The following is a 72,089-nucleotide window of genomic DNA, read 5'->3' as shown; positions in this document are numbered from 1 at the left end:
AATTACTATTTGGAGGAGTGCCCTGCTTTTCAGAGACCCTCTCCTGCTGTAAATTGCAATAATGCAGTGTGAGGGTTTGCTCTTCACACTGACATCAAAACTGTGGCTGCTTTCACACTCGTCTCTCAACCTCCTTGCAGGAGCTGGAGACTGAGTGACTTGAGTCTGTAGTAGGGAAAGTGACTGCAGTTTCTGTCACCCTTCATATTTAGAAAAAGGAACAGTAAGATTTCTTTCTTGTGGTAAAATTGGCATTGCATACATCAGCTGCTCCAAATCCAGAATACCAATTGAGGATATTCTTAAATGAGGTGTCTTTTGTTTGACTGTCTATAGTTAATACAGTATTTTAATAAACCATCTTTCTGTCAGCAAGAGACGCATCTTTGAAAGCTGTTTGTTTGACTCTTGGAATAACTTTGCTGTGGTGCTGGACTGCTGCTGCTAGTGAAGGATCTAAGTTCAGTAGGTAGCACTGAACTGTGGTCTGCTGTCAGAAGCTTGCAGTTATCCTTTATGTAAATGTAAGCAAAATTTGATCCCTTCTTTATTTTAAGAAGATGTTTTCTTTCTTTTCTTTGCTACAAGGCTGCTGTCTGCATCTGTTTACCACAAATGTTGCAAGAGTCATCATTGTAATTACTAGAGAGAGCTCAAAAATGAGGGATTTGACTTTTCCTGTGTTTCAGGGAGTATTCATCTACAGCTCTTTGCCCAAACCTGAAATTATCTGTGTATTTTACTAACACTGAAGGATGGATTTGGAGTGGGAGCGCTTAGCTAGGCATGTCTTGACCTGAAAGTTTTGGCAAGCTAATCAGTTCAAGGAAGAAACAAAGAATGCTCAAAGGATTGATTTGTAGGAGCAATTAAAGAGTTCAGTAGTTGAGCTGGGGAGTGGTTAAAGGCATGTGATTACAATGTATGCGTCAGGCATAAACAAGGAAGGAGGAGCTGTTTAGGACAGCAAATGAAAAGGGGAAATACAGCCTGAAAAACTACCAGCAGATAAAATGGTGAGAGTTATCACCAAAAGCTGGAAAACTTACTGCTGGAGGCCTACCAGTTGTATTTAATGGGCAGGAGAAGGCATGCAGCTGGGACTCACTCTTCTGGAACTCATGAGATTCTTTAGTTTCAGATTTAGTGTCAAGTAGGGGACTGCTTGAGCATGTCATCTGACTCCAGGTTTAATATGAGTAATTAAGTTCCATGCGGTAATCAACTGTTCAAATCCAATACATGTGGATAAATTAGGTAAGTAGGTTTCAGCCTGTGGCCTATGGCTCTCTGAAGGATATTTTCAAGATGAATGCAAAAAGTTAAGGAGGACAGCAAACTTCTTGTCAGTAGGCTCAGATATTTGCTGTAAAAAATTATGTCCCTGAAGGTGGGAAAAAGGCCAACAAAACAAAAGAAATAATTAAGATATTGTGTCCATCTGTATGTGCTTTAAAAGACATCAGATTTTAATTTTTATAGAGGAACGGGCAGCACGCTACTTGGCAGGAGTCTTATAACAATTTGTTATGCTCCCGGTTTAAAATCTATGTCTTGTTTCACGACTCAGTTTTGCTATTTTCAGCTTCTGACTGTTGGCTCATGTATTACCTACCTGCTCGGTTATCATTGTTTTGGTGACAGCAGGGAGACCAAAAGCTACTGTAAATGTATCAAAAAGTAGCATACCAATATAAGTTAATTAACAAGTATTTGAAGGGGTAACATCTCTATCAGATTTCAGGCCAGAGCAGGTAGCATCTTTCAGTTTGGAGTCGGTGTAGAGTGGGTAACCTCATGCTGTGTGCTCTGGCACAAAAGTGTGTTTGTGCCTGATCCAGACCGAATTTTTACTGTGATGGAGTTGCTTGAGGACTGGCCTAATGTCAGTGACTGGGGAGTCCTGGCTCCTATGAATCTTCAGTGGTGCAGCTATCTATGATAATTTCTGTGTTATGATGCTATCCAAGTTTTTACTTGGTGGGTTGATTTTTTTTTTTTCCAGATTTATTTATGAAACACCAACTTAAATTAATTTTTTAAATATTTTTTTTTTTCCATTAAACTCAGGAAATGCCTTAAAGGTTTTACCTTTGAAATAACAATGAAATGACAGTGCATTGAAGAATTTTAGATTAGCTTTTGTAACTTAGTAAGTCAAGATAAAAACAGAGGGGGTCCTGTGGTCAATATTAATATTTACATATGAAGTATATAAGTAGGAATTCAAGAAATTAATATTCTTTAATTTATATACAGACTACTTGTACATGTAATATATATGTAGAGTTACTTGGCTTTATTTCTCATGTCCTCAAGTCTTTCTTGTTTAACCATCAGTAAGAGCATCTACCTTTATAGATAAGAAACAGATAAAAATAAGTATGTTCTCAGTGAACAGTGTCACAGTATGAATAATGAAGAGGGAATCAGTTTGGTGTTGTCAATAGGCAGTTTGTCTTCAGCATCTTCCTAGATTTTTTTTGGAGAAAGTGTTTATTAAACAATTTCAAATATGTTTATAAGTTCTCTATATGCAATTGAACGCTTCAGTTGCATGTATAACCTATGTAAATTCTCAGTAGTGAATTCTCTTGTGAATTTTTAGTATTTTTTTTCTTCCTTTTTTTAAGTTTTGCTCTGCTTCTGTGTAAAAGAAACCTGGCATCACTGAAAATAGTGAAAAATGTGAAATCATTTATCATGAAACTAATAGAAAATAATCTCAGAAAAAGATAACTAGACTGATGCTTTTCCTGTTTTTCTTGTTACTCCCTCTAGACAGCTTGTTAAGTCGCTTTGAAGTTAGAGAGCGTATGTGATGGAAGGACTTTCAAAGTAAATTTTGTGGAACAAACCACAAAATTGGTGTGATTTTGTTTGTATCTCTTGGTATTCCATCATCTAAAAGACCCAAGTAAGGTATTAAATAGACAAATCTGAAACGTCCTATATAGAGCTTGGATACAGGACAGGAGTTTTTTCATATACATCTAGTTTCATTTTACATTATTCAGACAGTCTTCTTCTTGTGGCTAGTGACACATTAATGAATGTGTAGCATGGCTGTTAGCATTAGAAAAAGGGTGTTTTTATGTGAAAGCATATTTTCTTGTCACAAATGTGCTTTTAAAGCTAATTAAAATATTATAAGTTCATGCTTAAAAAAGAAGTATCCTTCTAAGAATTAACAGTAGGGACCCAATTTGTTGTGCAGGGTGATAGAGTAACTACTGAAGTGCGTTGTAAACTAGTCTTAGCACCAGTTATTTCCTAACTCTGTCTCTTGCATTAAGGCAGTAGCGATTGTATGGCTGAGGGATGGGGAACAGGTGGAGGCAAATTATGCTTGGGCTGAAATAACAGCAGCGCTGCTGACAGCAGTGGTGTGACAGTCACCACTGCACCAGGAGTCTAAAATTCTCCTCCTGCTGACCTCTGCTTGCTGAGGGTGCAGTGGTTCATACTTATGTCGGGATAATCTATTATCTTGAAACCAATCTTCACAGTGGGATGAAGAAAATGACAGTGCCAGCTGGTAAAAATCACAAATATGTGTTTGGGGGGGCAGTCTCTGCAGGGCTGTATGCCCTCACCTTGCGGTTAGGTTTGTCCTGTGTCTGCCCATTTCCGTGGAGGCTACTCTTATACTGGAGGAGGTTATGGGATGTCAGTAAAAAACTTAATCTATTAAAACACGCAACTGGATGCCTGGCTGCAAAATTGGAAATGCAGATTATAATTTTTTAATTTTTTTTTAATTCTTGATTTAACTTCGTAAGAACATCACGGTGTGTCCCTTTGGCTGCTCTGGATATTGCACATTGGCAACTTCTGTCCACCTGAGGGCTAGTTTGCTCTGGAGGCCTCCAGCTTGCATTTTGCCCTGCTGGTATTTGAGGAGAGCTTCTGAGCTTCTTTACCCCATGGTGAACCTGGACTGTATTTCTCCAGGGTCTCCACCTGCCTCTCAAGAAGCTTTCTCTTACTGTTTGCTTTTACCAAGAGGAATCTTCAGTTAGAGCGCATACCAAGATGGTTGTGAGGATTCATATTTCCTTCCACCCCTTGCTTCATTGAATTAGGTTTAAAAATAAAATACTTTTATTCTTAAACTTCCTTCTCCTTTGTTTTGTGCGATGGAGAGCATCACTCCTCCCTTCTGTCTGCCTTCCTTCCCCATGCGCTTCCCTGAAATTACTCCTCTATTGTTGTTCCTTAATTAATTACACTTTTCCCAGCTTCAGGTAGGTTTTTTTTTTCCTCCTCCTTAGACTTCTTCAAGTCTGTGGCAAAATCCCGTAATTCGTGTGTCAAGGGACTTGCTCATTATACCTCTCTTTGGTATCTTGCAGCATCTACTTTTCCATAGAGACCATAAACAACGCAATGTTAAATGGCAGGCAGCGCATCTTTTGCCAAGTTACTTTGTCCTTCCACACCATCCTCTTCCATGCCTTTTACCAGTTTATGGATCCTGCTGTCATCATTAAGGGGAAAGAATTTTTGGTCTTTTTACTAAGTAGTAAGGCATTTTAAAAGAAAGTCTGTGGTATAATACCATGACTTTATTGCCTCACTGGCCATTTATTTTAAAGGCACACAAAATCCTTCTGTGCTTATGCAAGAGGATTTGAAAATGAAGTAGATGGGTGGGTAAATGAGGGATAAGAGGTATGGGTGTTCAGCCCCTTTCTTTGGTATGATGTTTTCTTAGGAGGAAAGACCTGATAGCATGTATCTTGTATATCCAAAGTGAGACCTGCCTGTCAAGACTCGGGGACAGCAGCAAGGCAGTGTAGGGAGGTGAGGAGTTTTTGCTCAGCGATGGGCAGAGCACAGCACTGTGGCTGTTGTTGACTACACTTGAGAAACTTGGCTAAAGGTCAGATTAGAAAAAAAATAGTGACACAATAGGGAAACATTGGGAATAATTGAATTCCAATATGATTAATTTTTATATAACCTTCTTGTCACACGTTCTCCATTGCTGGCAGGGCTAAGCAGAGAGGTCTCCTGATTCAGCTGTAAAATCTGCATGAGTTTGGTTTGTTTTTTCACATTTTCTATGTCTGTAATCAACAAAACAATCAGATCAGCAATGCCCATTCATCTCACTAGGATATTCCAAAAGCTTCCTGAATGTGGCAAAAGAATCTTCATGAGCATAAGGAACAGCACTGGGGGATGCTCAGCTTGCACTGATGAAGACCTTTCAACAACGGAGAAATTAGGAAGCAGTTTCATCCCATGCCAGCATGGGAAATGCAAACTACAGGACAGGTGCACAATGGGCAGGGCTGCACTCGGTGCTCTCTGGTGGAAGTCCTCCTGCAGCAGAGCCTGAGCTGCGGGATGCAATTAAGAGGCTGCGAGATGTCAGGGAAGCTGAGAGGAAGCAGGACTGCTTGCTCCAGGCCCAAACTGTGCAGGGGCCTCCAGCTTCCCCTCTAGCTCATGAAGGAAAGAAGGAGGCCGTTAACCTGGGAAGCTGGGAATTAGTGACAAAAAAAAAACAACAAAAAAAAAGGAGGTAAAGGACAATTAAAAGCAAGGGGCTTCCCCCTAAATCCCCTGTCCCCACCCAGAACCACTTTGCTGTCCTGCAGGGGGCTCATGAGGAAACGCACTCGCACAAGAAACATCCGGCTGATGCACTGCTAAAGAAGATCTCTACTGGTGCTGCCAGGAAAAAGCAGCGGGTTGTAGTAGTAGGGGACTCTACACTGAAAGGGGCAGAAGCACTCCTCTGTCGGCCTGACCCAGTCTCAAGGGAGGTGTGTTGCCTACCGGGGGCACGGATCAGGGATGTGGCAGAGAGGCTGCCTGCTCTAGTAAGTCCCATGGACTATTACCCACTCCTGGTGATACATGTGGGTGCTAGGGATATAGATAGTAGTAGCCTGGGGAACATAAAGAAGGACTACAGAGCCCTGGGGGAGGTGGTTAGGGGCTCTGGAGCTCAGGTGGTCTTTTCATCAATTCTCCAGGGTACAGGGGAGGACCTAAAAAAAGCTACAGGTATTGGCCAGGTTAATAAATGGTTAAAAGGGTGGTGTCACAGTCAGGGGTTTGGGTGTCTTGAACACAGGACCCAAGCCTGTAGGCCAGGGCTGGTGGAGCTGGTCAGTCAGTTGCCAGAACCTATAATAAATGCTAGGAGCAATGTAGAGATATTCCAGCCGCTCCAGCCAAGGAGCCAGCTTCATTTGGAGCTTGGCTCAGATGCCTCTATACAAACGCCCGTAGCATAAAATCATAGTTGTGTGCATGTCTATGGGGGTATGATATAATAGGCATCACAGAAACATGGTGGGATGGCTCCTACGACTGGAGTGTTGGAATGGAAGGTTACAGGCTCTTTAGAAAAGACAGGCCTGGCAGGCGGGAGGGGGAGTTGACCTTTATGTTAGGGATAGGCTGAAATGTGACGCTCCAGGGCAGCCTTGGTTGCAGCGATCACGAGATGCTCAGATTTGAGATCCTCAGGACAGTGAGAAGAGCGTGCAGCAAGCTCACTGCCCTGGACTTCAAGAGAGCAGACTTTGGCCTCTTCAGGAACCTGCTTAGTAAGGTTCCATGGGATATAGCCCTAGAGGGCAGAGGGGCCCAAGACTCTTGGTTGATATTCAAGGATCACCTGCTACAAGCTCAGGAGTGTTGCATCCCAGCTAGAAGAAGTGCAGCAGGAGGGCCAGGAGACCTCCTTGGATGGATAAGGAGCTCCTGAGGAAAATTCAAATGGAAAAGAGGCTTATAATAAGTGGAAGCAAGGACAGGTGGCATGGGAAGAGTACAGGGATGCTGTCCGGGAACCTAGGGACCAGGTTAGGAAAGCTAAGGCCCAGTTAGAATTAAAATTGGCTAGGGATGTTAAGGATAACAGGAAGGGATTCTACAGGTATATAGTCAAATAAAAAACAGACTAGGGACAACGTAGGCCCCCTCAGGAAGCTCTTGGGAGAGCTGGCTACACAGGATTTGGAGAAGGCTGAGGTTCTGAATGACTTCTTTGCCTCAATCTTCACTGACAAAAGCTCTGACTGCACCACCCAAGTCTTGGAAGGCAGATGCAGGGACTGTGAGAATGAAGACCTTGGGCCCACTGTAGGAGAGGATCTGGTTCGAGACCATCTTAAAAATCTGAACATGCACAAGTCCATGGGACCTGATGAAATCCATCCGCGGGTCCTGAAGGAGCTGGTGAATGAAGTTGTGAAGCCGCTGGCCATCATATTTGAAAAATCATGGCAGTCAGGTGAAGATCCCGACGACTGGAAAAAGGGAAATATAACCCCCATTTTCAAGAAGGGGAAAATGGATGACCCGGGGAATTACAGACCAGTCAGTCTCACCTCTGTGCCTGGCAAAATCTTGGAGCAGATTCTCCTGGAAGGCATGCTAAGGCACATGAAAAACAACAAGGTGCTTGGTGACAGCCAGCATGGCTTCACTAAGGGGAAATCCTGCCTGACCAACTTGGTGCCCTTCTATGACGGGGCTACAGAACTGATGGACAGGGGTAGAGCAGTTGATGTCATCTACCTGGACTTGTGTAAAGCGTTCGACACTGTCCCACACGACACCCTTGTCTCTAAATTGGAGAGACATCATTTTGATGGATGGACGACTCGGTGGATAAAGAACTGGCTGGATGGCCTCACACAAAGAGTTGTGGTCAATGGCTCAATGTCCAGCTGGAGACCAGTAACGAGTGGTGTCCCTCAGGGATCGGTGTTGGGACTGGTCTTGTTTAACATCTTTGTCGCTGACATGGACAGTGGGATTGAGTGCGCCCTCAGCAAGTTTGCTGATGACACCAAGCTGTGTGGTTTGGTTGATACGCTGGAGGGAAAGAATGCCATCCAGAGGGACCTTGACATGCTTGTGAGGTGGGCTGATGCCAACCTCATAAAGTTTAACCATGACAAGTGCAAGGTCCTACACCTGGGTGGGAGCAATCTGAGGCACAGCTACAGGTTGGGCAGAGAAGAGATTCAGAGCAGCCCTGCGGAGAAGGACTTGGGGGTGCTGGTCAGTGAGAAAATGAACATGAGCCAGCTTCAGTGTGCACTCACAGCCCAGAAAGCCAACCATATCCTGGGCTGCATCAAAAGGAGCGTGACCAGCAGGTCGAAGGGGGTGATCCTGCCCCTCTCCTGTGCTCTCGTGAGACCTCACCTGGAGTATTGTGTGCAGTTCTGGTGTCCTCAACATAAAAAGGACATGGAACTGTTGGAACAAGTCCAGAGGAGGGCCACGAGGATGATCAGGGGACTGGAGCACCTCCTGTATGAAAATAGGCTGAGAAAGTTGGGGCTGTTCAGCCTGGAAAAGAGAAGGGTGCATGGAGACCTCATAGAAGCCTTCCAGTGTCTGAAGAGGCCTATAGGGATGCTGGAGAGGGACTCTTCATTAGGGACTGTAGTGACAGGACAAGGGGTAATGGGTTAAAACTTAAACAGGGGAAGTTTAGATTGGATATAAGGAGGAAATTCTTTCCTGTTAGGGTGGTGAGGCACTGGAATGGGTTGCCCAGGGAGGTTGTGAATGCTCTGTCCCTGGCAGTGTTCAAGACCAGGCTGGACGAAGCCTTGGGTGAGGTGGTTTAGTGTGAGGTGTCCCTGCCCATGGCAGGGTGGTTGGAACTGGATGGTCTAAAGGTCCTTTCCAACCCTAACTATTCTGTGATTCTATGATTCTGAGACAGGGTTTGTCTGAAGGTCCATCCAAGCTCTGGAAAGTCAGCATGGAAGAGACACACTGAGAGATGGAAAACAACTGGAAGAAAAATAAAAATCATATCAGGATGTGTGTTTGATTTATCCGTGCTCATCTTCAAGTAAGAGTAACCGGTTCTTGAAGTTCTTTATTCCAGTATAGTAAAGTTTGGTAGTTTGTTTTCTGTTTTGCTCAAAGTTATTTAGCATTAACACTGTTCGGTCAGCTTTCAGATAAAAAAAAAGGCTGTGCACATCTTTTCAACTTGCAGGGCTGGTTTAAACAGGACTCCAGCAGCACTAACCACTCCAGTGCAAAATCAGAAGGAAGTCAAATCTTGTAAAGTGAGTTGCAATTACATTGCAAGTGGGAGACATTTTCTAGTGGTAAAACATTAGCCAGGGTAACCTCAGTCTGCAACAGCATTGCTCCTAAGTACAGTAATTTTTCTAAAGTAGAAGTAGGTTGGGGTGTCTTTTGTGGTTTTTTTTGTCTCTTCACAGCAATATTTCTTACACATAAGAAAGATCTGTGCAATAGGAAATGTATCTGGTTATTTTGTGTAAACCTCCTTAAAATGCAGAGAATAGTTACTCCGTTTGGTTTGAAAGCATAATTACTAAGGTTTGGGTTTTAGCGTGCTGTTTTGTGAGCTGTGTTTGGTTAATTTTGTGAGTTTGTGTTTGGTTAATTTTTCATGTCTTGCTTTAATTAATGACTCAGTTTAGTCCATACTTTATCAGCACTACTCTAAAATTTAGAAAACAGCATTAGCCACAGTCACAATGTGAGAAGGATTTCTAACAAGATATAGCGCTTCACCAACACTTGGTGTTGTAATAAAAAATAGAAAATGTGTAGCTCAGTCATTACTGTTACCGTGTTTGCATAAACATGAGCAACACAAACGAGCCATTTTTTTCCTTTGCTTCTGGGTTTGGATTTGTGCTTTTTTGGTTTGGTTTTTTTTTTTTTTTTTAGGAAGAAGATATGCATTAATTCACAATTCTCTTGGTTTATGGTCCCTGTCTTGAAAAGGTGAGGCTGTAGCCTAGGAGATGCTGTGATCTTTTCCTGATACAAAAGCTTATCTTAACCCTCCCCCTGCCCCTCCTTTTTTTTTTTTTTCTTTTAATGGGAAGAGAATTTCAGCTTTATGTTTGAGGAATAGTTAATGTAACTTTTCATTGCTTCAGTATTGCATGGACTTAAAGTACTGCACGGTCTTCAAACTTATTGCAAATTTTGAGGTCATTCAGTGTTCAATGAACAATATTTTTGTTCTTTCGTAAACTATTTTAAATATGGAGTGAGAGTGGAGCATAAATGGATGCCTTTGGTGTGGGCTTCCTCATTCTTCATGGCTCAATGTAATGATGTAGTTGGGAGGAAGGAGGCACAATCACTGCTGCTTTGCTCACTCTTAATTTAGAGTTGCCAGAATCACTCAATTTGGGGCTATCTAATACTGAGAGATGCTATAAACTGGATTTTCAGTAAGCATAATGAGTTATCAAATAGTTGTAGTCCTTGAGAGAAACTGTTATAATAATGCAGTGCTGAAAGGATATGCAGTATTCTCAACATCATGAGGATTGTGAGTTTTAATATGTTTACGTAATTTCATGTGAGGCATTACAGAAGCTTTAGAATGGGTCACTGATTAAAATCTGTGACTGTTTATATATTGTTTCTTCTGCATCTAGCTCTGGACTTGGATCATCCCAGCATTGCTGAAAAAGCTGCTTCACAAACTTGAACTGATCTGGCTCTCGGGCAGTTTATAAAGACAGTCTGGAGCTGGTGTGGGATTCATGTCTTCACCAGAGCCATTCCAGGTCAGACATCTGCACGTCTGCTGAGCAATGTGGAAAGCTTGCAGCATCTTGGCTGCAGGTGAACTCCAAAGGTCCACCAGCAGTGGGCTCCTAGAGTGTTTTGTCAGGATGATCCTGCATGCCTAGCTACCTGCCGTGTTATGTACTGCTCATAAATAGGCAAACAAGTTCATCTCAGCACCTCTTCAGGGTGTCTCTGAAATTCTGGAAAATTTGTCAGCCAGCTCCTTAGAGATGTGGCTTAAGAGTAATGAGGAGGTGGTGGAAAATCTCTCTCTCTGAACCAAAATAGTGTCCAGGAGACCATGGGAAAACAATAGTTACACAGTAAGCCGTCTAACCATGGTAAAAGGTGCCAGTGGTCATAAAATCATCGTAATTTACCTTTCTTGGAGCCCTATGCCACTCAGCAGTGTCTCATGGCCATGGAAGCCTGTTACGTTACAGCTGGGTGGATGGGGGCACATGAAAATCAGGCAGATATTTTTGTGACGATCGGACGTGTTTCTAAAATAGTACTTTGCATGAGATGGAAAGGAATGTAAAATGGTTAAAATGTTTTACAGAATGAAGAACTCTGAAAACACGTGCCAAAAAGACTTAATATAATAACATGATTTTATAATTGTGAGTTCTGTTTCTGGAGATTCTTATACCTAAGTACCAACAAACTGACTGGGATTGCAGATGTTTCAGTCATTTAGAAGCAGTACGCGAAACACTGTAATAAGCCCCTGGTATCTGATGGATGTTTGCCAAGCCTATCATGTTTTTAAAATTGTTTGCAATTTGATGGACCTGATGCATGGTGCAATGGAACGTGCATGGTACAAGGCAAACTTAAAAAAAGTAGTAAAGCTCTGGCAAGTGCTTTTTTCTTCATCAAAAGCAACCTTTCCCTCCCCCATCCCCCCATCTTCCCTTTATTTGTAGATGCATGGGAGAGATGGGGGAAACATGAAGGAGGTGGAAGGTGGAGAGGACTCCAGCATCCCTGACATTTTCCTTTTGATTTTAAGGGAAGGTATGTTATTGGCTAGATTATTGAGCCATGAAGATAACAACTCAGGTATTTGGCAATACTTCTAAGATTACTTTTCAAATATCTTCGGGAATAATTTATTAATTTCTGGAAAGATTAATTCCCCCCCCCATTGTTTTGCTGCTTTTATTTTCAATTATGAATATTTACATCTCAGTTTCAGAGCCATCCCATAAGTATGAATACATATAATATAATACATATGCTGATTTGGTATGTCTTCCCTTTCAGAATCACTCAGCATATGAAATAGCAAATTTGCAAAGGAATTAAATTTCATGTGACCGCATATTTGAGGTATTCTTGTCCTGAAGAATACATTTATTGCCATGTAAATCTATTGTGATATTGGAAGAACAAGAATTTGAGGTATAATTTGTTGTATAGCTACTTATAAAAAAGCAAATGATTGAGCTGCATAGCCTGTCTCTGTCTGGTATTCTTGGAGCTCCTGAGTGGTAGCTGAATGCACAAATGTCCCTGTGTGGGTTCCTGAATGGTCTATGAGCAGGAGGGATAGTATTCACGATTGGAAGAGGTCTGGCTTTACCTGCAAGTGTTTATACAGTCAGTAGTGCAAATGCACTTTTACTGTAGACTTTAATTTGCTCTGACTAAAACTATTTTCTATTTCTGCTGTAAAACATTACAGTTAAACTGCACAGTAAAAGGGTAATTGTATTACTGGGTGCATAAAAACATAGGGTCATATAATTTGGGTAGGATTGGGAGTCGGGGAAGGTGAAAGGATTTTCTGGAGGGGTTTGTGGGGTTTTTTTGTTTTCTTAACTCATCTCAGGCTTCTACAGATACCTTTAACCATGTAATTGTTCCCTTTTGCCCCCGGTTATTCTCTGTGTATGTTACAGACCACACTGTGTCTGTCAGATTAGGCAGTAAATTAGGCAGTTTGATGTGTTTTTTAAGAGTAAACTGTATTAAAATTTTATCTGCTCTGTGCTGTCGTTGCCCTTTGGAATGACTTGCTGTTCATGGTTTTGAGTGCTGATTTGTTTCTGCCTTTGTGTTCGTATCAGAAAACAGGAACATATGATCCTGATCAATGATAATTTCTTGGAGCATATCGTAAGGATGATGGAATGGCCATATAATATTTTGATAGAAGGTTCTTTTGAAAAAACCACTCTTGAATGGGGCATTTGATTTCTGATATGCTTCGCTCTAAACTGAAAATCCATTTCTTTGTGGCTAATACCATATGGATAGCACATCCTCCAATTTCAATGTAAATAAAAACAGTGATGCAGCATATTTCAGGTCAGAGATTCAGATGAGAATCCTGCTCTTGTGTTAGCTCTTTTACAAATAGAGAGGGATAATGTGTTTTATGATACATTGGCTGACAAATCTTAAAAGCAAGGATGCAGACAGAATCATAGGCAAAAATGAGAATTACACCAGCTATTTTCAGCTCTCAAATAGTGCTTAAAACCTTGTTCACACTTATTAAACCAAATAGAAATTGTCAATGAAATGTTTTTTTTCCATTAAAATTATCAAGAATAGAGCAAACATAGGAACTTGTCAGTTCTAATGCAATATCTATTTTGTTGGAGAAAAAGGGGAAATACATTAGTTTGACACTGAAAAATCTTCAGTTTTCATTTTGGAAGAATTTTTTTTTTATAGTGAAATTGTCTTTTGGAAAAAAACAAAACCAAGCTAACAAAATAATACAATTTCGTATTATAAAAATACTTCAATTTCTGCCTTTTCATATGACTTCTGTTCCCAGTCTGTGATCAGACTCATGACCTTTCCTCAAAAACTGAAAATTTGGGTTTTCTGTTAAACAGCTAACCACGCTCTATTGCTCAGAAATAGGGATGCTCTTTTATTGTTTTGTTTTGCTAACTCAGCAGCAGTTTCAAAAACAATCAGATTTCACAAACAGTCACAAAATACAGAAGATGCTCTCCTTTGGTCTCTGCTGTACTCCGCAACTGAAACATGGAGATCCTTCAGCAGCCCAACAGGCTGTCCCAGGGGGTGAGGGCTTGGGAGTCGCTGGGGAGGAGGAGCTGTGGAACTGCCGGTCCCAGCCCTGCCCAAACTGATGACTGCATCCACCTTGCCAACTGAGGAGAATTTTGCCTGTTAATATTTATAAACAAGGAAGTTACTAACGACAGAAGGGTGTGCTTCTGGCTGCAGCATTAGTTGATAGAGGTCTCTTTAATAATTTGTTCACTGTGACTGTGGTAAGAATATGTTGGTCTGCAATGTGGCATGGCCTGTTGTTTTCAGTATCTGGCCCAGCTTCTCAAGGAATTAAGGAGTCAGCCACTGGAAAATCATTTGGTCCTGTAAGCCTGTGCTGATCAGAAATTCCTGTGGAAGCCTCCTACGGTGTGCTTGTGTTCTGAGTTTGGCGCTACTGAACCAAACCCCCTGTGCTAGGCAAGCTAACTCCAGAGCATGTCCAAAGTTCATTTAATTACTCACTGCATGCATTCTGAAATCCTCTTTTTCTGGAATTTATTCAAAACCAGCATTTGACAAGTTTCTCCCCTCCATGGTTGCAATTTCAGCTCTCAGTTTATAACTCCATTTGGAGACTGCAAGTTTTGGAACTTATGATCTAGTAAAATTTATGTCTTAGGGTGTGAAGTCTTAGCTGAGTGCCTGAAGTTTTCCATGCCAGGCAAATTTGGGTTTCCAACAAGCTATTTATCGCTTGGACTGCAATAAAAGATAGGGAAGAAAGTTAAACACAGCTTTCAGCTGATAAATACTTGGCCTTTCTATTAAGTCTTACCATAGAAATTTTAATAAGTAGCAAATGTAATAAATCTGTTTAATCCCTGAATCACATAGCATTGCTTTTCAGTTTATTTATCTATGTGGAATTCAGATGAGCCAGAATGAGCTCTAGATCTTTTTGAATATTAACTCTGTCCTGATGCCTGTAAGAAATGGAAGTAATCAGTCTGCATTTTGCTCCTAGCATTTGCTACAAAACCAAGTACAATTTTCTCTGATTTCAGATCTTGACCCCTTTTCATCCAGCTTTAAAAAAATCCTTGCAAATGTATTTTCTTTTATTCAGTCCTGTTATTCATCTTATCTCTCTGTTGTGTTTAAACTGGAGAAAGTTCTTCGGGCTCTCTGTTACTTATTAATAGTCTACTTCCTTTTTCTTTCCATGTTCACCTATGAATGTCTGTATGTTATTGTAGATTCCTTATAATGTCTATGTGTATATTCACAATTCAGATGCTGTTGGAGTAAAATTTGATGTGATGCAGAGTAATGTGAATTTTTTTTAGTAGTTTGTAGTAGTTCACGTGAAAGGAAGAATCCTGAATAGGAGCATTGGCAGCACATAAAGATGATGTACCTGCTTCATCTATGTACAGGTGTGAGATTAATTGTTTTGTTACCTATTCAAATGAACGAACACATTTAAAAGAAGCTAGCTGAGCAGTTGTGGATTTGTTTTCTTGGAAGGAAGAACACATTTTACAAGAGCACATGACAGATGATGCCTCATCGAGCCTGAAGGCAGATTTCAGTGCCTCTGAGGGTGATTCACAGTGTTATTAGTAGGACTTCAGTGGACACGCAGTGTGTTGAAGAACATTGATTCAGTGTTGGCCTGTTCCTCAGAAGGGTGGCAACCTTCTAGCTGGAGAGAAGCAGTATTCCCTGCTGGATAAGCCTGACTCAGAGAAATAAAACTGAGCATTGACAAGCAAAGCTTAAACCAGGCGAACATGCAACAGGTTGTAGAAATGAATGTGTTCAATGTACGGAAAGAGGGTGGCAGTTGTTGCTGGTTGACTGACCTCAAGCAGTGGAGCAGTTGTGGAAGTGATATTCTTCAAACCTAGACTATCTAGTTTGTTTATGAGCTTGCCCAAAGAGAAATCCCATGAGAAGAAGCTTGGCTTTGCTGCTGAAGCTCAGGAGGTGTAATATTCAGCTTATAAGCAGTTCATACACTTGCTGACTTCATTTTCCATGTGGTTTTTGTTTTTTTTTCTTGTTTTCTTTATGCTGTGACATTTAGATGGACTGGCATTTTCAAATATACAGTTATTGAGCTCTGTACTTTTTAACCTTAAAAAAATATTGTAGGATGGTTTAACTAGGCTTCTGTGTAATTGATGTTGGGTTAGAGCTGAGGGGTAGAAATAATCTCAGTTTAAAAGCAAGTAGATGGCTGAGGAATTGCATGAAGTTTTTCTCTGAGTTGGAGCTGGTGGAATAGCTGGTGCTTGGAAATGTGTGCAGTCTTTGTTTTTCTTTTTCCTTTTTTTGGCAACTGCATCTTTTAACATTGTTAATGTTTCTTGTGTTGCCATATAGATATTTTATTCTATTGTACTGTGCATCTTAGCTTTTCCTTCCCTGTAACATTGTTTGCATACAATTTTGGGGGGTTGTGTTATTTTTTCTGAAGAGGTTCTGATATCCTTCTGAGTTTGAAGATTTGTGCAGATGTAATTGCTGACTCAGATGGCACTTGGTGACACTGCATAACCATTTAGAAAATAAAGGAAAACTTCTACATTTGTCAGGGAGTTTTTTTGGAAATCAGAGTAACAAGTGCAGCTCTTACCAATTAGGGATTTAGAATATACTGCTCTGGCTTTCTAAATGGTGTCCTGTACAGCTTTGAAACCTCTTTAAATGTGTCCATGCTGCCCCCAGCTGCAGCCAGGTCTGTGTGGTGCATTTATCTTCTCAGTAGCAGGCACTAATGAATGCCTGCTTAGTATTTTGAGCTAGTTTTATATGGGTTTTTTTTTGCCCTTACACTATGGGGGAAGTTTCTCCTGTATTTTCCTCTGTCTTAATCTAAAATGATGCTATACAAATCCAATCACCTTACTCATCTCATTAAATTTCATTTCTGAAGTGGCAACCATGATGACTTTCGTAGTGATGAGTATGGCAGAAACGCACGATTTGCACACTATTTGCTTGGGGATTTTAGTTGTACTGCTAATTATGTATGTTTGAAAAGGAATGAGCAGCCAATCCACATTTTTCCTTTTCCAAGAATACTGGATCACAAGAGTGATACTACAAGCAAAACTTTGGTTAGCAGAGGAAGTCCTTATCTGCCTTGAAATTTTTGATGAACTAGTGAGTATCTGTGAGAGATCAAGTACTGCTTGTGGTTACAGTCTTTCTAGGATCAACAAAACAAATTCATAAAGCACTATTTTTTCCTAGTTTGGGACAACTACTTTTCCTAGTTTGGGACAACAGCTCCCTGCAGTCAGACTGAGGGAGTTTGATTTGACTAAGGTAATCTGTTAAAGCGAACTTTGCATCTGGTACAAAAGGATTATTTGTTTAGGTCTGTGGGGGTTTTGGTTGGTTGTTTTCTTGTTTTGTTTTGTTAGGTGATTTACCCCACTGTACCTGGCAAGAAGTAAATGACTAAGAAAGCAGGAGGTGTATTCTGAGCTTGATCAGCCTCAACTTTTCAGAATGGGTTTGTGGGAAATTGCACAATGTGGAGAGTACGTCTTTGGTAATACTTTAAATTCCTTTTATGTAAAGAAGAGGAAAGGAATTACAGTAGGATTTCTGTATTGTCCTACCTGATGACATTTGCAGTTATGTAACCTTGGGGCTCTTTGTAGTCCTCTGGAGTTGAAATTCTTGAGCTATATTTATGGCAGGTGAGTAAAGTCTGAGCACTTAAATTTTGCTTCTGTTGATTTTAAAATTGTAGGCTGTGATGAAAACTGGCAATTAGCACTGTCATCCTAGTGTCATCCTAGGGTCAGATGTAGGAATCTCTCAGACCTATCTTCAAAATGGGAGCTGATTCATGTTTTATTTGTCTTTCTAATCACTAGAAATAAGAGCACAAGTTTGGTTTTTTTTCTTGCGCTGAGTTAGGTGTCAATAGTAGAAATAATACTGCGTGATTTCCTTTGGTTAGACACACTTTATGTGACATTTGGATGCCATGTAAACAAACAAGATAAATTATAAAAGTATTTAAGAATGGCACAGCTGCAGGTTGGGCGGAGAAGTGATTCAGAGCATCGCTGCAAAGGAGGATGTGGGGGTGTTGGTTGACAAGAAATTGAATATGATCCAGGTTCCATGTGTGCTCGCAGCCCAGAAACCAACCATATCCTGGGCTGCATCAAAAGGAGTGTGACCAGCAGGTCGAAGGAGGTGATGCTGCTCTTGTGAGACCCCAGCTCTGGAGTACTTCATGCAGTTCTGGTGTCCTTAACATAAAAAGGACATGGAGCTGTTGGAACAAGTCCAGAGGAGGGCCACGAGGACGATCAGGGGACTGGAGCACCTCCTGTATGAAGACAGGCTGAGGAAGTTGGGACTGTTCGGCCTGGAGAAGAGAAGGCTGCATGGAGACCTCAGAGCAGCCTTCCAGTATCTGAAGGGGGCCTATAGGGATGCTGGGGAGGGACTCTTCATTAGGGACTGTAGTGACAGGACAAGGGGTAACGGGTTTAAACTTAAACGAGGGAAGTTCAGGTTGGATACAAGGAAGAAATTCATTACTGTAAGGGTGGTGAGGCACGGGTATGGGTTGCCCAGGGAAGTTGTGAATGCTCCATCCCTGGCAGTGTTCAAGGCCAGTTTGGACGGAGCCTTGGGAGAGATGGTTTAGTGTGAGGTATCCCTACCTATGGCAGGGGGGTTGGAATTTGATGATCTTAAGATCCTTTCCAACCATGACCATTTTGTGATTCTATGAATAAGTTACTGATACAGGTGTATGGTGTTTTCACCATTCTTTTTTCCAGGCTCACTCACACTCTGAAAACACTCTGAAGACATCCTGTTTGACCTTGCTTCAGTTCACTTAGACAGTTTTCACCACAGATGTTGTCATTCCCACTGACAGCTACTAGATGAGTCTCAGAGACAAATTCCAAACAGAGAAATTTCTAAACTCTTACAAAGCTTGGACCAGAGACTTCAAGCCTGTCTCATAATTGAACAGGGAAGCTGTAGCTGAACAAGTGACAAGAAATGTGTTGTTCTTTGCAAAAATGAAATTATTATATGAAAGACCTCAGCTTCTCCTTTAGCTTTTAAAGTCCTTTTTCATAGACATTCTTTGCCTTTGTTTTCCCAACTGTTCTTCTCAGCAGTGTTTCTGTTTTGATGTGTTGCAGATCAGACAGTCATGATCTTTTATTTGTTTTTTTTTGTGCGTCACGTTTGCCGCCTGCCTGTATTCAAATGTAAAAGTCCTCATACCTTAAATTATCAGATTTTGTAGAACGTACGTCTGCATCTTTTAAAAATGGTGATTTTCTAACTTGCTGTTTTCTCTTGGATTCACACTCCACTGGCAGCGTCACAAACTTAACATGTAGAAATAAGCTGGTCTGTATAAAATAAGAAGCTTTTTTGAGTGTGTGTGTAAAATTGTGTTGGTGGTGATTAGTAGAAAAGCACAGAGCCAATTTAAAAGAAAAATAGGTTAATATAGGTTAATATGTGGTGTGGTGGGTTGCCGTGGCCAGCAGCCAGACATCCATTCAGCTGCTCACTCACCCTCCTCAACAGAACAGGGGAGAAAATACCACGGCAAGGCTCAGCCCTTGACATAATTCAAGGAGACTGCTCACCAGTTACTGTCATGGGCAAAGTAGACTTGGCTTGGGGAAAATTAATTCAATTTGCTGCCAATTAAAATAGTTTTGTGTAGTGAGAACCATTCACAAATTAAAACATGTTCCCCCCATCCTCTCCCCCTTCTTAGGCTCAGCTTCAGTCCTTCATTCTTGAGTCATCTATCCTCTTCCCCATCCTGAGAAGCTCAGGAAGATGGGGATAAGGCATTGCAGTCAGTCCACAGTACCTCCTCTCTGCTGCTCCTTATCCCTCACACTTTTCCCCTAATCCACTGCAGATCCTGTCCATGGTCTGCACTGCAAAATCTTTTATTTATTTACATGTTCATTGCTTTGGGTTTTATAATTTAATTTCTTTGTAGAAGAACCTGAAATCTTACAAAGGATGAGATATTGTACTAAGCCATTTAACAGATGAAAATTATGCTACTGTCATCAAAACAGTAACAATTTGAATATAGCAGAGTTGCCTTTTTCTATCTGATTTGACTTATAAAATCATTAGTGCATTAGACTTTCTGTCTAGCTTTGATTTGCTTCATTCTCTTTAATAAGAAATGTTAATATGTCTTGCGAATTAAAAATGAAGATGTAGCCAAACAATTCTCTAAAGGTCACTCATCTTGTTTTAAAGTTAAATGAAATATTTACCCTAGAAATGTTTTTCACATGAGTATTTAGAATCATACAATAGTTAGGGTTGAAAAGGACCTTAAGATCATCTAGTTCCACCCCCCCTGCCAGGGGCAGTGACACCTCGCACTAAAGCTCTTACAGTGACACCTCACACTAAAGCTCTTACATATAGCTTGCAGTTCTTAAAAAAAGAAAACAACTGGGCAATCAAATCTGAAAATTGATTTGGTTCCTTTCATTATGGGTATTTCACCAAAAATTATATTCCGCATGGTGTTTGCTTTTCTGAATGAAAATTAAATTGACCTATTAGCAGTACGTCATTGTACTGATGCTCCCAGGAGGTGGTGTTTGTTGATGAGACTGGCAAACATGAGCCTCCTACCACCAGCTTATTCCCTTCTTGCAAATGAGTTATATGAAAAAAAGGAAGTCTTATTCCAAATAAAAATTAAACATTCAATCGGTAAAACATTCACAGTCATCATCGCTGCAGCACGTGGAAATAAGAATGGTGGGGGGGGTTGTCTCAGTTTAAGAGCTGAGTCCAGTAGCACACAGGGCAATGTGCTTGGACCAGCCCCAGAATAGCTGTCTGGAGTGCCAGCAGCAGGGCTATGAAAGCCAGGCTGCCACCATGTGCTGGGGAAAAAAGAAAGTTGCCCTGGTGTTCAGAGCCAGCGCTCCCTGCTACTGCTTTGTGTGACTGCTGGCAACATGTCTCAGCACAGAGATCCAGTTCTCTAAAGATAGCAGACACAACCGTCTCTAGCCATGGTTATCGGTTATCCAAATTACTTGGGGATATAGCTGCACAGACTGCACTGACAAGTGAATCCCTGTCTCAGTCAAGTTCTTTGGGTTCAGAAGAGGTGTTCCCAACAATCTTGTGCCAAAGCACTCACACTTCTCCATGAAACATCTTCTCCTTGGCTCCTGGAAGAGAACTGATGAAAGGTCATGTGTTGTCTGATTAATGTTTTTACCACTTGCTTCTGCCCTTCCTGCTAGTCTGTATCTGTGATTGTCTCTTGCATTATCTATCCCCAGATTATAAAAATCTTTGGAGAATGCATCATCTCTTTGCCTGGCAGGGCTTCCCCCCTCTACACATTCTTAGCTCCTGAGGCTTCTTTCTGGTCATATCCTCTCTTTGGCAGGAAATTCCTTCAGTGTCATCACTTTGAGAGCTGGCCTTTTGAAGCACTTTGTTCTCAAAATGTACTGCTTAGTGCCTAACCTCAAATGAAAGCCAGACAAACCTGCTACATGGTAATATATAATGAATTGTGATATGAACAAAGAATGTATGTAAGCCATACACTTGCATAAAATGGTCAGTTTGTGCATAGCATTCCTCCTGTGAAATTGCTCTGAGTAAATCAAGAAACAAAGGTTTTGATTTGTGTAATTAAGTGAAACACAGGAGTATAACTTCTTGGTAGGCAAAACCAAAGGCAAAATTATTAATAACTGTAGTTTGCCAATAAAATGATTGACTGTTTAAAAACAAAATTAAAAGCAAAGTGGAAAGCATTTTGTGTGACACCAGAACTGAGGTTATCTATTATAACTCTGCTATAGATTCATATAAAATGAGCAAAAAATCTTTCAGACCATGCATCTTTAAATAGACTTGCTTTTGCACGCACATACAATTCTTAGTGTTCCTCAGAGCGCTTATTTATTGATGAGGACTCTGTAAAGGCAAGAGAATTGGATTAGATATTATGCTAAACACATTCCCATATTACTGTTGTTTCACTGTACTTCTTAAGCTCCCAGAAAGAATTTTAATTCTGTGTATATTTTTAAGAAACATTCTTTATTTTCAGATGAAAGTTTGGAAAAGTAGATTTTTTCTTTTTTAAATTCTGAAGATCCAGACTATTCAGGATGACTTTAGAACTCTTATTTGAAAATTGAACTTCACACTTGCCCTTTTCCATTTGAGTTTTTCTTTCTGTCTGCAGAAAAAGGATGCACAAAGATAGTTTCTGGGGGTTTAGGAAGCAGATGATAACACACAAAGCCCTGTATTTAAGTGCACTGTGGTGGTTTGATTTTTAATTAATGGTAGTTTTTGAAAACTTCAAAGCAGGTCATTAGAGGGCTGAGCTCAGACAGTGTTGGCAGCAGTTGAAAATGGAGAGGGTCGTCTGTCTGCCCTTTATTGTGTGTGGGGGGTGGGGAATGGTACCTATTTATTTGAAATAGATATCTATTTATTTGAATAGATATATATTTATTTGAAATTTTCTTAGTTGGTCTCCAAATGGGAGAGGAAAAAAAAATTCCAAAATAAAAAAGAAGGAAAATGTTATCTAACCACGGCTTCCGAGTCAACTAATGACGTCAAGCAGTAACCTTCTCTTTCTCACCATATTTCCTTTAGACTATGAACTATTTAATACAGATAGAAATTACCTCATCCATCATAGTAATGTAGTCCTTTTTCACTACAAAGCGGGTTTAACAGGGCTGGGCATGGGAAGGAGGTGAAGAATAATATCCTCTTTAATTGAGTTTGCAGATTGGAATGCGGGGAGGAGAAATGGCCTGTTCTGGTGCCCAGCCAGCATCCCAGGTTGTCAGCCTCCTGCTAACAAAAAATGCTTTAGTGACTGCACAGACCAGGTGCCAGGATACAGAATACACGTGTTCACTATTGTACTTGTGTCTATCGTGAATTTTGAGCTATGGCAGTAAATTAATGTAGGGATGTGACCTGCACATGGTCTTGCTCTGTGCTGACTAGACTGCAGTGTGTGAGGAAGATGGGCTCTTCTTGAGTGCACTGGGGGTGAGAGTAGGTGTCAGGCATTATCATGGGGAAATAAAACCACTTCTTAGCTTGTGGTGATTTCTTCATGTGACCTTGCTGTTAGAATAATTTTGCCTTCTATTGTAATTTTCAGCAGCACATCACTTTTTCCTGCTGTTTCCAGTCAAAATAATGATGCTACTTAGGATATTCAAAGGTGACCTGATGTGCACACAGGTAATTAGTTTGGGTGTAATTTTAAATTCAGGTTTTGTAGAGAACAGCATTGCACTGGTTTTCTGAAAAGAAAGCTGATAATTGTCAAATATTTAAAATCTAGCAATGAAATTGCAGTTGGCAAGTCCTTGCAATAGCAATATTTTCAATATTTTATTTTCTCCTTGTTTCTTATGCCAGTCTAGAACATGAGTGTCATAGGTTTGGCTTTTTTTCTTCTCAGAATATGAAGGTATGGGCTTTGTCTTCTCCTGTAGCATTGCAGTAGCAGAAGAGGTGGGACATCGCCATTGTGAAGGTATTCCTATGGCTATTGGAGTGCAGGCTGGCATGGCTACTCCTGCTCTTACAAGGTAATTTTCAGAAGTTTGGTTCAGCCTAAAACCCAATCTGTCATGTGTTTTGGCCTAAAACCCTATCTGTATAAAAGCAGGAAAAAAACCCATTACTGTAAAGATTTACTGTCTAGTTGTTCTTTACTAATGCTTGAGAAAAGAACGTACTGTCTACTTCTTCTGTTTGGTTTAGGGGAGAAAATAATGCTTTCGGGTTGTTTTTTGTTTTTATTTTTTTAATGTTAGAATATTACATATTACAACATAGACCTTATTTAATAGTAGATGGTATGTTTACAAAACAGAACCTTGGTGCCAGAGACAATAAAAAATTTTAATTCCAGAATCCCCTATTCATGTTTGTTTTCTTTCTTAGCCAGAGATCCCACTGCAGTCATACTAAGAATGCATTTAGTTATAATGATTAGGTTCCATCTAATTCTATTTTATAATTTACTTGCTGTTTTCCAGCTTTACAAGGTGCTCCTTGCTGACTGTGTCTTTTCAGAAGTAATGTCAATGTTGGTGTGAGTCCTAAAGCATATGTATCATGCTTCTTAAATATGCCCATTCCAGTCAATCACTCATTTTGCTTTTTCTCATCTGCTAGTGTCAGTGTTCCCCTTTCATCACTTGCTTTCATTCAGGCTCCTGCACTTCCTGAATCTGTTTTATTGGGTTTTTTTCTTCCCTCAATAAAAGTGGCAGTTACCAATTTCTTCTTCATGTAGTAGTTTCACAAACATTCTGCATCAAAGCAGCAGTTTGCAGAGCTAGAGGGAGGCCACAGGCTGGTGCAGCAGTTTGCCCCTGGTATATGGATACACCCAAAATTCTGGAAGGTGGGGGTGGGGATTAAATTCAAATAATGATGATGAAGCCAGGAATTTCTCTGCACAAAACATAGACACGAGGGAAATTTTTGCACAGAAGAGCATTTTAGGGCTGGGTTGTTTGTTGGTGGTTCTATCCACTGTATGGTCTGGAACTTAGGCTCTGCTCCCTTGATATCCATTTATCCTGCTGAGGTCTTTGGAGGTCTCAGCCATGGGAAATCTTTCCAAAAGTTTCTTCTCCTTTGTGTAATACACCAAAAACTTGCCAAAAGCATGGAGTTCGGTATGTCTGTTTCAACAGTAGCTTAGTTATAGGTCAACTGGGAATAAAAGCAGCATTTTAAAAGACTTCAGAGAACTGTACTTTGTCCCTATGATAGCCTTTCATTCCCAGGAGTTTAAAAAAATCTGTGGGCAAAGGAAAACAGGATTTTTTTCCATTACATTTTTTTTGCCTTCTATTACTCTACTCTGCTGTAGTAAAGCAATGAAACTACGTACATCTGTGCTAGTAAAATCCTAAAGGGGATGTTCTTGGAAAGTAAATGTGAAAATGTTTTCAACATGATGACATCTGTAGTTGAATTTGCATCTGAATTAATGAACTTTTCCTTCACTGTTATGTCAATTCCACTGATTACTTATACAGTGCAGTTTGCCACTCCTAAGATGTAAAAACTGAAACTTGGTAATGAAAAGAGAAAGGTGGTTGCTGCAGGAAATTTTGCATGGGTGCAGCTTCACTTCATGCCATATAGCGAGAGGGCTAACTGCTTGTCCTGGGTCATGGATTCAAATTGCATTCACAAACTGGATGGCTTTTTTAAATGCACCTCTGTGCTGTGGTGATCCTAAACATGTTCAAAGAGATAATCCAAATTTCACAATTTAACTATACATTGTTACACATGATGCATCATGCACGATGCACAAAGTAAACAGTAATATGGGAATCGACCATCATCCCCTAAAACAACTTCAAAAGGGAAGTCTGGAGCCTGTTGTTGGCTTTTCTAACTTTGGGCTTTATTTTGCATTCATCAAGCATGTATCAGTGTACCCGCAAACCAACTCAATGAATGTGATACGTCATGAAGGATCACATGCCACTGTAAGTTAGAGATATTCCCTTAGTTAGATATATAGACAGCACAGTAGTTTGAACAGATGGATACACATATGCAGGTGTACACAGCTTTTAAAATTTTAATACTTTGGAGAAATAAAGTCTTAAGAGATCAAGAGTCAGGGTGATGCTGTTTCTGCAACTTCCTTCTCACTTCAGTGACAAGCTATTGCAAGGCTTAGTTTGTGAAGGTCTTGGAGATACTCACTTAAATGGGAAGTAGATTATAATAACAGTTTTAATTATATAAATAATACATTTTGAAAATATTACCTGTGTCTGTTTGCCTCTTCACTGAACCTGCCCCTTTTTAATTCATTTGTTATGATTTTTTTTTACAATCTTCAGAAAGTTATATCCCCGACCATATTGAGAAGAAACCCTGCAGATTTTGATTTAGAAACATTTCTCTTGTGCAGACGAATAGAGGAGAAAATAGCTTTGTTTCACTTGAAGATGCCCAGACTGCTCCATTTCCCCTTCCCTCTTCCCCTCCCTGATTCCTCTAAGTAAAGCAGTAGCACTTTCTAAACTAAATGAAAAATGTTTTGTCAGCAGTGATCTGACCTTTGATGTACCTGGTTCTGAAAATAACTCTTTTTCAGATCTTTCAAATGCATTCAGATATAACACTTGCTTTCATGCTTGCAAGTGGAGTGGAGAAAGCAGCTCTCAGCTAAGGCAGCGAATGAGATACATTTCACTGGGCTTGTAAATAAACCTACAAGGTGACATGACACATAGTGACACCAGATCAGTGTAGTGCTCCTTTATCTCGGCAGTAGGCAGTAAACTTTTTTTTTCTCCTATTATTTATAGGAAATAAATAATAATGATGATTCTTTAGTGGTAAGAGAGTGTTTTTCTATTTCATCAGCAGACTCATCGCTGGTTCTTTCTCCTCTCTAACAGCAGCATAACTGAGAGTATCAAAAAATTTAGTTTTACTGTCTCTTTTTCTGTTTGCTGTAAAGGAGAGGAGCTGCAGCTGACAGTCAGAACGGCAGGTTTGAAAAAGGGGATCATCCACTTGATCAGCTGGGAAAAGGGTGAAAATGGGACGCCATTCCAGAGCCAAGCAGCTTTCCCACTAGGATAGTGTAAGGGAGGCTTGGTTTTCTGCTTCTTCAATAACAGGTACACTGACCTGTCTCATTCTTACATTTAGTACTTAATTTATGTAGTGCAGGTAAGGTAGGACAGAGCAGAGACCTGGTGCAGGTGCAGCTTTCAACATACCATTAAGCATTACTGCCATGATGGCTACTTATGTTGCAGCCGTGGCCAGTTTGCTGTTTTGTGGTTTTGAATACCTGTGAGGCTCTAACCTGGTTTCAGAACAATATGAAGCCAAGCAGCTGCTTCTGAACTAGCTTTCCTTGAAACAGCTTCCTGCTGTTCCTATACGTTTGAGGTTTCTCCAGCTCCTGGTGGCAGCCTGGCCATGTGGTGGTGACAGATTCTCTGGTGGGCAGCCTTGAGAGCTGGTGTGGTAGCAGCAGGACACGAGCCACATGAGTAGCTCTTAGAAACTGCATGATTTGAAGAGGGTAATCTTTATTATGACTCTTCTTCTATAATACCTGCATTTTAGTGCATAATGCATCTCTAAATATATAGAATATTGACGTAATCATTCTTAACCAAAACCGTTCAGGCATCTGCATCTGCATGAGGTAGCCATACGTATCAGGTAGTCTCATACAGGCTTCTCATCTGTATTCTTTGCAGAACATAGCAATAGCTCAAACTGAGCAATTTATTTCATAAAATCTTCAAATAACTGAAGCTTAAAGGTTTAATAAAAACTGGCAGTCAGAGAGCTTTTCTTATGCTGTCTTTCACAGAAAATAAATAAGTTTTCTAAAAGCTTTTTTTTTAATCTTGTGTATCTTCTTAACTGAAACAGGGACTTGAGGAGAGAAAGCTGACTGCAGTGGGGGTTCTTTTAAATCCAGGTTATGTAAATTACTGAACTTAATGAGGCTTCCATGCTGCCCAAGTGTGCTCACTGCTATTCACCATGCATTTCTAACCCTTTCTGTGCCTTTAAAGAGCATTTCTTCCCTTTTGTTTTGTTTTTGTGTTTGTTTTTTTTGTTGTTGTTGTTGTTTTGTTTGTTTTTTTTTTTTTTGCTATTGTTTGGGTTTTTTGGTTTGGTGTTTTTTTTTTTTTTTTTTTTGGGGGGGGGGGAGTGTTTGTTTGTCTTTCCTTTTCCTTTTTTCCTGTATCTTGAAGATCCAAGGAGTACTGCTAAGCTGGACCTGGACATGAGATGGTAGGATGCCTGTGCAGACTACACTGCAGCAAAAGCGTGGCATGTGGCTACTGTGTTATTAATAGTTTGAGTCTAGGAGTGGAACAGAAAGAGAACTGGGAGAAATTCACCTGTTGCTAGCACTTAAGAAGTGTCTGTAGGTCAAAGTTAACTTCTCCTTGCTTAAAGGAAATCTCTATGAAGTCTGTGAGTAAACAATTGCGTCATCTTTGAGATACTGTAGAATAGTGCATAGATAATCTAAAAGCTTCTCTCTGCCCCCTGCCCCTTATGTTGATGATGAATAGTGCTTGAATGTGTGAGCTCCAGTGCAGGAAAGCTTGAGTTGATGAAATGCTGATAACCACGTTAGAACTGCCTGCAGCTGTTCAGAGTCAGAATTTCGATTTGCACTTAATAGTGTATCATACTACAGAAAATATGCCAGTTTTACTCAGAATTTTCGTTATTAATTTGATTATTTCACTTCGGCTCAGCTTCATTCCCCAGAAGCAGAAGAAACCAAAGTAAGATCTAAGGTTCTACCAAGGGGATTATCGGTCCAATTGAGTCAGAATAGTGATGTGAAATAGACATTTTCATTCAATGTAGCAATCTAACTTGTCAGAAACCAGATTTGTATACGTTTATCTGAGATATAGAAAGGTAAGTTCAAATTTCTGATTGTCAGAGCACATAAACAGAACTATGTGGATCAAGAAAGTGTTCTTACATCTGTATTTTGCCATGGTTTTATTTTCCTTTTACCCACCATTGACATCATTTTATACCACTGTCATTTTTATGTTTGTATTCATGACATTCCATCAATGTCACTTATAAGGTGTGGAGCAAGAAAGGGTGGACCACTTCCATGCAACTTGTTCTGTGTCAGAATCTCACAGTTGGGATTTCTGGGTTACTCAGCATCAAAAAGGAGCTGTAGACTGTAGACGTGTGTGCATACATACACACATGCATGAAAATATTTTTTAAAGCAATGCTAAAGCTGCACAGTTAATTACATGGGAAACTGCTTTAGGGCATAGCCCCTGCCCAGAAAGCAGACCTAGTCTGTTCTGTCTTGAGACAGAGCATGATCTCATTGCAAACAGTTTTCTAATTCTGAGGCTGTTAAACTGGAAAGAAGTGGGTATTTGTGCAAAACTGAGATTTTTCTGGGATGTATTTAAGATAGGTAGAATTTTACAGAAACAACATGTTTCTAACACAATATCCAGCTGCTTGCTGAGCTGTATGTTCTTCCTGCAAGGCATAGAGATGCATGATCTTCTGAAGATAATGTTGCCAAACTCTTTAATTGCGAAAGGTCATGTTCTGTAGCCTCATTTTTGGGAAGAGCTGAATTGTTTTCTGGAACTTAACCCAAACAAAGAAAGTTACCAAACCAAAATATTATTCTGAGAAAAGTTCTTGTCATGGAAATCTTCTGCTGAAATAACTAAAGGTTGGCAAAGTCTTAAGCATCAGAAAGCATTGCCAAAAATTCCTCCTAGCTCCTTGCATAATCTGATTTTATATGTTGTTGGTTGGAGTTTTTAGTCTAATTAATGTTCAGCTGGCTGTACTTCATCATGTCCCAAGGGAAAGAAAAAAACAAGTGAAAAACACTGCATAACAGATGAGGGGACTTTGTCCCAGTATGCTGGAGGAAGGAGTAAACACTCAAAGATTGCTGCTTGTATTTGGGATTGCTGCAGTGATTATCAGCAGGGACAGGACTAGGAATTGAGCTCCGTGTGTGCACAAGCTGAAAGTGTCTGCCAGCTCCCCGTCTGTTCTCTGACTACCCTGTGACCTTTGACTGTTTTGTGTCAGGGTTGGAGCAGAGGAGAAAGGACAAAGTCTTAGCTAAAATGGCATTGCTTCTTTGGAAGTAGCGTTTTAGAAGAAGGGCCCAGGTAACTGCAGCCTGTTTAGGTAGCCAGTGCTTAAAGAGATGAGTGAAGGTGTTGACGTGAGAAGCCTCATGCTGAAGAGGAAGCTGAGGAGGAGCTTGACTTTCATGGATTTCTGCTCACTGAAGAGACATCTCATGTCCTAAGTCTAGCACAAGAGAGGTTCAAGAACTAGATCACAAGCTCACCCCTCATGCTGCAAGACCAAATCAGTGAATGTTTATTAGGACAAAATAAAACGTGAAATGAGACAGACTGTGTTTTGAATGGGTGAAAGCAGTGAAACGCTGAAAAAAATAGGATGCCTCTTAACTGAATTGAAATATGGGCAAGTGGGGTTTTTTTTTGTGTGTTAAAATGCAGTCAGCAGTTTGCTGTTTCACTTTTTATTTTTGCGGGCAACTAAAAGAACCAATAAGAAGAAGCATTGATGGTTTTCATTGTGTGATTTAAGTGCATATGTGGAATATTAGTAGTGTAAACACAGCTATTTGCAGGGGGTGGCCATCACATGTAATAACTTTTCAGTCACCACTAAAACATGGCAAAGAGCTGGTGCAAAAATCAGAAGACAGGCAGAGAGCAGGTCCTCCATCCTGGCTGACTGCAGACTGGAGCAACAGCATTGAGGGGAAACCCCAGGGACTATGTTTATTTAGATCTGATAACTCAAGACAAGTCAAATATGAGATTTGGGGCATCTAGACCACACATTTCTGTGGGAGTAAGATGCCTGAATCATAGAATCGTTAGGGTTGGAAAGGACCTTAAGATCATCTAGTTCCCACCCCCCTGCTGTGGGCAGGGACACCTTACACTAAATCATATCACCCAAGGCTTCGTCCAGCCTGGTCTTGAACACTGCCAGGGATGGAGCAGTCACAACCTCCCTGGGCAACCCATTCCAGTGCCTCACCACCCTAACAGGAAAGAATTTCCTTCTTATATCCAACCTAAACTTCCCCTGTTTAAGCTTTAACCCATTACCCCTTGTCCTGTCACTACAGTCCCTAATGAAGAGTCCCTCCCCAGCATCCCTATAGGCCCCCTTCAGATACTGGAAGGCTTCTATGAGGTCTCCACGCAGCCTTCCCTTTTCCAGGCTGAACAGCCCCAACTTTCTCAGCCTGTCTTCATACAGGAGGTGCTCCAGTCCCCTGATCACCCTCATGGCCCTTCTCTGGACTTGTTCCAACAGTTCCATGTCCTTTTTATGTTGAGGACACCAGAACTGCACACAATACTCCAGGTGAGGTCTCAGGAGAGCAGAGTAGAGGGGCAGGATCACCTCCTTCGACCTGCTGGTCACGCTCCTTTTGATGCAGCCCAGGATACGGTTGGCTTTCTGGACTGCAAGTGCACACTGAAGCCGGCTCATGTTCATTTTCTCATCAAGCAACACCCCCGAGTCCTTCTCCGCAGGGCTGCTCTGAATCTCTTCTCTGCCCAACCTGTAGCTGTGCCTCAGATTGCTCCCACCCAGGTGTAGGACCTTGCACTTGGCATGGTTGAACTTCATGAGGTTGGCATCAGCCACAAGTGTGTCAGGGTCCCTCTGGATGGCATTTCTTCCCTCCAGCGTATCAACCAAACCACACAGCTTGGTGTCATCAGCAGACTTGCTGAGGGCGCACCCAATCCCACTGTCCATGTCAGTAATGAAGATGTTGAACAAGACCGGTCCCAACACCGATCCCTGAGGGATGCCACTCATTACTGGTCTCCAGCTGGACATTGAGCCATTGACCACAACTCTTTGTGTGCGGCCATCCAGCCAGTTCTTTATCCACCAAGTGGTCCATCCATCAAATTGTGTCGCTCCAATTTAAAAACCTTGTTTAAATTATTGTGGCTGGATTTATGGTGAAGGCTTTGAATCACAACTTTGGGGGGTATCTATTCTGTCTTTGGCTCTGGGACAGGTTTTGCCTAGTCATAGGAAAATCAGTCACTGTATGGGTAGAACAAAATTTGTAACTAACTTGTAAATAAAGTTTACCTTCAAAACCATCCGATAGCCTATCTTTTTCATTATGTTGTTGCAGGTTTGGTTCTGATGAGTTGAAAAAACAGGACCATCTATAGCTGGAGATTTTGTGGTTTGCATGGGAATCAGTGAAGCCGGAGCTGGGTCAGATGTCACAAGTAAGTTAACCTAGCAAATTGCCATTTTTAGACAGCCTGTTATTTTAATGGAAGGAATCTGGTTTCCCTGACTCTTCAATTTCTCACTGTCTGTAAGAAATACAAAGGATGGAAAGACCATTGTGGTGAGAGCAAAAAGTAATATTCTAGGAGCAGTAACACATGCCTCTGATGCATCCAAAAGCAGTCAAATTGAATGTATCAATGAATTGATAGCTATAACACTGTATAGGCTGAGCAGAACAGATTAATATGCAGCTGACACACTGGCCCTGGATTTATCCTAGTGTTTGCCCTGCTGCTGCTGCCTCTCTGTTCTGTCCAAGCTTACCACTGGCGGGTAGCACTCCAGCAACTTCTGTAGTTGCACAGCCACCATCAGTTGTGCAAATCTGCAGATGTACAATAGGGGTGTAGCCTGTTCAACTGTACTAAAACTTGCACTTCCTTAAAACAGATCTCTCCATTACGGAGCTAGTCCATTCTGAAAATGATGGCATTACTTTCACAATGGGTTCCTCTTGCTCATTCTTACCTCACGTCAGCCCCTTCTGTCGTTCCTGTGCAGCAAAAATGTCTCTGAACTGGTGATTGTTTTGTTTAGGGCTAATGAAGAATTTGCCATGTCAAATCTATTATCTTTGTGATTTAGTTACTTTGCATGCAACTATTTTTCTGGTTTAGTGGAAGAATATGTTTAAAAACACTGATAAATGAAACTAAAATTCTGAAGTGCCTGAGGCAGTAGATAATTTTAACAATTAAATTAAGAGATATCGTAGAAGAAAGTGAAAGATGTCTCATCTGACTGTGAAGCATGGACTTCAAGGAAAAGGGAACAATGAGAAACCACTTTTAGAGGTTTTGTTGTTGGACACACGATGGCTAAGTTGAACACATTTTGCTCTTACAAACTGCTGAGACGTGTTCTTGCAGACAAAGTCACCAAGTTGGCTGAAGTTTTTGATCGGCAGAGTCCTATGTCCATCTCTTTGACCAAACTCAAGCTGTTTTCTCAAGACAGACAGTTATTCAGTGTTAAGGCAAGGGTGCAGCAGGTAGTTTTCAAGAGAGTTAATGGGGATAATGAAATAATGGAACTAAATCTTCCTGCATGATCCATTGCCATTTTCCTTTCTAGTTGATTGATTTTGTTCATAAATTATTGAAGGTGATAAGAACACAGAAGAAAAAGAAGTGTTCATTACATGAGAAGTGAAAGGTGCCTGGAATTTATTAAAATTTTAGCAGAACAAAAAGGACTCTCTATATATAAAATATAAATTTCAAGTCAATTTGAAGGAGCAACTGTCTGGTTCAAATGTAGTTGTTATATATTGTTCATAGTATTGACCAGGTACAACAAAACTAGCACAGGGATGATTTGAGAAGCAGAACAGTTAGTATAGAAAATGTCTCTTTTTAACTTCAGGATTCTTGGCACCACAAAGCATACACATTTGTGTCAGTTTTAATGATTTTGTCTCATCTTGCTACTGTTCCACAATGTATATAATGTTTTGCTAGTCTGTGGAGAATATACAAGAGCACATCATGGAAGACGCCTTCTCTTCAAGCTACGTCTTCTGGGCAACTACCCCAAGTAACCCTGCTTATGTCCACCTCTTCAGCATAGACACCTTGCCCCTTTTTGTCTCTGTGGAATCCAATCTTTCTGCCTTTCTGGGTTTAGGTAATCCTTTTTAAGCTTGAAAAGCTAAAATTGCACATACTGTCTATACTGACACAAATACTTCTCCCAACCTGATAGAAATATTACCCTCTAATACATAACATTACACAAGTTTGCTGGCTTGTGAATCTTGTGATTAATTATGCAGAGCATCTTCATCATTGGTTTGCTAGTGAAACATTGTAAGATACAGCAATCATTCTTATTACTTTGTGCCTAGTTACTTGTACTTTCCATCTTGAAATTGAAAACTCAAGATGATTCCTTTCTTGCTGGGAGATACCTCAGTTGTCTGTGTTGGTGATGTCTCTCAAGTTTGTGTCACCAACAAATTTCATTAGTGTATTCCTTTTCTTCTTTTAAAGATCATTAATGGAAATATTCAATAGGTTTTGTCCAAAGGCTGATATCAAAGGGAGGTCTCCAATAATAACCTCCCTGCATATCAGCACTTCCTCTTTCAATGCAACCTGATGCAATTCCCCCTTTGCCAAGTTCCTTGCCCACATTTCCACTTTTGTCCTAATTCTTATCTTTTACAAAATTTTAACTCATAATTACCTAGTAGCATTAATTTTAGTTTGCTTGAGTCCAATAGGATTTTTTTCCATTCTCCTTTCTCTAGAAAATCCATTTTCATAACAAACAAATCATATTGGTTTTAAATAAAAGACCGCTGGTAAATTGAATTCTCTTTTCTTTCCAAATCTATTCTGAGGCTGTGCAGACTGCCAAAACCAACAACCTCTGTTTTCACTAATTTTAATTTCTGTATAGTCTTTCCTGTAGATGTCTTGCTTTGTCAGCTGCATTGTGAATCCCTTTGTAATCTCATGTGAAATATTTCTTTAGTTTTGAGGCATTCTCTATATGCCTCATGTTTTTTCTAATTGTCTGTTTATTTCTGTGGCTGGAATGTTCCTGTTTGCCACCTAAATCTTACTTGATTTTGTTGGTTTTCATCTGCAAGACTTAATTTATTTTGACCTCTGGCAGTTCTTACCTTCTGACCTCCAAACTGTAGCTTACTTTGACGATTAATCTCTTTCCTTTCCGGGAGGCCATCTACTGTTTTTTAAAGTGATTATTCACCCAGTTAGACTTGAAGCTATTTTATGAACATTTTGGTTTTTTTTTCCTGTACTGATGATGTAAATCCCAGATATCTGTTCTTCCTTTTCTTTTTCTTTTGGTTTTTGGTTTGTTTGTTTTTTTTTTTCTGTTTGCTTGAAGGATATGTGTTGCCTATCTTTGATCATAATGTTGACTTTAAAAGTTGAAGTCAACCTTGTCTTTTGTCAAATCTATTTAGATGCATGGCTGGACTCAAGAGCGCAGTGCAGAAGAAAACTTAAGATTCAAGTATGTTGTGACTTGAATGGTGAAGTGACCAGCCCTGGTTGCTTACAGATGGCACCAGCTGTATCAAAAGCCTTTTGATGGTGGCCTTTCTTGGAAGGAGCCCACACAGCATGCTCTGTAAGTTGTTGAGTTATATAGTCCCTACAGGGGCAGTGATGTGGGCTGCCAAGAATGAGTTATGGAGCACCCACTGAAGTAGCCTTTTCCCAGAGCTATGCTCTAGCTGGGAGAAAAATTACAGTCAAATATTCCAAATTATATTCTGAGCCAAATCCCTGAGACTCAGTCCACTTGGCTTTGGTAAATTGTTAAGTAGGTTTTCAGAGCCTGCTGTATTTTAAACATAAAACTTACTTATTAACTTGATCTTTCTTCTAATTAAAGAGAAATAACTCTTCGTAAGTTGATTAGTCATTTTTCACGTGTTTGAAGCCAACTGTCAGCCATCACATCTGGGAGTACTTGAATGTTTCCATTAGTAAGGCATTTGTTCTTGAATCTGTATTTGGGTGGTTAGTCCCCTGTGACGCCATTGCTTGCAAGAACTGTTTACATTTGTGATAACATCACAGTGCTCATTGTTCCTCTGCAGACCTTCCATGGAACCTCTATCTAATCTCTTCAGTAGCTGTTCCACAGCAAAGGGATGCATGATGTAAATCACTGTGAATGCTTCCATCTTTTCTATGCTGCATCAATATAGTGTTGTCGTATTTCTTATCCCAGCTCTTGTGTGTCCTTCTTTTATTATTTAGTCCCTGTGTGTATGATTGTCTGGTGTCTGTGTCCATATATTATGAGCTTTTATCAGTACTTTAGGTTCCTTCAGTTTGTTGGCCTCCAATTATACAGATTTTGTATCAAGTTCCTTGGACAGATTTGTCATTCATTGACAAAATAGCTATATGCCTACTGGTTTTTTATCCACATTAGTACTCTTTCTTTCCCTTTCTGTTCATCCTCATCTGCTTGTAAATTCCTTTAGCCATAGCTATATCCGATATTCCCTTAGCTTATATTTTATGCAATTTTCTCCCATTATTTTCCCCCAGTTCTTTCATTAACAGGACTTAAGCCATGCTGACCTCAGTCCTGGTTTATCTTGTAAATCATTCTGGTTTTGGCATAAATGAAGATCAGATACTTGGTTTTGCTTTGGTTTATAATTAGAGCCTTTGGGAAGAAGGTTCATGTGCAGATTGAGGTGAATGCATGTAAAGGTATAGCCAGCTCACCTAAAGGTGCCTGCCCACTCGGTGTCTTGACTCTTACCCCTCAAGTTTACTGCTTCCCTCAGTAGGTGGGTGGACTCTTACGGACTTTACAGACTAGATTTACAGGTGCTACTAGGGGTTTGATAGGGTTCTCTTATACCATCACCTACTTATAGCTAGATATCTGTTGAAGAGTCTTCCTCAGTTGGGGTTTTAGTTGAAGAAGTTCAACTGCAGAGTTAAAAATCCAGACCTCTGGAGATTCTGCTAGTGTGTAAATAATAACCAGTGATTCACTCTAGGGCTGCTTACAGCATGATGTGAACACTCACAGATGAAAAGATCGTTTTTTGCGAGGGGGTATAAATAGCAGGCGTCTGGAACTCCTTTATATAAAGACATTCTTAGCATTTGCCTTTTTGAAAGTTTACTAGCTTTGAATTTATTACCCCATTCTGACCAAGAACATTCAGGAAATGCGTGTACATATATCTTTGTGCGTACACCGATAGTGAGGCATATGTTTGTTTAAGTCAGGACTCGGAAATTAATGACCTACTCAGTGACTAACATGCACAGTTACAGAAATGCATAATACATCACCTCAGATTCAAATTTCTGGCCCAATTTTCTGGCTACCAAATTTACTTAGGGAAAATTTTTTGCTTTCTTCAGCAGGGATGAAGACTTCACCTAAAGGAGGGTGCGAGAAGTGGTCTCGTTTCCCTCATGTGCCTCCCAAGAATTGCCCAAGCCTTGTGTAGCCTGGTAGGGTTAGAGGACCTGGGGGTAAGAAGGGAGAACAAAATATTAGTTGTCTTTCTGAGAGAAAAGGAGTGACTCTGCCAGCTGTACAGGGACCAGCTTACCCCTCCTTCACAAGAATAACCCTTCATTTCATGTGTTTTGAAATAGACATCAAGACAACAGCTGTAAAACAAGGGGATGAATACATCATAAATGGTAGTAAGATGTGGACTATGTCCAGATGCCAAGCAGACTGGATGTGCCTGCTGGCAAACACCAGTGAAGGGCCTGCCCATCAAAATAAATCTCTCATATGTCTGCCAATGAATCTACCTGGTAATAACACAAAACCTTTTCTCTCCTAATTTGATTTCATTGGTGTTTTTTAGATATGCACCAGCATAAGAAGGAAAGGTGTTTAACAGGAAGGACTGCACCCGTAAATGCTCTTCTAAATTGGGTGCTTCACTGTCCTGCAAAGTTGGTCCTGAAATGCATTTGCTCAATTCAGAACAGAGTAGGGGACGTGAGAAAATGAGAAGGAAGTTAAGTATTTTGCAGGCTTCAACCTGTGACTCCCAAATAATTTTATAAGGAGAGTCCTTTTTGCCAGAAATAAGTTTATGAAAGTTGTTCAGATACATTTGCTTGGGAAGACTTAATAACCTTCTGTGAGAATGAACATACAAATCAATGCCAAAGACAAAATTTGTGCCTCAAAGAAATCATTAAAAAGCCAGCTTTTTTTTTTTTGAAAGTTATAACACTCGCTGTTGTTTAGTTTTGGAGAAGTTCCACAAAAATTTGTATCTTTGTTTTCTGTCCTAAAAGGCAGAAAGAAGACGCAAACAGTCTGCAAATCTAAATAACATTATTTACATAGACCTTTGCACGCAAACTCTTTGTAAAATGTTTTTAAACTACTTTTGAACAATAATGTTAAACGTTTTCTTGGTTTGTGTGAGGACTGATGAACAGACTGCATGCTGCTTTTGTCAGTGAATAGAGAAGTATTTTTAAGCTTGCTGTCTTGTTCAGAAAATACTGAAAGTGATTCTGAAGTATGTAAAAACAAAAGGATAAAGAGTTTAGAGATCAGTTTTCCAAAAATGAAGCAGCCAACCCATTGTTAGAGGCAGATCAAATACACAGATATTGACTTGGAGGCTTTCAGCTATTTTGCTTATTGCAAAAAGACATGTGAGTCATTATAGCTTGGGGGGTTTGGGGGTGGAGGGGTGTTGTTAGGTCACACAGCCACATAGATCTTCTTTACTGGAGTAAATAGATTTTGAGTCGAAAAATTGCCTGAGTCCCCCAAAGCTGATCTGCAGGACTGTAGAAGTCTTCCCAGAAACAAAAATTGCACTCCTTAAAGTATAGAAACTCTCATTTTTCTGTGTGATACAGATACTGCCTTCCAAAAGGGTCACTGTACCAAGCCTGATGACCTTTCGAAATGAAATAATAAGATAGTTGATTTTGGGTGGGTCATATCAGACAGGAGATTTTTCAGGAAGATAAAGAGGAAAACGGTGAAAAAGGCTGCCATTTGACACAGATGTGAGGAGGAAGTCCCGGCTGTTCTGGTACATCCTAAGGATGTCTGTCTGCCAAAGATTGGTGCTCCTTGGAGGGCAGCAGATCAGGAGTGTACGGGAAGTGTCTGGAGGACATCACTGAATGATGCACTACCAAGTGTCTGTAGATGTATGTGTGTCAAAGCTCAAGAATGCATGCAGTGGAGAATGAGTGTGTTATGCCTGACTAACTGCTGCAGTCACCAGCCTATATGGTGCAGTAAGAAAGGGATCCGTGGCGCAGCGCTAACTCATTCCTTGCTAGCAGCTGGAAGGACATGGAAGACTAGTCCAGCATTTGCCCCCAGAAACATTAATTGTTTCATACTTTTATCATGTGATGATAGAAAAAAAAGTTCCAGGTCTGAAAGTGAATTACTAACTTCAACAGCTGGTAGTTTATTGGAGATATGAAGCAGGATTTGCTTCATGTGTGTACAGTGTGTATTCTGGGTGAAGTAAATTATGGCCTAGATTTGACGGACACTGCTGAATACATTTCTCATAAAAGGAATTTGGAGAATGGCAGTGTGGTTTTGGTAGATATCCAAATTAGGTGAATAGTCCTCGTAATAACAATGTCTTAAAGAAAACCCCAACCTTAATTTCTCATATGAGGAAAGAGAATCTAAAAAGTTGTAGAATGTCTGTAAGTAATATATATATAGACAAATGACTTGCAGCCCTAATCTGGCAACTACTTGTGCAGTGGTTTGTCCTCTGGGTCTTCAAATGGCACTAGGGTAGGTTGCAAGGGGGAGATAATAAAGAGAAGAACATCCAGGACAGGGGAAAGAGCATGTTTCTCAGGCTGCAATTTAAAATGTGCCTGTTTCCATTTGTAATGGCACTAAATGGTATCAGGAGGGAGTGAGTGCTTTTCTCTCACGATGGAACATGGAAAACAAAAGAGACTCTCAGAAAGCTGGAGGAGTGGGAGAAAATGAAAAATCAAAGACTCCTGGAAAGAACTGCCCAGGAAGAGCTACAGCAATCCATCTCAGTGATACTGGTGTGAGTAGCACAAATGGCTCTATTAGAGTGCCAGCTGTCAGGCACTTGGCCTTGCTAGATTGAGATTTCTGTATTATTGCTTGTTATTTATTTAATAAAGACAAACTCTGGGAGTTACCTGGGCAGATAGTGAGCACATCTTCATATGGGCAAAGACCAGTGATTGCAGAAAACCAACTAGAAGTAGACCAAAGACATGATCTCTGAGACTTTCAAAGAAACCAAGCAGTAATCCAATGGGAAAAAGTGTTCCAGAAATTCTCTGGGTCTGTAAATGGTTCAGTGTGTTTGTTTAGCTCTGATTTTAATACAGAAACAAACCACAAATGTTTTTTTTTGCATGAGTGGCTGCAAATTGCTGGATAAGAGTAAAAAATTTTTACACTGCTGTCCTGATTTTCTTCCTGTGTTGAACATGTATCAAAGCAAATATTCCTAACACATAGTCTGTTTATGGATTGGCCAGTGGGGAAAAATCTTGAGTGGAAGGTGTGGAAGTCTGCATGGACTTCTTCTGAGAGCAGTCATTGCACTTGGAAATAGTGTCAGTATTTAATCTCTGCAGAGAGGTGAAACTTCCCATAGCCTTATTCAGTGCAGCTAAAGAGAGTGAATTTGAAGGGAACGATTGCCAGCTTCTTCTGGCTGCAAAACCAAAGTAATTTTCGCATGACTGAAGGCCTCCTCTTAGTAGAAGATGAGATGTCTTTATTAGTTCAGAAAGAGTTGTTCACTAAACTCCATGAAAGATGACTGTGGGCTGTGCAGTGACCAACTCCTACTAAGCTATGTTAGAGAGTAATAGAGGATTGGAAAAAGTAATAGTATAAAGAGGAAAATATTACCAGAATACCTCCTCATCACAGAGCTGGTTAGAATACCATGTATGTGGGTAGTAAAATGTTTGGTTTTCTGCAAAGACATATACACTGATTTGGAGGACTGTTTTTCTACATATATAAACTTGGCAGATGTAATCAGCATGTTTTGCACAAACCCTCATATCCTGTTGTTGGTCTCAGTTTATTTTACACCTGAAATATTCTTGACTTCCATCCTGAATATTCTCATTAGTCCCAGAGCAACAAGGAGGTGAAAACTGAAGACAAGGGAATTGCCACCCAAAAGAAAATAATTAAATGAATGGGTGTCTGTTAAGCTTTCATGAGACAGTGGTGAAGCCATGCTTACATGGGAACAAGAGCAAGAAAGAACTTGTGGCTATGAAAAAACAAATGTGACTAGGTAGCTGAAATCATACGTGGCTGAACGTGAAGGAACCAGGCTCATCTCCAGCAGGCCATAGCATGTGGGGTCAGAGTCAGCGCTGTGTAGGGAGGCCTGTGGGGAAGCAAACCCTCTTCACAAGCATGTCCATGATAAAACTCAGAGGTATGAACTGTGATCATTATGAATCTTTCTGTTACTACTTAGGTGAACTAAACAGTATTTTATAAGCCAGCATAAAATACATAGTTTCAACAAGATTTGGAGTTGATATGGAATTGTTGGCTGTTCATAGCAGTTAGGAATTAGAGTCTAAATTTTTATTAGGACAGATTGGTGTGGTGTGATTATAAACTCTCTCTTCTACAGAAAATATCAGGATAGACTAGAAAGAGAAGGATAAATATGAAAGAGGGGAAGGGAATAGGATTTCCAGGAGGATAAATTCTCTAGTTGCAGCTTAAAACGTAGCTCTGGTTTTGTCATTACTAAATATTTCTCTGCTGTTCCACAGCAGTGTAGGCAGTCTGCAAATACTCCTAAATTGAATTCCAGCATTTCATGACAGTGCACTAAAAATCAAACAAGCAAATAAATATTGCATTGATTCAAGACGTGCATGAAGTAAGATTATTACTACTAGTAAAGAATTATTATTTGGAGACATAATGAAAAAAACGACCTTTACAATTATAATTTCTGCTTTGTTAGTTAAATAAAATATAAAAAATCTTGCAAATAGGACATGGGCTGTTTTAAATTCCAGAATACTGTTATGTTTTTCCTAAAGGCAGATTTCACCGTAGTCTTGGCACATACCTTCACATCTGCAAACTTTGCTTTCTTAAAATGCTGTGCTTGTATATAGTACGTCTGTTTTCTGTGGCCTTTCTAATACTTTCTTCAGTCATTCATGTTGCTAAAAAGATAGACAAACTGGGCATGAAGTTATTGGACACAGCACAGATCTTTTTTGAAGATGTAAGGGTCCCAGCAAAAACCTCATCGGTGAGGAAGGAGCAGGTTTTACATATCAGATGTTGCAGTTCCAAGAAAAGTGGCTGTGGGGAGCAGCGACTGGTAAGTCATTGTTTGTGCTGCTGGGGCTGGGCAGGGACACAGGGGTCACCCTTTGCATGAGTAACAGGACTTTCCTTTTCTCATCGACTGCAATGGCCTCTTACAGTCTGGTTCTGAAATCTGTCACAGCCTGGGTACAGACAACCTTCCCTTTCTGTAGGAAAACTGGAAATAGGAAATATTTTGTGAGGCATCACAGAGGCTGGTTTTGCCTTGTTTCTTTTTTCGTGGTGTTTTTCTGCTGATAAGAAAACATGGCATCATGTTCTGTCTGCTACAAATAGTACAAAGGCTATCAAAATACTGGCATGAAATAGGAGTTTTCTTGTAGTACAGTAAGCTGTGATATTTATCCTGGATTTTAGAAAATTAATGTAGTGGCTGTGTAAAGAATTGGCTGTTACAGGATATGAGAGCTTTGTTTTGTGGATCCATTTTACCTCTGTGCACTTTGGACACCAGTGGTACAACACCAAATTCCTTTCCCTGAAGCTGTCACAGGGTTCCTGTTACTGTAAACTCAGGCTGTACTCGAATCCACGTATTTGAATTATATGGATTCTGGATGTTCCAGGTAAACAGATCCAAGTCTGGATTGTCCAATTTCAGCCTCCCAATCTTCCCCTCACCCCACAGTGTTTACTTCATCTGAAATATAATGTGGTTCACTTGAAGAAGATTGGTCTTCTTTAAATTTCAGGGTTGTATAAATAACCTCACCATATTCATGCTCCTGCGCATACCCTGTCTGTTATTGTCTGTGTGTGGCTGGGGAATCGGGAATTCTAAGAAGTGATTTTCTGATTCAGTGACCAAATAAAAAAATCACTCCCTGTTGTGGGTTGATCCCAGACCAAATATTTTAGCGTTCATATGCTTTAAAAAAATCTCTGGTTTGCTCCAAAATTCTTAGTTCAGCCTGGGACAAATAGTAACTGTGAGAGTGGTTTTAGTGAAAAACAGACTTGTAAGGGAAGCTACTGCAGACTCAGGCAAGGAGGAGACATGGTCCTGCTGCTGCTCCTGTTTTAATTGAGGCATGCACAGACTGCAAGGATGCACATTGTCCATTTCTACGTGCAGTTTGAAGTCTAACAGTCAGAAACTCTGGACTGCAGTGATACTGCCCAGGCAGCACAGTAGCCAGCAGTATTAGTCATGCCCCAGGCAAAAGTGACATGCACTGACAGCATCAAGACACAAAGCCTGGCAGATGAGATCACTCCTGTTAAAACCACTGGCAGCTTGGTGCTGTCCAGCCTTGCACAACTGCCTGACAGTCACCATGCTCTGCCAGGAACTGGGGCACCAGATTTCAATTCTTCTTTTTGCCCTGAATAACACAGTGGGAGCAGGCAAACCCTCACCTTGGATGAGCAGTCTGGGAAGGGCATCTTTGCCTGGCCACGGCCACACCATGGCCAGGCAGGGGCCATCAGGGAGGAAAAGCCTTGGAGCTCACCAAGGGAGAGGGAGCTGCCTTCTTCAGCACAGTGGACAGTATGTTGTACTTTGCTAGGCCCCTTGGTGTTGCTTTGATCCACTGTCTGATATAAAGTGCGTGAAAATTCTAGGAGCAGGAGCAAGACTCATAATTTGGGTCAAGTTGCAAACTTTAGGGGTAACCAGTTGTGATAAACAAGAAAAAAAGAGTAACCAATGTTCAGAAGGGAGCCAGGTGCTTGATGGATGCAGTTTGTACCACCACGACATCTAGCTGTTACCTTCCAATCCTGCAAATGGTTTTACATACGTTCAACAAGTGCTTTGCTGAAGGCTCAGATGTGCAAAACTATGTATATGCCTTCAGTAGCTTTGTGATTAGGTCTGCGTATGTACTCCTAGTCCTCACTTCTGGCCCTCAGAAGTACATTTCTGTTCCTTCCAGTTCATGACTATTCATGTGACATTGAAAATCATCAGCCTTCTTTTAAACACTTTAAGGACCAGTCTTGGCATCCTCACTTTCACTACTTCCTAAAACTTGGAAGAAGCAGTTGACTGCCTGTCCTGGGTTCAGCAGTAGCAGTCATTTTTCCCCTTCTTGGTAGCTGGTGCAGTGCAGTGTTTTGACTTTCAGCTTGGGAACAGAGCTGATAGTGATGTTTAGGTTTGGCCAAGGACTTTGTGAGCCTCATGCTCTGCGTTGACCCAAACTGACCAAAGAGGTATTCCATACCACAGCACGTTGCCCAGGAGGTAACTGGGAGTTAAAGGGCTGGGAGACTGCAGGGTTGGAGGAGGTATCGGTCAGAGCTTGGTCGGGCTTTATCGGTCGGCTGGTGGTGAGATGATGTATTCTCTTCCCTTGTTATTTCCTTTATCATTATTATCATTGGTGGTAGCAGTTGATTTGTGTTATACCTAACTAAACTGTTCTTATCTCAACCCGTGGGAGTTGCATTCTTTTCGATCCTCCTCTCCGTCCCTCCGAGAGCAGGGGGAGGGCAAGAAAGGGGGGGAAGTGAGCGAACGAATTACCTGACTGGGTTTAAACCACGACACTGCCTTTCCTTTCTTTTTTTTCTGTCCTTTTTGGGCATTGCTTTGTTGTGTTTGGGTTGGTTTTTATGGTGGGTTTTTTCTGTTGTTGGTTTTGTTTATGCATTTTTCGTACCATGGATTATGTGTTCCAGCTTTCTCTTTGTTTATTATTACCTTCTTTGTGGGCAACATGTGGAAAAGTTTCCTTCCTTCTTCACTTCTCCCCCTCCCCCCCAGAATGAATTTTCATTCAAATTGAGTTAAAATATAAATGGAAAACTAATTTCCTGGTATTGCAAAATTTGGTCACAGTGTGGTCTTTTCTTCCAAGTGACACATGTCAAAGGCACTGGTAAAAGTCATTTCTTGCTCCAGTGAAAGAGCTGCCACGTGTCTCTCCTGTGTTGTGACACTTGGTAAAGACCATCCATTTGTGGACCTGTTGCACTGATCACAGGAAAAGAATGTTGCTATGGCAAGAAAGCAAACAGTTTTTTTTTGTGAATTGCTTAACTTGGAGGCAAAGAGGGAGTTCAGTGTGTGTGAGAGAGCAGAATGGCACTTTTGTAATGACTTCTATCTGCTGCCATAGTCTCAGTTTTATGACCATCATTGAGTCATGGCCAGTAAGCAGGATGACAGATCCTTTTACATGGGCAATTCACGTCCTTAAGAGACAGATGCTCAGCTTGGAGCTCACTGTACATCTCACTAGAAAATGATCAGCCACAACTGAAGAAAAATATATGAATTTCCTTTTGAGAGGAGATATAACAAGGCAAAGTGTGTTTACAGTGAGCAGAAGTTCCAAGTGGAAAAAATGTAAGCTGGATGGAAGTACGAGGAAAAGATTATTCTGCATCTGGCAGCTTCAAGTGCTTTCACAATTCTCAGCTGTGTGGTAGACCATGCGTTCCTCAGGCTGCCCTAGAGCAACATTTCCTTCATGTGCTGTCAGTTGAAATCCATGGGGCCAAGTTAATCTGAGCCTATGGAGAACATTGTCTGACAGAAGAGGAAACACATACACAGGGAGGGGGAAATCAGGAAGTTAGTTTCACTGTTAAGAATGACATTTCTCTGTACTTACATGACTGCTTTGCCATGTTAGAGCTATGCTCATAGCTTTAAATACCTGTAGACATAACATCACAGAATGGTTTTCATTGGAAGGGATCTTTAAAGACATCACATTCAATTCTCCTGCCATGGGCAGAGACACCATCCACTATATTGGCTTGCTCAAAACCCCATCCTTGAACACTGCCAGAGAACCACTTGAACACTGCCCAGAGAAGCTGTGGGCAACCTGTGCCAGGGTCTCACCACCCTCATCATAAAGAATTTCTTAGAGTCATAGAATGACAGAATGGTTTGGGCTGGAAGGGACCTTAAAGCTCATCCAGTTTGAAGCCCGAAACATTCTTCCTTATGTTCAGTCTAAATTTACCCTCTTTCGGTTTAAAACTGGTGCCTCTTGTCCTGTCACTGCTGGCTCTAGTGAAAAGTTTATTTCCATATTTTTTAAAAGGCTTCCTTATGTATTGAAAGGCAGCAACAAGGTGTCCCTGGAGCCTTCTCTTCTCTAGGCTCAACAACCACAGCTCTCTCAGCCTGTTTTCATGGGAGAGGTGCTCCAGCCTTCTGACCGTTTTTGTGCCCTTCTCTGGACCCTTTTCAACAGGTCCATGTCTTTGTACTATGGGCTCCAGAGATGACCACAGTACTCCAGGTGGGGTCTCGCTAGAGCAGAGGGAATCGCCTCCCTTGACCTGGGGGCCATGCTTCTTTTGATGCTGCCCAGGACTGTCCTTAAAAGAATTCCTCTGTTTATGTCTGTGTACAAATGGCAGATCCAGGAATAAGGAGAAGGATGGTGATGGCAGCTAAGGAAGCAGGAGGACGGATCAGCTGGGTCGGGAAGGAGGCAGCGAAAGAGAGAGGTGGGCACTGTGAGAGCAGCTTTCTCAGGCCCCCACTCCAAGCCCTGATGTGTGTTGAGCAGAGAAGGGCCAAAACCCCTCCATGATCTTAAGCCCTTTTACATGCAGGACCTAACTAGGTGCTGCCTGTTCCTTCCCACCTGTCCTGCTCCTGCCTTCTCTTTGCTGTTTCCCACCTCTTCTTTCCCTGGTGCTGGATGCTAAGAACCATAGGAGCCATGCTGGAGTACTTTGCTCTGACAAACACAAGACTAACCCCTTGTCCTCCCACCTTTCTTCTGCTCTCCTAGCATGGCATTTACTGTTCAGCTATATGCTTCACAGGTATCAGTTTGAGGGCAAGGGACAAAAGGTGCCTGGGCACTTCTTGCTCTTTCTTTATCATCTCTTAATCTGGACACCATAGACATACAATTGAAAAACGTGTTAGTGTTCCACATGCTACAGTGTTAAATGGTCCTTTGGAAGAACAGTGATCTTCCTTTGTACAAGAGATATCCCTGAAAACAGCAATGTACTTTCTTGTCCAAAAGCCAGCATTAGGGTGGCAGCATAGTGCATAGCATAGAAATGAGGACATTAGAGCACATGCTCTTTTGAAAAATAATCATTGAGTTTAGTTGGTTGAGAAAGAAGGGGAAAATATTTAAGGCATGAGAAAATCTGATCACCTTACAGAATATGGGGACAGCATATAAAAAATAGCGCTCTGCAGAAAAGCTGGGAAATGGTCCTGGAAGGGGGCAATTGATGGGATGTGGAGTCTGCATACCAGAACAGTATAGGGATGAAATTTAAACAGAGGTGACCTGGAAAGTGATGCAAAAAGGAATATGGAAGCACACCAGGCTCCTGTAACAAACTCTTGTCGTGTGAGTAACTGGCAATGTGGGAAAAGGGATTTTGTAGTAGTCCAGGGCTTGCTTGTGTTTTGTGTTTCAGAGTCAAGAGTTTTGTGGTTTAGATTTTAAATGTGAAAGGGTGTGGATATGCATATTTTGAAGAAAAGAAAATGATCACACAGATGGGTTTGTGAACTCTCTCCCTACTGCTTGCCTTAGTGACATGGATCTGCATTTGCCAAACAAAAGTCTCTACAAATTCAGTACCTGCTGTTATCCTAGCTAAGCTGCAAGAACCTGATAGTCTAGCCCTTCACTTCAAGGCTGATTAGCCTTAGAAAAGAACTTTTCCTTTTTTTCTTGTTCAAAACAGGGTATCTCCAAGTTTGCTCAAAAAGTAGCAGTGAAATAGTTCTCTTTAAGGCAGTGTCTGCCATCTTGCTTGTCTGTCTTCTAGCAGTATCCTATTTTGATTCTGTTTCCTTTAGAAGCACTGTTCAGCATTCACTAAAAGTGTCTGTGAATCTTAATGATTTTCCCTTCATTTTTATACTGGGATCTGAGCACAGAATGCAGACATAGTAAGCAATCTATTCATGTTCCTTGATCTCTGAAGAGGTTTCTTCCTTCTCCCTGAAAGCTTCCATGAATTTACATTTCTACAGCATTCTTCAGTGAGCACGCTGTCTGCCTTCAGATTTTCTTTTGGGATTGTAACAGACCTTCAGTACACAGGGAGCATGGAAAGAAGGAGTTGTCACAAGCTTTTGCTAGGGTCCCAAATGAGGCATTAAGGATAAAGTTTACATACTCATCATCATCACATACTGCTCGCTATAACTTTCCTTCCCTCCACCCCACTTCTTTGCTCTCCTCCACGTTTTGGCAGTTTGGGGCTAAGGTAAAATGGTGATCAAGAGGCCTTCAAAGTACAAAGAAATACCAGACTTTTTTCAGGGTTGAAACTGCACCCCAAACTGGGCGTATGGAATAATCTACCTTGGAAAACCTAATGTCTTGTTTGTACAAGGTGAAAAAAACATCTTTTCCAACAAGAGCAACAACAGATCTGGCTAAAATGATGTCTTGTTCTGTGCTTCACTTCTTCAAGTCCTGACACCACTGGCAACTCTAATTATATATAAACATAATAACAAGAGACTATTGATTACACTCGCCAGCGGAAAGTGTTTGACTGGCCCATGCTGCACAACCAAGCCATGCATTTCTGCCTGGCCGAGCTGGCAACCAAAGTGGAGCTCCTGCACTCACTGCTATACTGCACTGTTAGTGAGCTCCCACGTCTGCCTTCCCAGGTGCGCTTCTCTTCATGCAAAGAATGTTGCTAGGCTGAAGGAACATGGGGAGGTGACTGCAGAGAGGCAGGCTGTGATCATTGACCATATGAATAAGTCTGATTTATTTATTTATGTTTTGTTTCTTTAGCTCTCTATGCGGAAGGCAGTGATGTGACAAGATTTGTTTCCATGGCTAAGCTAAAGGCAGGTCGTCTGGCCCAAGAAGTGACTGATAGCTGTCTCCAGTTTTGGGGAGGAATGGGATTCACCAGTGAGGTACTGGTGAGCATACAGGTGATACAGGTGAGTGAGTGGAGAGAATAGGAAATGGCTTTACTGAAATTTGGCCTCTTAAATGTCCTGCTAAAAAATCACCCACTTGAAAAGCGAACCAGCTCCTAGGCAGTGTGAATGGTGGTGTTCCACTGAATGGTGTGTCACTGATGTACCCAGTGAATCCAAGGGCACCCATAGCCCATTGACTTTGGGGTATCATCATGCGTGAGTGTCAGGACGTAGGCTGACTACTCCTTTGCCAAATCTTGGCCTTGCATTATAGCTGTGTAGTTCGAACTACCCACTGGTTAGCTGGAATGTCTGGAGAAAGAAGTAAACTCCACATTTTCCCTGATGGTCCTCTGATATCTACCAAACAATAGGACAAGGGGAAGAAGAGGGGAGCCTACAAACAGATAGTATTTTTTCCCCTTTCCTTGATTACAAGAACAGAACTAAAACGCAACAGAAGCTTTCTTCCAATGAAAATCAGCTTTATCTTTTCCCCCAGATACGTGCATGAAACTGGAATTCACCATCAGGCTCCTTCAGCCTACTATCGGTCTTTTCTGATAGCAGTCTCCAACTGATTAGTCGCATCAGATACCGTGTGGGGCGTGTGAAAGTCATAGCTTTTTCCAGCAGTTAAAATGGTACAGATGCCTTTTTGTGAACTAGTTAGAAGTCCCTTCAAATTTTACCATATATCTACTTAGAGCAAAATTCTCTCAGAGCAAACAGTTTTCTGGCAGCTGTCTGGTCACAGTGTCTTATACTCTGTAGAAGGACCAAAAAGGAGCTTGCTTTTTCTTGCAGTAACAGATTTCAGTTCATCCCTTATATATATGATACCTAATCAAAGGTTAGCAAAATTGGTTAGTGGTTCAGTTAGTTGTAAGTTTTGGTAAATGTATCTGTGTAAAGTGAGAGCAGAACACTTAAAAAGATCTGTCAAAAGCTGGTTTCTTTTTAGCAGGCTGTTACTTTCTCTATTTTAATAGTATTTTATGAACAAGAATGCCATTGTGGTAAGCCAGAGAGATTCTCAGCCTTTTTTTAGTTGTGAATCCCTGAAATTCTCTGGTGAAGGTGCAGACTGCTGTATGATGGTGGTTTTAAGCCAGCTGTCAGTATGATGTTTTTCCTTAGTAATTTTTTCACAGCCTCTTTATTAGCAGCTAATGGTCCTGATGTTAAAAGCTACTGCAGGAGGCACTTTGAATAAAATGAGTCCTTCTCTTGCAGCACTTACTGTCAATGTAGTAATGTGTACACACTAATGTGCATCTGCTTCTCTCTTGCTTTGATTTGCCTTTAGATTTCCTAGCCTGGTATTTTATTGCTAAGTTTGGGAGGGGCTTTTCTGTGTGAATTCCAGAGTGGTTTCTGAGTTCACCAGCACAGTCACTTTTTTCCTGAGAAGAAAATCCAGAGTATTTCCAATTGGTATAAACTCTGTCACTTGGCTAAAAAAACGTATTTTTCTGTCTCTAAATCAAACACTTTTATAAGGCTAAAGGTGATGTGGTATCCGTACTCTACAATTTTATGTGAATCAGTAAAAGTCCATTGTTGAGTAAGCATAAGCTCCAGGAAGGGAGGAGTATTAACTAAATAAACAATTGCAGGTTCAAGTTAGAATCCTGTTAATCTGCAACGATAAGCAAAGCAGCAGCTTTCCTAAAGCCATTCTTTTTTCTGCAGCAGTCTGAGTAACCATTCACATCACTGTGGTACTTGTCAAGTAGCAAGCAGTGTAACTGCACAACACGACACCTAGTCATAATGTACAAAGATTTTTGTAGCATAATCCTTACCAAGTTTCTAAGGAAATGGTAGTCTTTGACATGTGTTGGGCTGTTACTCATCAAAAAGCACACAACATAATGCATGGTTAGTGCATGAAGTCTTTGAATTCTAGTTGTTAGTGTTGGTGGGGAGATAATAAACAGGCCCAGCACAAAACTGTCTGCCAAATGACTTCAGTCACGCCTGTCATTTTAATAATTTGTCTTTTAATCTTTGTAGAACAACTGACTTTCCTAAAGTGCGGTATTCTCTGGAAGACGTAAAGATAGCTGTTTCACCATGTAGGACCCTATGCAGGGCTGGTTTTATATATATGTATGTCTCACTTTCAGTTGTTGGGATTCTGGAGAATGAGAATGAGTTTGAAAGAAGTTTTGACTCCAAATATCAAAGGATTTAATAGAGAAATACAGGCCAATATGAAAAACATTGAGTTCCAGAGTTTACCCTACTCAAAGGATTCTGGAGAAGGAGAGTGTCAGGCTGGACTTGCATTTATTTTTCTCTCCCCTGCACAAAATGCCTCAAAGGCATCATGACTAGGGAAAAATCAGTTATTGAACAAACCCACAATCTGTGAAAACCCCAGGTTGTGAGAGATCAGAGGGTTGAAAACTTTTTGTGGGGAGTATATTGAAATTTTCCAGATTTAACGTGAATTTTAAAAGATTTCACGTGGTGATCTATATATTTTAATAGTGACTATCTACACTTCAGTTGTTATAGGAAGAACTTGTTTGGCCTTCTTAAAGATTTTCTGTTTTGAAATTAAGATTGTTTCTAAGTACTAAACACTATTCCTAACTGCTGCCAGTTCTGACGAGTTTTGTGGTGTGTAATGGAGAGAATACAATCATTTCTTTACTTGCTGTGTTATGAAAGACTCGAGAAAGCAGTAGTGAAAACTATTGATTGACTGCTTGTGTGAAATAGATGAAGCATAAATAGCATTGCAAATCTCATAGCTGCAGAAGAAAAATGGATTTTTTTTTTCCCCCTCCACTGTCACGTAGGTATTGCAATATGAAGTTTTATTTCAGGGTAGTTAAAAATCAAACTTCTGTGTAGTTTTAAGTGGACTTTTTTGAATAAGTAATGTATTTACTTCTAAATTATTTATTGTATTCCTCACAGTTTAAAATGTCCATTGAAATATTTTATTCAGTTTCATTATTTTTTTATATTCTTTCATTCTTTACAAAGCATGTCTAAACTAGAATGAGTCTAGACAATTGGGTTCTTTTTAATCAGCCTTTGTCATCACAATGAATGGTTGTACCAAGTGAAATGAAACCTATCTGTTTCTGATGACAAAACCAATTTTCTTTTAAATCAGCAGCTAACTGTTGGGACAAGACTTAATAGCGATTCCTCAGTCATCTGTGAAAACAGAGCCGTAGGTTCAAACTTTTTCTGCAGAGGTTTTGGGACAGATTCCTGTCTACCACTTTGGTTGACTTTTATGAGTACCTTGAGGGGGAATTTAGGAGATGAAGCCCATGACATCTAGCTCTAATATGGCAAATCAAAATAGGTAACTGTACAATGACGACTTTAAGGCAGAGCTATGCTCCAGAGCCATCCAGGATGATGTCCACTCCTGCTCAGCTGGGCTTTCAGAATGCCCTTTAGTGGAAATGAGCAGGTCTATGCGAACTGGCAGGCAGTGCCAGCCTTGGACCTGGCACACTGGGTGGTGTCAGCTCACACTTCTCCCTCTGGACCCAAGTCTCTTTTAGATGTTGCTTAATTTGGACAGGCCATAAGCAATCTAGCTGAGTCTGAAGATGGAAGAAGTCACAAGTATTAAAGTTGAGGGTACATCAGTGTATTTTGTGGAGAAAAATCTTGCCAGCAGTACAACTTTAATAACTGTGAGAAGAAAGGGTAAACGTTTTCTAATCAACCTTGTTATGTGACAGCATTCAAATTAGGATAGTCTAAGATTAAAGGGAGCTTGTTGTTCTCTTTAAGCAGTGTTTAATACATTTCTGAAAGAGGTTATATGACACGGTACCAATGGAGATGGGAAACTTGTTTTGACGACATAGAGGGTACTTTTTGTTCCTTTTGCTGCCTTTCTAGAGATAACCTGGATTGAGTTTGGTAGATGGGAAGGACTCCTCATCCTCCCTCGAGCAGTTTTTAACTTAGCATTGAAGAAATTTTTTTTTTAATCTGTCAAAAAATATATTGCTTTTTAACATTTATATCTCTTGATTTGGTTGAGTAGAGTAAGTCTTACAATCTACAGTGGATGTTTCAGGTGCACGGGATTTCCTGAAGGAGGGGAAGCTCTTTGCAAGGGAGTGTTTTAGGGGGGCAGAACACAACAGTCAGGGTTTATCTCTTCCTCAGGCAGACTCCCACTCTCTGAGGAAAACAGCATTCAGTAAGCAACTAGTTTGGTCCCTTAAAATGACACCTTTATATAACTGTATGGTGCATTGCAGGCTGGTTCCTTGCTGTCCTTGGCCAGGGTGAAGGCACCACAGGTCAGTTTTCACCTCAGCAGGGCTGCAGGTGGTGCAGGATGTGCTGCTCTGTCAAGGGGGCAGCAATGAGGTGATGGAGAAATCAGAAAGCAAAGTGTTGCTGTGCCAGATCAGAAGCATTCCATGGCTAGCCTAACTAAAGCAATAAAATTCTAATATTTAAATATATTAAACTGTTTATGTGCTGTATTAAGAATGCATTATTGATACAGTATAAACTATCAAACCATAAACTTGCAATAAGTAGCTCATAACAAGCTTACATTACTATGTCATCTTCCCAGCTACTTCAGAGCTCCTGGCAGGATAGTTAGTCCTGTGGTTTGGTTTTATTAACGCTTAAGGCAAGTCTCTTTCCCACAAGAGGGATGCTAGATTAAAATCACTGTCAACTCAATCCTCTTAGACTAGATGAAACCTTCTGTCCTGTCTCTCCAGCGGAGAGAACATTAGTCACCTGCCTGTAGATTCTGGAGAAAATATTCCTTATCTAACCCGTGGAGACAAAAGTACAATCACCAGCAATTTTATAGACATAAATATCCACACAAACAGAAACATATGTGAAAGGTATTTTGGTCTTTTGGAACATGTATTTGTATGTGATAACCTCACGTCTGTCACATACCACTAAAGCCAGACTTTACCACTGCCTGTTTATAACTTCATATGAAGAAGCCACATTTGTCCAGGATTCCTGCTGCAAATGGAGGCTTTTTACTGGCATCACAGAGGAGTTCTGAGGATTAATTACTTACTGTTGCTACAGTGCTGTGAAGATGCAAGAGTCTAAGCACTGGCAGTGGCTTTCTGCAGCTTGAAAAATCAGACAGCCCCACAACACAAAGACCAAGTAACCTACCATTGCTCCAGCTCAGCTGTCTCCAGCAAGGCCCAACAAAAGAACTGCTTAAGCTCACAGTAGTTTGCAGTCTGGCTAGCACAGGGAACTTAGGCAGTAGCGTTAGGGATGACTTATTGATACTAGTGGCAGTGTCCAAATGAGTGTGATGATTAGAAATATCAAATGAAAAGTAAATAAGCTTGGAGCAACCATTAATTTTTAAAGCAGAGCGGCTTTATTTTCTATATAGTTACTATTTATTTACTATATACTATATATTTACTATACTACTATATAATACTAATACATGTTATGCCAGATCCCACATAGCTAGTAGGGAGACCAGGATGCTTGCTGGATAAAAAACTTGAGTGAAAATTGTACCATCTCCATACAATTATCCAATGGCTCATGTACTAACTGACTAATACTCTTTTCACCACACAGTTAAGCAAAGCGAAGTGCTACAAGTTTTTGGTGCTGGCCCTCCAAAAGCTCCTGCCCCTCCTAAAATTCAGCTGTAGGCTTAGGCCCCTTTAGCTTTGACAAAGGACCGTAAGGGATGTTGTGGTTAGTACTGCAGTACTGCAGACCATCTCACCAGGAGGAGGCAGGGGATCAGATGTTCTGCGTACAACTGCTAGTGGTGTGTGATGTGTAGGTAATTTGAGCAGGCAGCCCAGCAGAAAACCTTGGGATACTTTATATGTCAGTCCAAAGTGGTGAGACCTAAAGAGAAGTCTGTGTGGAGTTCAGCTGCAGTTTCTTTGGCTGGCCTTAAGGGGCAGTTGCATACTAAGGAGAGGTTTTTAACTTAAAGACGAAAATACAGTGTTATGTAAAGTTAAGGTTATTTTTGAAAGAATCTGAAAATCGGATGTGCCAAATTATATCCTGGGCCTTTTGATTTTGAATTAGCAACATCCCTGTACGCAAAAAAGGTATTTACAGTGGTGACACTTGTCCATACCGTGTATATGTACTTCTGTAAACAAGGGTTTTCAATATAATAAAAGCAGGTCCATAATAAATTCATAGAATAAATGGGCATGTGAAGTTCCGCATTTGTTCCATCTGTGTTTAAATCTACTCTTTGTATTTCTACAGAGACTTGAGGTTTATGTCAACAGGAGGTGGTACAGACGAAATTATGCTTTCCATCATATGGACATACTTCCAAACAAGTGACACATCTCTTCCTTGAAAATTAAGACAGCAAGAGCATGGCTTGTACTGCACACTGAAGGTAACAGCCAGCATGTTTCAAGCATAAAAGAAGTACAAAACATAACGGTAATTTTGCCACTGAAATGTTTGTCAGGGTGTTCGACCAGTATCATTCTGTGTGTTCTCCAGCGTCAAATTGCTGATATAATCATATGATATGAAGCAGTCTGAAAACATGTGGCCTCCTGCTAGACTTCTCTTCCATTTTTTTCAGTGGGTTATTGCTCTGGGGAGTCTAATGACCCACACTAAGCACCCAGAAAGAATGTCATCTTTAATCAAGGTATATTTACATTTTAAAGCAGCTAAATTGCCAATTAAGAAAGAGAGCTTCCATAGTTATACAGCTATGATTTCACTAGTAGCTGATCCTAATTTCTGTGTAGCTTTCAAGACCAGTGATTAAGGCACAAATTATTCCCTGCCATATTCAAGTACTGGCATGGTGATTTTGCTCTCTATTACAAGTACCTTGCCTTTTAATCTTTTAGCAAGTAATCATCAAAATGCGCTCTCTCATCTCGGCCAAGCTCCCATGGACTTGTACTACACTGTCGTGGGTGTTTGGTGATGGGAGTAGTGGTGGATTTTTATTTGTAGAATTCTACAACAAACTGTTTAATTGTACCTCAAGCTCTTGGAGGCCTGAACTTCAGCAGTATCTTTTGTGTGTAATCATTAAACATTAAAAATAAACATATTAATATGAAAATTATGTGTAATTACTTAAGCTCTTCATAACCCAGCCATTTAAGCCAGAAGAGACAGCCTGTATTATTGTAAAAAAAAGCCACAAACCTTCAGTTGAATTATCCTTGTTACGAAATGGATGTATTAAGCATTTCCTAAGGAATCTCCATGATACATAAGGTTAACAGTTTTATAGTTAAAAGATGGTATTTCCTTCCATCTAGAAATAAGCTGTATAGTTGCTAGATAGAGTCTAAGTTACATTACACTGAGAAATGCAATATATATTGTGTAAAAATTATGTAAAATAGATTTTAAAACTAAGAATAACCACAACAGCAGTATTCTTATGCAGCTATTAACTGCAACTTTGTAAAACTACAATTAACGCTACTAGAATTTTTCTGTCAGAAAATGACCAGTAAAAAAGTGCAGATGCTAAGGAAAATTCTAAAGCTGTGGTATATGGTTCTCACTAATAGTTACTCTCCTTCCCTGTGAAATATTCTCAATAAAGTCACCTTAACCATTCTAAGCAAATTTGCAGGATCCCAGTTCAGATTTTAAACTGAAAATTAACTTTTACTGGAATTGAAGGGAAATGTGCTACATTCTGTAAAATAACATAGAAACATAAAGAAGCCGGTCACATTTTGACTTTCAGTTTACATTTCAGTTCAGAATGCTCCTGTTAAAAGAACCTAAAGTACTGTTTCAGTACTTTAAAAAAGCCCTTGTGTTTTCTAATGAACACGCAGAAAGTTGCTTTCAGGCTTCATGTATTCCTTGTGCTTAAGCTTTCTCCCTTTTCCCACCCTGTCTAGACAGGAAATTGACAATTCTCCTTAAATGAAGAAATAGAGAAAGGCAGATTCTACCAGCAATTCATTTCCCCTCACTCCTCTTCACCACTGAAGAACTGGGAGTGAAGGGGGAAGACAGCATAGTTCCTGTTCTGAATGAATTGCCTTTTAATCTGGTTTGACATTTAAAACTGAAATCCTGTTGGTTTTATACATGATCTGAAGGACTGGTGAAACATTTTACCAACGTGTTCTATCAGAACTTAAGGGACACGCTGGCATATTCTCCAGAACAGGAAGATATGCATCAGCATATCATCACCAGGAAGTGCATCAGCTGTGTAACTGTCTGTACCCACCCATTTTTCTACTGTGGATTAGGTAGTTAAAAACTTCTTCCATTTATTAGGATGGCAGATTTACTTCTTTTTCAGCAATCAATCTAGAAATTATTCAGACACCATGTTTAACAGCCAGAAATGTATTTCTAGAAGATGACAACTATCAGGGGAGTGTGGTTGTCAAACATGTCAGTAATTATCTCTCAGTTGTTTGGTACTTTGCACTCCACTGTCTCGTTAAAATTAGACAAGTGCATCAATTTTGGAAGGCAAGACTATTGACTAGCCTTGGGAATGCCATACTTGTTTAGCAAGCCTAGCAATTCTCATATACAGACAATGCATTACCCTGGTGTTAATACTTAAATGTTCTATTACTTGTAGAAGTACTGTAAACCTTCTGACAGTCAAAGATTAAATCAGCTAGAAATACTGAGTTCTGTGAATTACTTTTACACATTCTGTATGTTCTGTATGTACACGGAATACTTCCATTATGTATGAAATCTAACATGAAAGAGATGTAGCATACACCCTCATTTCTTACTCTTAATAGTGCACCCCACACAGGATAGTCCCTTAAATGCAGCATCATTTCCAAAAATTACACCAGTATTCTACAGTAGAAACAATAACTGGCTACAGTAGAAACAGTAGAATCAATAACTGGCTACAGTAGAAACAATAAACAATACTGGCTGGAATACTACAGGACACTTTATTTGTCAGTTCATAAGTAGTTACTAAGGGCAACACATTATACAGTATTTCTAGAAAAGTTTTTCAAAAACTGTAGATACAGTTTCAGTATGTTGGAAACTTATTCTTTAATGTTGAACTCAGCAATGTAATAGCTCCAACTATAAGAAACTATTAGGTGAGCCAAAGCTAAGTCTTCAAAATAAAATACCTTAATATGACAGCACCTCCAACAGGTGCATCATAATATACTTTAATATAAAATTGAAAATATCTGACTTTGTTTCAGACATCGTGCAGTGTAGAGTTAGGGATCATCATAGATTCAAATGTAAACATACTAATGGTAAAAGCTGTAATGATTCAATGGAATCATTAAGATTTAGGTACTTTAAATATAAAGAAAACATTTGTACTGTGTCCATATTGGCTGATCCCAATGATCTAAGGCATTTGCCTAAAAGAGCAGATGTGTAGGCATGATTTGTCACATTGAAATAAAAAAAACAAACCAACAGTTTTAAGTAACTTCTCCCCCAAACACACAGTTTAAGCTACTTAAATACTTAAACTATCAGACTTACGACAAAAATTTTTTGGGGTTCCCACAATGACATTTGTTAGCTTCAGGCCAGCCTTTCAAAAATCCACAGATAAAACCAATTTAGAAAGATCCAACTATTCTTTGTGCTTCTGCAACCTAGAAACTACTACATGCCTGAAACTGGAGCTCTAATTTAGAGCATGGCCAAGAATGAAAAGCAGAAAGAAAGAGAAAATCTTGTAGTTCCGCAGTTACTTCATATCTGAACAACTGCTGTTTTCTGTATTTTAAAAATCAATTCTAAAAACTCTATTCCCCTAAAAAAGCAATCTACTATGCTAGCAGTTTCTGTGTATTTACAAATAATCCCCCCAAAACAGGGGATGATGGGAAAAATTCTGATACATTAAGAATAATATATATATAACATAGCATTAATTGTTAATGCAATTTCCAACAATTTCACTGTGTTTTATCAACAGAATATTCCACTTTAGATCAATGTCTTCATTAATTAAGACTACTTTATAGTTGAAATTACACCATTTAAACTGGAGGTAACATGTATCACATCACCTCAGTTTAATAATCCAGTATATTACAAAAAAGACAAACAATGAGAAGAGCATCATGTAGCATAATAGCTTTGTCTGGCTTCCTCTGGAGAGTGTTCTCAGTCTGCCCATAGTTGCACCCAGAAGTCCACCCGCAGAGTCAAAGTCATTATCCTATCCATTAAAACAAAACAAACAAGCAAACAAAATATGTTACTCAGAAAAAAAGATTCCCCATAAAGCTTGCTAACTGTAGTTTCTCCTGGATTTATTTTTTCAAATTTGACAAAGCTAAAATTGGTTTAGGGGCAGTTTCTGAAAAAACCTTTCAGCCATTTATCCAGATATTTTTCCCCAAGCTGAGGCAAGTGTAAGCAAAATAGGCATTTCTGAGTCCTTATTTTTTGCTTCCCTCTTCTATATTTAACTGTATTTAAGAACAGAACTGCCTTTTTAGTAATAAAATTCACTACTTGTAAACAAAGTCATATCTTAAGTATAAAGATCTTGGTTGTGCCTTGGAAGCAATGCATTACCTTCTGGAACAGAAATATTGGTGCTGTATTAGGCACATTTTACAGTCAACAATAAGTTGTCAACCTTTTATTACAAATGTTCGTACTACGTGAAGGAATTCTTTACATTATTAACTTCTTAATCCTGCCCCATATTTAAAGAAAGTGACTTACCATTTCTGATAACATTTTATTTTGGTTTTTAACTTCTGTTCCAATTTCAATTGAAAGCTATTAAAAAAAAATTTGAAAAGTATTAGATATGAGTAATCAGTTACACATAAATTAGCAAAACCACTTGAAAATACATGACACAACTAGTATTTCCCCAGGTAAAATGTGAAAACAGTACCTGGTATTTTCAAAAATCAAAATAACAGGGAAAGTATTCTGTCAATAGCCCTTAGGAAAGTAAATATTTGTTGTCTGATCAGAAAAGTCTAAAGACTCACAGAAGGTACTCAATGGTCCTTCTCCCCTTCTCCAGAGAATTCCTTCTTAAGAATTATTACATGGACTCAAAAATTCAAGATATAGTCAAGTCTAAGCAGCAATTATCCATTTCCTGGAACAACTGTCAAAACTACTGGCACATGGCACTGAGGACCACCTCTTTGAATCAATGTTACTGGAGTTGGCTCCAATAAGCTGCTAATAAGTCTCTCTTGACAGATTGCTGCTATGCTATAAACGGGATTTTCTTTTGTGAACTTGTCTGTTCCTTCTCTGCTTTGTGTCTTGAAACAGCAAGAGCACAGCAGGACAAGGAGGTGAGCAGCAAGTGAGTCAGTGCAGAGATAATACCCAGGGTCAGCAACAGCCTGGTGACAGATCACACAGCACATCCACAGCTAGTAGATGGGTCCAAGGTGAAGCCAGAAAATCAAGTTCTGTCAGGGCTGGAATCAGAGTCAGACTAGACACACACAGCTGCAAGACAATTTGCAACACAACAAAAGCAGGGGCCACCCAAGACAGTCTTGGCTTAAAAGCAGCTCCCAACTGAAACAGAACCCACAGAGGCTTCTTAGCAGCTCTTTCTCCATAACAGTGCTTACCAGCATGCTGGCCCTGAACAACCAGCTCAGCCCCTGGAAGGGAGGAAAACGTGCTCAAGGCCCCTATGCTTTGATTTAGTCAAAACCTGTATGCTTTTTGTGACACAACCTAAATCCCATTATTTCTTACTGCTGCATTTGACTGCAGTCTAAAATCAAGAGTGAAACTGATCTACATTAGGCTTCTAGGAAGATGATCTGAAGACTATTCCATATACCCAGATTATTATGTTGTGCTAAAAGATGCAACTGCAAAAAGAGCACACGTGCTACTCCATGGGGGGCTATCAACTGCACTGTCAACATACACTGATTTTGAAATGTAACATACCAGAGAAGGAGACAAGAGGTGAAATTCTGTAACAAAGGTCACAGATTTTCTTGTTACCCCCTTAGCTTATTCTAGATGATTATTCTAAACCCAAGGTTTTGATAGCACAGAGGCTACAGGAGTGGCTTCTGTGAGGAGCTGACAGAAGCTTCCCCTGTGTCCAGTAGAGCCAATGCCAGCCGCAGGACACACTGCTGGCCAAAACTGAGCCCATCAGTGACAGTGGTAGCGCTTCTGAGATAATGTATTTAAGAAGGGTGAAAAATAACTGCTGTGAAGCAGCAGCTGAAGGAGTGAGAATATGTTAGAAAAACAGCTCTGCAGACATGCAGGTCAGGGAAGAAGGAGGGGGAGGAGATGCTCCAGGCAACAAAGCAGATTCACCTGCAGTCCATGGAAGTTAACAGTGGAACAGATCTCTACCTGCAGCCTGTGGAGGAGCCCATGCTGGAACAGGGGCATACCCTCCTATGACCCCATGGGAAGCCCATGCTGGAGCAGGCTCCTGGCAGGACCTGTGGCCCTGTGGGGAGAGGAGCCCACCCTGGAGCAGGTCTGCTGGCAGGAGCGGCGACCCTGAAGGGGACCCAGGCTGGAGCAGTCTGTTCCTGAAGGACTGCACTCATGGAAGGGACCCACGCTGGAGCAGTCTGTGCCTGAAGGACTGAACCCATGGAAGGGACCCATGCTGGAGCAGTTCATGAAGAGCTGCAGCCTGTGGGAAGGAGTCACACTGGAGCAGTCTGTGGAAGACTGTCTGCTGTGGGAGGAACCCCACACTGTGTGAGAAGTCCTCCTCTGAGGAGGAAGGAGCAGCAGAAACATCACCTGATGAACTGATCACAGCCCCCATTCCCATCCCCCTGCACGGCTGGGCAGGAAGAAGATAGAGAAAATCAGGAGTGAAGCCCAGGAAAGGAGGCGTGTGGGGAAGGTGTTTCAAGGTTTGATTTTATTTCTCATTACCCAACTCTGATTTAAATGACAATAAATTAAATTTATTTGCCCAAGTCAAGCCTGTTTTGCCCCCCCGATGGTAACTGGTGAGTGATCTCTCCCTGCCCTTACCCTGACCCATGAGCCTTTTGTTGTATTTTCTCTCCCCTGTCCAGCTGAGGAGGGGCGTGACAGAGAGGGTGTGGTGGGCGCCTGGTGTCCAGCCAGGGTCAACCCACCACATCATTAAATTTATGTTTTTAAACTAACCCACAGAATTTAATTCAATACATGTGATGATACCACTATAATTAAATACTTACTGATTTAATGGCACTGACTTTTGTACGCAGACTTTCTGTTAACCTTTCATTTTCTTCTTCATAAACACTATATCCGCTATTGGTATAGCCATAGTTACCACCCGGTGCTCCATCACCTATAAACACACAATAGTCAGTAGTTACAGACAAAACACCACTGGAGTGCTCTTCACATGTGGGAAAGCACTCTTTCCATTTAAAAATGCATTTCCTTAATGTCACCCCTGGCAACTGGGAAGAGGCACTACATGTTCCTGACACAGAGAATCAACCTTTTTCCAAATGTGTAAGTTATTTTGCAATATGCCAATCAAAGAAGAAAAACTAAGGACAGGATGTGATGTAATGCTACCAATTTTTTCCCCAGATAGGTAGTGCTTTCAGATGGCTTCTATGGAAATCAACCTAAGCATTACATGGAGATGTAGAGGAAGCTTTGAGGGCACTACACAGAGCAATAAACCGAACTGAAAACAGGGAAGTTAAGATCTCTAATAATGACAAATACCACTTGATCACACATATAAAAGACGTCACACGCTTTTAAAGGAGAGAGCATACCCTGGTCCTTACACATGTTTCTCTACAAACAACACCTCAGATGGAAGCCAGGCCACTAAGCAGAACACTGCCATTTCTGTCACCATTCTGCAGTTATATTCCCACTCCTGCCATTGTTTTTTGGGTGACAGAGCTTCAGGACTGTTATCCAGACAACCGACTTGGCAGAGTACTTGGGACAGAAGGGAATGAAAGCTCCTCAGCTCCACATACTGGCTTCCTCCAAACACTGATAAAGGTCTCCTAAGGACAGCAGCTGGACACAGGACAATTAAAGTGATGTCCAGTCTAGACAAAAATCTAAGACCTGAAACCAGAGAAGAAAGAGGAAGACATATGGGCAAACAGAAAAGAACCATTACAAGCTTTATGAGCAAGATCCTACCAGATTAATTCAACTAACAATCCAGTTACAACATTAACCAATATTTATATGGCTATTCAGAATGCCACACTAAAATTGCCTGAATGCCTTTGGTCAATTCCCCATCAATGCATTTGAAAAAAAATTGTGTTTGGGTACCTTTGGGGGATTTTTGAGGAAAATGGGAGAGGAGGGACACCATATTCACAGATAAAACTTCATCTCAAACAGTTTCATTGTGCTTGCCATACATAATACTAAGATTTTAAAAGAGAAAATTAAGAGGCTACTTTGACAATAGATACCGTTTTAGATTAACCCATTCTTTAAATGAAAGTAATGACAATATTTTAGTTTGCACTTGTACGTTGTTCGTATGTTACTCTGTCAGTTAAGCTAATTCTCAACAAGACTGGGTAAAATGTGTGGTTCCATTTCATTGCAGTGAAAGTCAAGAAGGTTTTCAGGATTGTTCTCTCTGTGTCTTCTTTTACATATGCAACTACAGTACTTCCTATGAAGTAACATACAATTTTAAGTATGTTTGTAGTTAACATACCATGTAGCTTCAGGCCAAAATACCTTAACTATGATTCTTCTATAGTCTGTGACATAGCAGATACGAGCAACTGCCCCAGAGCTTTTAAACACACACAGCTACTTCTGAATATGCAACACCAAGTGCAACAAAGAAGCCTGGCTACAGCTGTTTACAGGAAGGACAGGAACTTCAGCGTGGCCATTCTACAGGCTATCTTGCAACACTGCTCATTTACACACAGTATGGACATGACCATAACGTAATTGCAGGCTAAAAAAGAGGCAACAGGTCGCTGGTGACAAAAGCAGAAGTACTGGTGCTCACCTTTATTTCCACCCTACTAAAGTAATTGTGGACTGACAGTTGAAATGTCAAGTCAAAGCATTAAATTTTACTGCAGCTGGTAACAGATATTTAAGCCTCCTGCTTGACCTTCCAGCAGATCTTTTAAGACGCAGTTTCCGGATGTTCCTCAAGGTATTGTTTGCCAGAGACATGCTAAAATAAGGCACGCTCTTTCCCCTTAGCTCCTTCCATAAACATCTATCCACTTTTTCAGAAACAGCATACTGAGCTGGGTGGCCTGCAGTCTAATCCCCTTCTGTTCACACCCAAGGGAGCGCCGTTAGTCTGACAAAAGCATTGAAAACCTAAGCATTACCAAATGCCTACCTTTTTATGACAAACATCAGTGCCTCTCGATCTAGTAAGAAGTGTCCCCAAGACTTGCTTTATCTTGGTAAAATGCTATTACACAACACAAATAGAAGGTGTAGAAGTAAACTGAGAGTGGTATTACACACACACCTGGTTTAGCCATATGGCATTTAGCACACACACACAACCCCCCCAAATGCTCACTTTCTAGGAAGAAGGACCAGAACTCAGTCATAAACTTCTGAGGCCTAAGCCTTACAGTGAGGTCACAGCACCTACATGGGAGTTCAAAGTTTCTTTATAGTCATCAACATTACCGCTGGTTGGAAAATGAGGCCTACGCTTCTCAAAACACTCAGCAGGAACTCTGCATATTTCTGCATTTATACCAGACTATATTTGTAACAAACTGAAAATAGCTGGAGAGTTTTCCCCACATACATAGCAGGAAAACATACGTAAGTACTAAAATAAAACCAAATCAAAACTCGGAAAGGACTTGACCGAAGAGTGAGAAATCTGACCATCCGCGGAAGCACAGCTCAAATACTGCACTAGAACCATCCCTGAAAACAACTAAACATCCCAGCGCTGCTCCATGAATCCAGCTGAGCTAGAAAGAAAAGACACGAGCAGGGGTGCCTGCTCTTCCCACCCAAAGCTCCCAAGCTCTGCTGCAAGCCTACAGCCATCAGCACAAACCCTGTCACTCAGAGACACATTATGCGGCCTTCACACAGACCCCTCACACACCCCAGACAACCCCACCGGGGGACGGGTTAGGCCCTGCCGGCCTCAGCTCCCCTGGGCAAAGCGCGGCCCACCGGCGAGCTTTTCACCCCCTCTCCGTTTACCCCTCCAGCACTAGGCGAAGGTGCGCCAGGCAGCCGCTGCCCCGCCAGCCCGGGCAGGGGTCGCGGTGCGGCCCGGCCCAGCTGGAGGCTGCAGGCCCTGCCGCGGAGGCTGCCGCGCTTACCGAGCCCTGCGCGCCTCATGGCTGCGGCCCAAGCTGCCGAAGGAGGAGGATCAGGAGGAGGCAGAGGATAGGCGCGACCCCCGTGCCCTCGTCTGAAGAAAGCGAGGTTCGACGGAGCAGCGGCAACCCCAACCCTGCTCAAGCACCCCACTCATTCACCGGCGAGCGCCACGACAGCGCCGGGCCGCGCGGGCCGCTGGGTAGAGCGCGGGGGCTGATGGGTGCTGTAGTGCTCAGGGCACGTTGGGGAAGGCGGGTTGGGCCGGGCGCCCCCCTGACGGGTTCTTGACAGAGAGGGTCCCACTCAGCAGCCCGAAGGGGCACGATTCACGGTTCACTAGTGCCGTGCTCTAGCACGGTATCTGTGGGGCCTCCCTGCCCCGAGCCATTGACCCAGCTTGACGTTTGTCAGGGTTCAATGGGGCAGCCCATACGGCTCTGTCCCTGTGTGAGCCACAGGACCTGAAAATGGCGTGACTTGGTACTACAGTTCAGGGGCTGGAGTGAGTGGAGATAGTTTGGGGGCAGAGGAAGGTGGCGGGGTGGTGTCGCGGGGGAGCCTGGCTGCCGGCGAGCAGGTGCTGCAGAGCAGCTTCCTCCTCGTACAGTCACCTCTGCAGCTGCAGAAGAGCAAATTCTATCCAATAGAACCAGTCATGAATTTACTGAATACCTTAACTACTTCAGCTTGTATTAAAATCATAAGAATTGATCCTGAAAGGCCTTCATTTCAGGAGGCATCAGTACGTTACTGGTTTACTGCTTGAAAAAGGAAGATTTCTCAGTGGTTGTCTTGTAATACGCAGTCAAGAAATTAAAATTCGGTGCTGAGTGGAGCTTTACCACCTTTTCCTTCTTTTTTTTTTTTTGCATCACATTTTATTTATAAGTAACAGGCATGCTAGTGCAGCGTACAGCATCTTGAATTGGAAGCCTGCAATTCATTCATTCTGTTCTCTGAATTATTTAAATTTCATTTGTGAAGGTAATTTCACCTTCAGTCTTTATCAGAAATGGGGTTTACGTGCTTTTATTAAAGTTGTGACTCACTCTGTATACCAGTGGATTGAATTTATCTCCCAGAATGATACCAAAATGATTTATCAGTACTCCAGCATAAAGCAAACAACATGATGGAGTCCATTTAGTTTGCTATTTCAGGTGAGTCGTAGATTGGACTAAAGAAGCTGCATTAGCTTTTCCGATTACAACATTCTGCTATATCATTAATTGCGTTGGTGTTTGTGTTCTGGTAGAAAATAACACACCCAGTGCTGGACCAAGACCCACTTACATAGTATGAGCTATATAAACACAGACCAAAGCTCCTACATCAATGAGTGTGCAGTATAACAGGCATCTTCAGCTAGGCAGGTAAAGTTGTAGAAAGAAGGATGGAATAATTCTTTCTCAGTAAGAATACCTGTAACTCTTCTGTAATTCCTGTATGACACCCCATGTATCTTTCTGCAGTTGAAACAAAATTTCAACTAATGCATCAGCTGCACATACAAAACAGGAGAGAAGGCTAAGGAGAAGAAATGAACTGCAGAACTGCCACCCAAACTGTGCAGTGTCTGAGGGATTTTGTCAGGAACTCAGCAATTCTGAGGAGTTTGCAAGCTGCCACCAATCGTGACTTGAAACTTGATTTACATCGGTTCAGGGAAATGCATCAGTTGTTTCAAAGAAGGGGAGAGTACTATCACCAGGTTAAAAGTGCTGTTCGTGCTAGGGCCATCCAAAGTTCACAGATGAGCCCATTTCATACCTTGCCAGGACAAAGAGGTCTCTTAAAGGATTACATGCTTAAACCAACAAAATGTAGATGTTGTAAAATCTACAGGGGAAAACCTTCTTCACTAGCACTTCAGTTTTGCTCTGTTTCAATATTGCTCTGTTATGAGCAATATCCTCATCAAACACAATTTTTGAAGGAGGGTTAGTGTGAGACTGTTCAGTAACTAAATAACCAGCGAGTAAAATTGAGGCTCCAGGGACAGTAGGAAAACCACTAATCTGAGTCTCTCATTGTTATGTATTATTTTATTTACGTATTTTTGTTCATACATAATCCAAAAAGTGATTTTATTTGGTGGTATTGATATATGAAAAGATTTTTCTTTACAGTATTTGCACATTCTATGTCACCTTTCTTAACCCCCCATGACTACTCTTACATTTTTCAATAAATGTGTATCTATACATAATTAGGTAAAAAAGTGCATCTCCCCACTAGGACTATAGTTGTAATTCATTGGTAAGGGGTTCATTTTTCATTTTTACTTCAACTTTCTGTAAAATAAAATCCCAGTTAGCCTCACATAAGGTGTTCACAACTCATAGTGTTTATATCTACAATCTGCTTATGCTTTGAAATAACATATTGAGTGTATATGCAATTTATAAATAGCACATTTAATTTTTCAGAGTTTCTTATAGCAAAGTGTGGAAATGATACTGACATGATTAATGTTTTAAATCCATTTTTATCATACTGAATTTATGTTTTTTTCATACACTGAAAGTGCCTTGTAGAAAAAGTTAATTCTATATTTCTCTTGACATTGCAGTGATGAAATCGTGATTCCATCTCACAACAGAGACTGGACGTAGAGGTTGGCTGGGTATCATTAATATTCACTATGTTTATGTTATCTTTTCCATTGATCAGTTCTATTCATATTAATAATTCCATAGAATGAGTCTGCAAAATAAATACCATTTTTCTGTGGCCGTGATGAATTGTACTCTCGCTGGCTTTGTAACCCATTCCCTGCAAGGTCTCCCTCATAGAGGCCATGCCCTGGACTCCCGGCTTTGGGAACCAGCTGTGTGCGGTTAACAGGTGTGGCTGCAGCTCTTCCTTAGCAGTTCTTCCTGCCAGGAAGCATGAGCGAGTAGTCAGCAAGTGGTTTTAAGATGACTGACTCGTCAACGTTCTGTTTATCAGTGACAGCATATGGGGAGAAAAGGCACATAAATAGAATAAAGATGCACTCAGTCTGCGAGCTTATCTGTCTTGCCTGTGTCCATATAATCTTCTAATAGTAGCCTACACAGGTGTGTCATTGTCAGACTCCCTGCTTAGGCAATATGTATGTCAGTCTCCTTTCCTAAATATATTAATGAGCAATACTCCTTCTTTAAATAAAAACATCTTTCATAAAGTGGGTGTCATCTTTATCTTTTATAAAGGGGTGTTCCAGAGTCCTACCTCTCCTACCATTTTTCATTCTCTTTACTGTCTCATATTGAACAAGATGAATACATTTATGTAGCAAACACTCCATTTATTTTATTAGTATATTATTGCATGACTCCATCACAGAAGTAATAAAAAAGAAAACAAAATCAAAATAGGGAAGCTGTCTGAAAAGGTCCTGTATAATCAAACTTCCAATACACAGCTGAAAGCCTATTCCTATTAACATGATAATAATAATGACATTATTATCATTGAATTATTAAATAGCTAATCAGAATGTCAGTGTTCTTACATGTTTGATAAACAGGTTTTCACAGTTGTCATGATTAACTTTCAACAATTGTAGGCTGTGAAAACAGCCCAACTAGTCACAGCCTCATTAGGGAGTTGAAAAGCTGATATTGCATGATATTATGTTAATATCAAATATTGCAATCACTGGTTTGTTAACCTGTAAGCTTCAATTATTAAAAAATATAATGAATTCTAGTTATAACTTGATCTGTTGTGCAATCAAGTAACAGCTGATGAGACATTTCTAAATAAAACTAATACACCAACCACATAGAAGCAGAACAGGATCACAGAATATTTTTAATTAGGATTTGGTGTCTTCAAAAAGGAATAGTGTCAGCATCTTTCATCAATATCCTTGTCACTTATTATCCTGGTTTATTCTAATGTTATTTCACAAATGAGAGCCCTCAAAATGCTTCTGTTCCAACAAACTCAGATCACTCAGTTGTTTCCTCCCATATTCTGAAAGCTGACAAAACTGACACCGAGTTTAGGATGTCATCAGTCCCCTTCTTCCTGGTTCTATTCTACAAACAGTTGTCAAGAAAAACAGAAGAGGCCATGTAAAGCCACACTTTCCATAAGGCTTTAAAATGGCTGAAGGTGCCTGATCACCACTGCTGCTTGTTGCTGCCTAGACTGGCAAGCAAAGAATTAATCATGCACATCACAAGTGGAATGTTGTGTGCAGTCATTATTCAGGTCCTTGAATGGTAAGGACATACGTAAATCACTGCAAGTACTGTCAAATCTCTCATTTTTACCCATCACAGCGATTCAAAACTCTGTCAGAGGGAACTATGGCTGTTTCTGGTCTTAATGCACTTTCATCATAGGTGGTAACTTCTTTCTGGGATGAGGTTTGGTGTCATGTTGTCTTACTGTGTATTCAAACTATGTTCATTTTTTTATTATGTCCTTTTAATAAAACCCTTACCAAGTATCTGCCAAAATACTTGAAGACAACCAAGAAACTTGGACAAGATTCTGGGAACTCCTACTGCCTTTGATAGAACTGTGTTGGTGGGAATCAGGGGAGCTTCCATGACCATAGGCAGTTGTAGTCATCTGTGCGTAGTCATCCAGGGTCTTTCCATACACATGTTCAAAGGATCATTGATGCTTTGTACCTACAAGGACTTCCTTCTTGTAGCTTTGTGTCTGTATATGATTACAGGTTGAAAAATCATGTAAACTCATAATGTTTTAGAACTCAGTAAATAGAACAAATTTTACAGTGTGTATTTATAGAAAGCTGTGGCTGTAATGCATTCCACTTTATTTTCTTGTTTCTGATTTGAGTTTCATTTTAGTTTTTCCAGTCATGGTAAGTTCTAAGGTAAGCCTTGGGAAGCTTGATTGGTCAGACACATGTCAGCAGCAAAGGGCAAGTTGAGGGGAGAAGATTAGTAGATGGTTGGTTGCATCAATAGAAAGTATCTAATTGTTGGAGAGAGCGACCGGAATCAAGAGAACGACTCAATATGAGTTATGCTTCTTGTTCGTTTTATACAAATCCTTAACCCTTTATATACTATTTCTTACATGCACTTACAGTGATTTGGCATATTAGGATTGGATACATGTCCTGAAGACCCTTGGTGACTAACATTGTCGTGGTTTAAACCCAGTCAGGTAATTGTTCGTTTTAGATACAGTTTAATCCTAATAACCCTTCATCTCACCACCAGCCGATATAACCCTGCAGTTCCCCGCCCTTCCGGCTAACTCCCAGTTACATCCTGGGCATGACGTGCTGTGGTATGGAATACCTCTTTGGTCAGTTTGGGTCAGGTGTCCTGTCTCTGCTTCCTCCTGGCTCCCCCTCCTCCCTGGCAGAGCATGAGGCTCACAAAGTCCTTGGCCAAACCAAAATATCCTTGTTATCAGCTCTGTTCCCAAGCTGAAAGTCAAAACATTGCACTGCACCAGCTACCAAGAAGGGGAAAAATGACTGCTACTGCTGAACCCAGGACAAACATATAATTGGTTAAACACAGGTGTGAGAACTCGACTTCGAAAGCTTGCCAGCGGTCCACAGTTCTCATTAACTCAGTGAATTCCAGCCTCTTATCTTGCTTGCTTAAACTTCTTTGGGCCTCTCATGGCCTTGCTGTATCTTTCAGGATTATTCAGAGTTTATGTACCAATTATGCATTCTCCCGTGAGAACGCTGTCTCCACATCTAATAAGAATTTTCATCTTTACAACACTTTAAATTTGTTAACAGTGAAGGCATCTTTCTCCACACTTTGACATCAGCTATGTTTGGGAATTATTGAGCTTTATATTAGCTCAAGGGTAATATAATTGAAATATTATTATTATTTACTTAATTGTTATTGCTCAATGCTGTGATTTTGCTTATTCCTTCCTTTAGTAAGGAATACTCAGTTTACTTCTTAGTATCGTAATCTGCTCTATCTCTTGTTTGATTCTGCAGGGAACGCACCCAGAAATGTCTGCTGTATTTTTATAGATTTCTTGTCAGTGCTGTTAAATTACATCAAAATAGAGAAGGAAGGCTATGGACACAACTGCTGGTCTCCCTCCCAAATTTCATTGCGTAGGACTAGAATGAAAATTTGCTGAAGCCATGAAGAATTTTGTATTGACTTGATCAGGCTATAAATTTTTATTAAAAACCAGCTCTGCTGATTCTTTGTCCTCCAAGTAGTGTATGATGTGTAATCTATGAATAATTCCAGTCATGATTTTTTTCTCTGATATTAAGGTACCATTTCTGATGTCAGCTTTGACTGGGTAATATCAGCTGAATGAGTGATAAGAATTCAGAGCCATTGCAGCAGCCTGAGCATTAATAACTGTAATGTCTAAAGGGGAGGACTAAGACATTTAAAATAAAAGGTGGAAGTCAAAGTAATTTTTCATTTTGGTAAAACAAATGTATGGGATGAATGGAGCATACAGCTCCAATGCTTTGTAAGATGCTATTAAATAATTATTTGATGTTTTACGTTCTGTTTATTTTGACCTTTCAGACATGTGGGAGAGGCTTTCACCAGTCAAATAATAGAGAATTCTCAAAAATAGAGAATTCAATAAAAACAGCAACTTTAAGCACTGAATTTCAGTGAGGGGGCAGCTATTTTAAAGATCTATATCTAGGCAGAGCATTTTCCTTCAGCACATTCTTCAAGACAAATGGGGCAGACATAACCCGTTTCCTTGTCCAGCAAGGCACAACCGAGAATGTGCATCAAGATTCCTGCATGCTGGAGCTACCTTTTGTGTTAGCTTTGTGCTTGGCCACTGGAGAGTTACTTTAAAAAAGAAAAAGAAAGATAAAACGATCATGTACTTCTTCACTTCTCTTTAGTTTTCTCATAGGTCAACAAATCATGCACGTAACAATTTGTTTGATGACTAATTAGAGAAGCTAATGCCTGAACGTAAATCTGCAAAAGCTATTGCTTGTTTTCCAGAAAGACCATTACAAATAAATTACCCATTCAAAGCACTCTTATGAATATCATTTTCTTAGGCTCTTACATGGACTGCAGCAGCAGGGCTAATTACCTGCACTGGATGCAGCATGGTGCTACTGGGAAGATACAGTTTCCTCTACTGTGGTGGTTCATTCAGAATTTACTTGTGTTTCTGCATAGCACTATATTATGTCACATATATTTAATTTCTGTATTCATATTATTTGCCCGATGCAGTGTAGCAACTGGGAAGAAAGTGTAACATTCTCCATGGAGATGCATCAAAGACATCTACTAACTTACTGAAAATCTGAGCACCTTATCTAGCTTTTAGTGAAGTAACAAAATTTCATCAATTTTTATGGCATGGCATCAAAGGCTGAAGTAATTATAATTTGGAAATGATCATTATACTTAAGAATCAAAAGTTGTAGATTCTTTTCATGGTTTTCTGAGAGTGTAGATGAAAGCAAACTTAGATTATGTTTTATGCTATACCATGAAGAAAGATTTAATCTTCAACAGCCTATTCCCCAACAGAAGTAATCTTTGCTTGAAATAACATGAAAACTCATTGTCACTTGTATGGTCAAAAAGCACATGATACATGAGTTACAATTAAAGGCAAAGTTATGGAGAAGTGCTTA

At 40.5% G+C, this 72,089-nt stretch overlaps 1 protein-coding gene across 2 annotated transcripts; it reads right to left on the bottom strand.

The window, feature by feature from the left end:
* Positions 1-36,395: 36,395 nt before the first annotated feature.
* On the bottom strand, positions 36,396-64,611 carry BET1 (Bet1 golgi vesicular membrane trafficking protein). 2 transcript variants are annotated; one of them, XM_062605059.1, is made up of 4 exons: positions 64,489-64,611; positions 61,390-61,505; positions 58,916-58,972; positions 36,396-36,512 (listed from the first exon to the last, which is right to left on the bottom strand). In XM_062605059.1, the coding sequence occupies exons 1-4, from the start codon at positions 64,505-64,507 to the stop codon at positions 36,504-36,506; spliced, it is 201 nt and encodes a 66-aa protein (XP_062461043.1). In that variant the 5' UTR covers positions 64,508-64,611; the 3' UTR covers positions 36,396-36,503. The 2 variants fall into 2 exon arrangements, with proteins under 2 accessions (XP_062461043.1, XP_062461042.1); XM_062605058.1 differs by lacking the exon at positions 36,396-36,512 and adding an exon at positions 57,129-58,400.
* Between the last annotated feature and the right edge of the window lie 7,478 nt (positions 64,612-72,089).

This window comes from Pezoporus occidentalis, unplaced genomic scaffold (genome assembly GCF_034315485.1).
Source record: "Pezoporus occidentalis ecotype Australia unplaced genomic scaffold, CSIRO_AGI_Poc_V1 ctg9, whole genome shotgun sequence".
In the NCBI taxonomy this organism is placed as follows: domain Eukaryota; kingdom Metazoa; phylum Chordata; class Aves; order Psittaciformes; family Psittacidae; genus Pezoporus; species Pezoporus occidentalis.
Note: the sequence above shows the minus strand (reverse complement) of the source record. Positions and strands in the feature narration are given on the sequence as shown.

What these genes read in the sequence shown, in the direction of transcription:
- BET1 (XM_062605058.1), bottom strand. An exon ending in AAGTCAGTGCCATTAAATCA is followed by an intron (nt 58,973 to 61,389) that starts GTAAGTATTTAA and finishes TTTTTTTAATAG; the next exon opens with CTTTCAATTGAAATTGGAAC. An exon ending in ATAAAATGTTATCAGAAATG is followed by an intron (nt 58,401 to 58,915) that starts GTAAGTCACTTT and finishes TTTAATGGATAG; the next exon opens with GATAATGACTTTGACTCTGC.